Source organism: Drosophila mauritiana, unplaced genomic scaffold (assembly GCF_004382145.1).
Source record: "Drosophila mauritiana strain mau12 unplaced genomic scaffold, ASM438214v1 U_122, whole genome shotgun sequence".
Lineage (NCBI taxonomy): Eukaryota > Metazoa > Arthropoda > Insecta > Diptera > Drosophilidae > Drosophila > Drosophila mauritiana.
The window spans coordinates 1-59,580 of NW_022881255.1; the positions used below are offsets into that span (position 1 = coordinate 1).

The 59,580-nt window shown below is 38.5% G+C and overlaps 1 protein-coding gene and 6 pseudogenes across 1 annotated transcript; 4 read left to right on the top strand and 3 right to left on the bottom strand.

Moving 5' to 3' along the window:
* The first annotated feature begins 528 nt into the window (after positions 1–528).
* On the top strand, positions 529–933 carry LOC117149052 (annotated as a pseudogene).
* Positions 934–1,191: 258 nt separating this feature from the next.
* On the bottom strand, positions 1,192–4,282 carry LOC117149055 (annotated as a pseudogene).
* Positions 4,283–5,638: 1,356 nt separating this feature from the next.
* On the top strand, positions 5,639–10,082 carry LOC117149051 (annotated as a pseudogene).
* Positions 10,083–10,316: 234 nt separating this feature from the next.
* Positions 10,317–16,450, bottom strand: LOC117149049 (annotated as a pseudogene).
* Positions 12,027–12,946, top strand: LOC117149050. The gene is made up of 2 exons (XM_033316715.1): positions 12,027–12,132; positions 12,304–12,946. Exon 2 carries the CDS (start codon positions 12,319–12,321, stop codon positions 12,865–12,867), a length of 549 nt encoding a protein of 182 aa, XP_033172606.1. The 5' UTR covers positions 12,027–12,132; positions 12,304–12,318; the 3' UTR covers positions 12,868–12,946.
* A 626-nt stretch (positions 16,451–17,076) lies between the features above and the next one.
* LOC117149054 lies at positions 17,077–21,653 on the bottom strand (annotated as a pseudogene).
* Positions 18,363–20,595, top strand: LOC117149053 (annotated as a pseudogene).
* Positions 21,654–59,580: the final 37,927 nt, after the last annotated feature.

Genomic DNA, 59,580 nt, shown 5'->3' on the forward strand with positions numbered 1-59,580 from the left:
TTGTCGTACTAAAATTCGCACGTTCACACCGGACGAAGTATCAGAGAAAACTCGAACATCTTGTTGCTAGTCGATAACATTGTTGTAATACATGTAATCTATTAGGTGTGAAGTAAATTTTCAGTATATATCGCAACTCCGGATACTTTTTTAAATATCGCATTATACATTGATGTTATAAAAAAGAGTTATATTTCGTATTGCATTAAACATTTGGATTATTATATTTAGTAACCAGATAACACACAGCAAATCACTGTTTAAATAGAACACAATTGGTTTTTTTATTATTATACATATAAAAAGTTATTAGATTCTTACTGTGGGAAAGTAATAACTTTTGACGTTTCAATAAATCCATAAATATTTTTGCAACAAAATTCGAATAATATCGATATGAGACGTAATGCAATAATATTATCGATTATCATACTTGATAGCTGTATTGGCGCTCTTTCTCGTTGACGGCATTTCATTTTCTGCCGAAATAGGCTGTTTGTTGAACGTTAATTAACTGAGAAGTTATTTATGGATGCCTTTGATCCACGCTCGATTATCAACGGCGGCATGCTGAAGCAGTTTTCCGGCCAAACCGTGAGCATAATGGTTCGCGTTGAAAGCGTCGCGGGATCCACTTTGTTGGCCAGTTCCACGGACAACCACAAGCTGAAGATCAATCTGCCGGGAGAACTGGCGCCGCCGAAGGAGCCTGGGTGGAGGTCATTGGAGTGCCCCATGGCGCGGACACCCTCAGGGCCAAAGAGGTGGGTGCACTCAATCCATGGAGTCATGTATATGATCCCAAACCATTTGCCCACTATTCACTTGCAGGTCATTGAGTTTGGCGGCGAGAACATCGACTTCGATAAGGATGGCTATAATGGGTTGAGCCACCTGATTAACAATGTCAAGGCCTTCTATCGCAGCGGCTAGGATGTCACAATTATATCTAAGAATTAATATTATACACTCTAATGTTTTTCTCATTTTCTTGGAGAACACCCAGAGCTGGCATAAACTTTAAATATAAAGCATCTACATATTTACATTGTTTACAATTTACGGTGCTACTACCAGTATGTTCTACAACAAAATACTCTCATAATTCCTGTTTTCTTATTAGATCAATAATATAAACAACACATTCTTAACCGCTCTTGTGTAATAACATTTACTTTCACAATTTTATTGTATATATGTTGGTATAAAAAGGCTAACTAGCAGATAATCAATTCAACAGTTGAACAATTAACATAGGGCGAGCCGGGATGACGAGTGATGACCAGTTGCATGGACTCCAAGTCCGTATGCAACTTGAGGGTTATTGCAGCACAGCCGCATTGGCCACCACGCTAGGATTGTTGACCACCTCGCCGAGCGAATCGAGAACCTCCTTTCTGTAGTCATCGAACTCTCCAACAATCTCGTTGATCGTCTGATCCTCAATCACGTAGAGAGTGCAACCTGTTTCACGGATCAAACGCTCGTCGTGGGAGACGATGATCACGCCACCCTCGTACTCGTTGATTGCCTCCGCCAAGGCGTCGATACTCTCGATGTCCAGATTGTTCGTAGGCTCATCGAGAATTAGTACATCCGGCGCACTCAAGCAAAGCTCAGCGAGGGCCACACGGGCTTTCTGACCACCGGAAAGATCCTTCATCTTGATGGTGTGTGCATGACTGACCAAACCAAAGGAACCCAATGCCTTGCGCGCCTTTTCGTGAGGCAGATTGAACAGACGCTGCAGGTACTCCGCAGCCGATTCCTCTGCCGTGAGATGTTCACCTGAGTGCTGATCAAAGCGGCCCACATGAAGTCGGTGATTCTTGCGCTGCTCACCCTCCTGCGGTTCCAATTCACCGAGCAGCAGCTTCAGGAAGGTTGATTTGCCCACACCATTGGGTCCCACGATGGCCACTCGACTAGTTAGATCAATGCCAAAGTCAACCTTGATGAACAGCGGTTTCTGGCTTGGAAAGGCGAAGGTGACATTGTGGACACCCAGAATGGGTGGCTGGAGCTGCGATGGCTCCGGGAAGCGGAACTTGACAATGTATTCCTTGGGCCTGGCCAGCAGCTCCTGCGGTCCCTCATCCTCGTCCTGTTTCTGCTGCTTGGACTTGTTCTTCTCCTGCTTGCGTGTGAGCGATTCCTTTTGCTTCTTTTCCGCTGCCTTCTTCGACTGACCGTGGGCCTTCAGCTCGCGCAGGCGCTTCTCCTGCTTCTCGTACTCCTTGATCATCTCGCGGCGTTTCTGGACATACATCTTCTTGAACATGGAATAGTTGCCCTTGTAGTATTGCAGTTTCTTCTGATCCAAATGTATGATCTCGTTGCAGACGTTGTCCAAGAAACTCTGGTCGTGGGACACGATCAACAGGGTCTTCTTCCAGCCCTGCAGATAGTTGTCCAGCCAAATGACAGCATTAAGATCCAAATGATTGGTCGGTTCGTCGAGCATAAGCAACGTGGGCTCCAGGTAGAGAGCTCTTGCTAGGGACACTCTCATGCGCCAGCCTCCGGAGAATTTGTTCGTCGGCCTGTCCTGCATCTCTTTGCTGAAACCCAAACCGGCAAGGATTCTGCGTGCCCTGGCTTCCGCCGAGTAGGCTCCAATGGCTTTCAGTTCCGCGAAGGTGTCGTTTAGCTCCTCCTGCACAGTCAAATCGCCACCGACAAACTGTTTCTCCAGTTCATCGGCCTTCTTTAGCATCTCTGTGCGACGCACATCCGCTTCCAGGATTGTATTGATGGCCGTTTTATCGGTAGCTACGACTTCCTGTTCGCAAAGCAGCACATCGATATTGGGCGGTATGGCAAAGGCACGGGTGGCAATATGCCGGAGCAGGGTGGTCTTGCCGTGCCCGTTGGGACCCACCAAACCATAACGGCGTCCATGTGCAATCAATAGGTTGGCGTTCACAAATAGATTACCTAAAAAAAAAAAATGTTCGGGTTTAAAATTGATAATGCACAACGAAAAGTTGTAGCAATGACTCACCCTTGGCTGAGATGGTGAAATTCTCGATCTTGATGTCCACGGCTTGCTCCAGAGCCGCCTTTTGACCTGCGCTCTTCTGCACCTGCGACATGGTGAAATTGTTGTCCAAGTCCGAGTGACCGGCACCACCCTTCTTCGTCATCAGCTCCATTTGGCGTTCGTACTCCTGCTGCTTCTTTTGCTTCTTTTTCTCCTTGTGAGTGAGTTTCTTCTCCTTGGTTTCTTTGCTCTCCTCGAACTTGGGATCTGCCTCGGCTTCGCCTTCCTCGGCGGGTTGGGGTTCAGACTCGGGCTCGGGTTCGGGCTCGGGGGCTCGACCTTGGGTACGAGCTCAGGTGTCTTTTCCTTGAGACTCACTTTCGCCACTTTTTCGCTAAGGACTTGCGCCACTTCCTGCTCATCCACTTCCTTTTCGGGCTGTTTCTGCTGTTCCTTCTTTGACTCCTTGGCCGCCTTGTTGGACACCTGTTCCCCCTCCTCCTCTTCGCTCATTTGGCAGATCTTCGGCGACCTCATCCTCCTCATCATCACTCATGGCGAACTTGTTCTTTTGCTGAGCCTGCTGCTTCTTCTTGGACTTCTTGGAGGCTGGCTTGGCAGCAACCACTTCCACTTCGTCCTCAGTGTCCTGGTCGTCCAAGTCCAGCTCCGGTTTATCTTCGTCCGAGAAATCGTCGTTCTTCTTCTTGTTCTTTTGTTTTTTTTGCTGGGCTGTGGCTTTTTGGCAGCTGGCTTGGATGCCAGAGGCGCCTCATCGTCATCTTCATCGTCCAGGTCGTTGGCAGGCAAACTCTTCTCTGGCTTCTCATCCTCGTCGCTCCAGTCATCATTCCTCTTGCCCTTTTTACCCTTCTTGGCCTGCTTTTTGCCGGCAGACTGCTGTTTGCTCTGATTCGACGAGGCTATGCTCTCCAGATCCTCGTTGTCCCGATTCTTGGGCGTGACATCCTCGTCGCTGGAGTCGGCGCCGCCACCTCCTCGCTTTCCCTTCTTACCGCCCTTCTTGCTCGTCGGTAGCTTCTTCTCCTGCACTTTCTCCAGCTGCTCCTCGTCGTCATCAAAACGCTCCTTCTTCTTACCCTTGGCCTTGGACATGTCTGTGAACACATAGGGATAAAGAGATGGTATTGTATGGCAAGATGGTACTTGCTTTAGCGCTTGACTCACTTGAATTGATCACAGATTACTACAGCCGCCCTCGAATTTCACGTGCAGAGCTGGCAGTATATAGGTGTATGTAATATCGCTATATACATATGTACATTGTACAACCAGTTGTGTCGCCAGGGATGATTGCACGCGATTTTTTTTTGTTGGACTATCGATGACAGCACATGGAACGAAACTGTGCGATGGAAAAACCGTTAGGTGGCACCAGAAATGGCAATTTCGATAAACGTTACTTTTAGTATACAACAAGTGTTGAGAAAAATAAAATACGTTTAGACATTCGTTTGATAAAATCTGTGATCTCAGTGAAGGTATATGTCGGTATGTTTTAAAACATATCGTGTGCTTAATACTTAGTATTTAAATGTGTTAGGAAAATCCCAAAACTTATTCGATAGTATTGAATAATCATTTCGAGATTTTCCATCTAACCGAATAATTGTGTGAATGGAAGTTGACAAGTTAAGTCGCTTGTGAGTTAAATTCATATTTCCGAAAGTCGTGTTCAGTCAGTGTCTTTTTAAGTGAACTTTTTATTTCTTTTTCAAAGGTAAGCTTAAAAATTGAAACAAAATTGTTGAGTTCGACACGATTTAGGCACGGTTAAGTGAACAATCCGCTGCAGATTTAATAAGCGTCGCATCCACACACACTTCCGCAAGTTCGCGATACACCGAAGAGGCGGCAATGCATAGGCTGATAAACACAGTGACAAAGCGAAACGTTCCGAAAGATTTCTAGTAAATTGAACTTAAAAGGAAAACTGTGTAATTTGTGAAGGCGAAAGTGCAAGAACCCGCTATTCAGTTTTTTCGTGTGTGAGCTTCGGCGATCAAAGCAGAATCGTAACGAAAACAAACCGCGAAGCAACAACCCTGACATTTGTATAAATTTATATACGTGTGTGTGTGTGTGAGTTGTGTGCAGATTTACCGGCAAACGAACACAAATGCGTAAAATACAGTGTTAGCTCCTTGTGCGAAACCAAATGCTTGTGTTGTCCGAATAGGAAAAACATATTTAGTTTTTTTAACATTTGTAATCGGCGTTCGCTTGTTGTAAAGCTAATTTCTAAACAGCAGGCCTGACAACTCTTGTCTTTCTCGAAAAGTTGCTAAGTAATATTTTCGATAGCCAAAATTACTGTTTTATATGGAAGGAGGAGAATATAGAGCAAAAAACTTTTTTTCAGAATTTGCTTACAGTAAAGTATCAAAAAGGGCTAATTCTGGTGAGTAGACTTTACATCGCATACTTCTGAAATAAAATGACTCAGCAATAAAACGTCGCTACTGGAAAAGGTGACAACCCAGGTCTTCAAGGTCAATATTTTGACAGCCGATATTCCATTGAATTGTTTGCCTATCGCTTCTATTACTGTTTTATGAGAAAACGTACAACATATAGGCAGAAACTTAGCTTGATTTATGCACATCCATTCCAGAGCGTCATGGACATCCTGGGCCTTCAAAGCCGCGTAACAAGAAGCCCTTAGCTGAGTACTCTACCAGCGCCTACCAATTCATCGTCGGATTCTGATGATAATGGTAACGTTGATTCCTTAGTCGGATCATCTACAGCTGCAGGACGTAGTTCCCGGGTGTCAATAGCACAGGCGGTGCTATAGGTGCTATAGGTGCTATTGGCGCTAAAGGTGCTATAGATGGGAAAAGGTGCTATAGGTGCTAACGATGGAAAAGGTGCTATAGATGGAAAAGATGCTATAGATGGAAAAGATGCTATAGATGGAAAAGGTGCTATGGGTGCTATAGATGGAAAAGGTTCCATCGGTAAACAGAGTGCCGGCGTAGGACGCAACATTATTGACGGCGACCTTGCCGGTGTCCAATGCCAATGCCAATGCCACAAACGCGAATCTTTCTGCTCATCGGGATAGCTCTAGCTTCAAAGACTCGAACACTGAGCAGGATAAAAAAGTAAGCATTAAATAAAATAAATAATTGAACCAGCATCTGTAGCGTATTCTAACACATCTCATATAAACCCACTTAGGTACTATGATTAAGACTTTGAGGACATCAAATGACATCAAATATGATGTACGCCGCCGACGCCGTAGCCCACCTCCACCGTATATGCGTCAGTATATGCGCAACAGGCGCTATCTTGAACCGTGCGATTTAGGTCTGATGGGATGGACTGGGGAATTCCCAAAGCTAACGCCCGTATCCAACATCGAAAGTAACTCGGATAAAAATCCGTGTGAGTAGAGGGGATGACGGTGCTGTCCAGGAGACGAGCTGGCCTGCTGCTGTTTGTTCAAGCTTATATAGAACATACCTCTCTGTATACTCATGTCCAATCCACAAATGGGCTAATTTGAATCTCCCTTTCGGTCGGCATATATTACACATAATTACACATATTACACATAATGAATCAAAGTAATTTGAGTATAAACTTATACTATAAACTTATAACTCATATAAACTTATACTCAAATTGCCCCATCGAAGTAAACATAAAAATATTGTAAATAATCTTGGGACGGAAATTTCCATACATCCAAAGAGCTTAAGGTTTCCTAGATCCCCATTAATTGTTTATTGGCTAATGCCCTAGGTTTATTCCAATTCCAATCCAAACTTGGTAACTGGTATACAGAGGACTATGTTTGTTTTTTGTGTGTCCGTTAGAGCGCGGACCAGCGTTTTGTTTGTTCTGTATTATTGTATTTCTCAACACGAAATCGTATCTGTGCTTATCTCAAATTCTCAACCAAACAATACACAATCTGCCACACGACGTCATAGTCGACGGCCAAGTCAGGTGTACTGCCATGGAGTGGCTAAAGGTTTTTTCCGAGAGTGGAACCGCAAGAGGAGACAGCAGCAGGTTCAGCAAAGCCGGCTCATATCACTAATCAGTCTATGGAGCAGCAGCAGCAGCAGCAGCAGCAGGAGCAGCAGCAGCAGCAGTCTCTAACAACGCCGATAATGACATCGCAACTCGACGCCACCGGGGGGAATTGGATGAAGCCATTAAAAACCTTTGAACACAAATAACAATCCAAATGCAATTGGTACTGCAACCACATCCAGTACCAGTACAACAGCAACCAACATGCAACCATCAGACTTAAACAATCAGGTGGAGACCCTAAAAAAATCTTATGCCAAGAGTCGGAAATATCGCAGACTTACTAACCATTGACCTTATCTTCCACTTGTTTCGTTCCCCTTAGGTTGAAGTTAATAAACAGGATACCTCGCACAAATCTCTTATAGAAACTAAGGACGCTATGTCCGCTCGCATCATGAAACGTTCCATGTCCACCCATGATTCGCCTCCGATGCAATCGCGTCGTTCCATGCGCTTCAGTAGCCATACGCCGCTGGCCGATGGGAAAGAAACATCCACCGACACCTCTTTTAAAGTTATTACGCACGCCTTAAAGCAAACAGGCGTCGAACGAGATCTCTTTATACCCAGCTCTGGAAATCCAAGGACTCGCACCAATGGTAACCCAGCCCAAAGGTGGCGGAGATAGAGCATGTCCCGGTGGTGAAGGATAAGACGGTGGCAAAGGAAGAGGCGGTGGTAGAGGGCAAGGAAGGATTGGCCAATCCGTCCAGCGTTATGCCCAGACGCCTACCTTGGCGGTCACTGGAAAGCGGGTGTCGAAGCCCAAGGTGCCCAAAGGGGCAAGTCCACCGAGTGAGGGGCTGGACCTCCACCATGGCGGTGAAGGGGAATTCTCGGGCTGATGCATCCAACTACACCAACAGCAGCTCGTGCAGTTCACCGATTGGTAATTCCAACATTCGCAGGCGCAGGTAGATATATTGTATATATATACACATTTCGATCTCTATATAGTCTGTATTTTCATGTCCAGAGCTCACGCAAAAAGCAGCCCCTAAGAAGTCAAAGCCTTGTGCGAACTGCACGGCTACGGTTCATCCGTCTGGACCTAAGTTGTGCAAGGTAATTTACGAAATGCTATTGGAGATTCAAAGGCTTAATATCCTTTTGCAGAAGTGTATCTATGAGAAGGGATTGCCAAAAGAGATGGTTGGAAAAGGCTGCAGGCAATGATCGTCATCGTGATGAAGATGATGACGACAGTGACTTCAGTATGATAGAAGTCACCGTGGAAGATGAAATATCGTTCCACAGGCGGAGAAAAAGCAGTTAGAAATCGTGGAGCAGCAGACCGCTACAAGGAACAAGAGGTTGTTGTAATTGGAGGGCGCAAGGCTTGTAGCCATCAAAACCGATCCGATTGGTTTGCAATATGAAAGTGTGAGTCGGTTTAGTTCCAAGACCAATGCAAAGACCTACGAAACCCACAGTTATTTATATGTATTTCCCCAAATTATCAGGATTCCAAAACAGACCAATTTGACTGGCCTGAAAACGATCTCAAAGGACAATGTTAGCTCCAATTTGGTGCAGAGCCTGACCGATTCCCCACGTCGGATGCCAGATAGTGATGGCCGTTATGAAAATCATGTCGATGAAGGTAAAATGTCTAGGTCATCGTAAAGTTAAAGTTCGTAATCCCATCCCATACCATACAGGAACGTGTAAATATGGCGCAGGTTTGCAAAACTTGGTCCATGATCAGTCAGGATAGGAGTGTGTGGCGCACAGTCACTCTACGCCACACCCATATCAACAACTGGCCGTGCTTTATCCGTGAACTCGCAAAGAATGACACTCGCGAACTGGACATGCTGGGCACATTTTTGCCGAGTCCGGATATTCTCGCTAATCTCGACCTTAGCGTCCTGAAATCATTGCGCGTTCTTCGCACTTGTCCAGTAGATGACCAGTTCCTGTATGCGATCTTTCGTGACTTGCCCCATCTGCTGGAGCTAAGGGCAATCTGCTGCAGTCCAACTTATAGTTTTTCCAACCTGGAACAGAAATGCGCTGAGCTTCGCGTGCTCGAAATCCTAATGACGGACCACAGAAGCAAAGTGGAATCACTAGACTCTCTGGGCAACCTGATACATCTAACCGAGTTGAATATTCGTGGAGTGAATTATATAGGCTCGCAGGACTTTCGCTTTCTTGAAGAAACTATTAAAACTGAAGGTGCTAGTGTTGTCTTCATGCCAGGGCATGAATACCAAGGAATTTGGCCAGAAAGTGCTGCCCTATCTAAAGGCTCTACGCAGACTCCGCCTAGAAAACAAGCACATGGTCAATACCACTTTTCCGCTGTACCACATTATGTGTGGTGTAGCCAGTGGTGGTACGGTAAACCAACTGGAGCTGGTGAACGTCGAGGTGGATGACCTTCTAACCTCGTTGATTGGAATGTGCACCTCTGTTACGGACCTGCTGCTGGTCCCAAAGTGTATTCAAAATTCGGCCAACGTGATCTATTCCGTGATGCGTGCCGTTTGCGAAAATGCCTTACAGCTTCGCGTGTTCCGCCTGGATTGGTTACCCAGCTGTTAAGTGCAACGGGAGAGCTGTACAAGGGAAGTAAGAAGGATGTGATCCCCGTGCAGCGCCCTGTACCGGGAGTTCCGGATGACGATGACCTAAATTATTGTGCTCCCGACGACTATTGCACCGAAACTGATCACACCGAATGCGTGACCTTTCTGCCCGCAAGCGCCTGCTGATGATTCTGCGCGATGTGGCACCAACAACTTTTGTTACGTTTGTCAAGGTGCACATGTTCAACAGCACCATGGTTACCTTCCTCAAGCCTCCAAAGCCGACAAACAATTCCTAGATGCCATAAGTTAGCTCATATTTAAGCCCTCCCAGTAGCAGAGAATGCCAAGACTGAGTCTTTTCGAGAAGCATCACTCCCAAACACCACACCACATTTAAACACACTCTCAACCATTTTCTTGAACGACATTCCATACGTTTCTTTGTCACAAGCTGTGGACGATATAATCAGCTTGTAATGAACATAAAACAAAAAACATGTAAACACAATAAATAAATGGGTTAATTGCTGGGGCGTACTAAATCGACTTAAATCATTGTTTTGGGAAGTGAACTATAAATTTCACTATAAAATTATAGTACTTATGTAAGATTGCGTGTAAGTTCTGTTGGTCCTGCTGGCCCTGCGAAGTTGTACTCATTACAATTGAACATGAATGACACAATTAAAAAATATAATTCATACGCAAAACAACCCATCATCTTCGTACAAAGACATTGTTTTTATTGCATTTAAATATAAGATCTTAATAATAAATCTCCAAAAATATACAGAACACTTTGTTTAAAGATATCTCTTGTTATTCTTGAAAAAAAAATGTCGACGAAATGTATAATACAAATGCAGCTGAGTTTTGTTCTCCGTTGACATTTCGTTGCGTCGCGTCATGTGGATCGAGAATACATATATGTATGTATATAAATATATAAAAATACGTACGACATGCGTGCACCACGTTCGGATTGGGATGAAGCTGACATGGCAAGGTGTAAGAAAATAAATTATGTTTGCAGCTGGCATAGGCACATGGTCGGGAATCCTATAGTTAGTACTGTGCGTACTGCAACCTCGGCTCAATATCGAAGTGCACTTTGGACATGGTCTAGGGCTAGGGCTAGGGCTAGAGCTAGAGCTATGGGTAGGGCTAGTTGTACTCCTGTTTTGGGAAGTAGTCGGGAACAAACACGTGTATGATGATGCCAGTGGTCATGAGGGCAAAGTAAACGATGACGGCGACCCACCAGAGGATGCGCTCCCAGCGCCGCACCTCCAAATTGCGCAGCACACCGATCCCCACCAGCAAACCGGCCACGGCACCGGACAAATGCGCCACATAGCCAATCTGATCGTGCTGGTCGGTCAAGTGGCGGTACACCGAGGTACCCAAGTCGGTGAAGCAGAAGACCAGGAAGGCCAGCAGCTGGACAATGGCGTACTCCATCTCCGAGTAGTTCTATTTGGCAACCAGAAGGTAATGATGGAATATCAAATAGTATCAAAAATATCAACGACTTACCATTATTATCGTGGCAATGTGCGCTGTGATCAGTGCGTATACTCCACCCGATGCGCCCGCCAGAAAGATGCGAGGACTGGTGAGCGAGGTGCCCATGGAACCGGCTAGCACGCCAGCCAAGTAGACCAGACCCACGCGCCACCAGTGATGCACCAGCTCCAGGGCGATTCCCAGAAAGATCTGGATAATCAGGTTCATCATCAGATGCATGATGCCCACGTGGACGAACATGTAGCTAACAAAGCGCCATCCCTCATAGCGCTTGTACGGATTGTAGATGAACAAGGTGGCCGCCGGTCCACTTGTGCTCTCGCCTATGCGATCCTGGTAGTTGGGATCGTCCCTGAACATAGCACATTAATAGTTAATAGGTATTATCATATGCAACCAATTGTACCATCACTACTCACTGGAAATGTATGACGTCCACGAGGAACATGATGATCTCGATGATCGAGAAGAGCACCATGGTGAGCGGCGGCGGGCAGATGGACATTTGCTTCTCATAGGCACCGTCGGGCTCATCGCCCTCCAAGGGCTTCGGTGGCGGCACAACGTAGCGACAGTAGCGGGTCAGCATGTTGCGCACCATCCACTTGTGGCGCAGGGACATCGCATAGAACTCCTCGAAGTCCAGGTGGCCGTCGTTGTCCTGGTCGCTGCGCTTCAGGATCTGGTCGGCGATGTAGGCGGAATGTCCCGGCAATAGCCATCCGAGATCAGTTCCTTCAGCTCGTGCGTGTTGATCAGCCCATCTCTGTCAGAGTCGTGCTGTGTGAGAGGCATATATAGTTGGTTGGTTAGTCATCGTGGTTAAGCTCACACCTATGAACTTGGTAAGTCAACATTTACTACTCAGTAGGCCATATACTAAAGCGTCATGGGGGCTTGAAAATATTAGGGATTCAAACTCTCAGTTCCCAGCTGAAATTCCGGGTGGTCGGACAGACCCGCACCGAATCCAGAAAAAAACAACATCTTGGAAACACCGATTACAATTGGGTACATATCAGCATCCCTCCTACCTCTTAGAACTAGACTACTGACTCATCTCTAGAAGGAAGTAAAGAAACTACCATTTGCCATCTACTCTATACTCTAGTGACATCGGTTAATGATATAATTATTTAGTATAAACTATACTTATCAGTTTATTTGTATCTTCGCCTCAAGATTCAACCGAGAACGATGTCGCAACTGATGGAGATGACCCGCCACGTGACCTCTTGGCTTGGCTGGACACCGACGCCCATATGCGACGTCGAGGCGGAGGAAGAGCCGATGCAGGAATCATCCGGCATTATGACCGTACTGGTTCTCTACCTGGGCATGGCCGGCATCTTTGCGGTCCTGAGTCTCTGCACCACGACCAGCGACGACCAGGTGCGGGCTCGGGCCAAGCGGGAACTGGTGGCCATGGAGCGCCGCCAGTTGCAGCGCCTGGAGCGGCAGGGCAGGACAACTGGCTTAACTCTGCCGCCGAACTGGCCGACCGCCATGCCATCGCTGATCCGCGAAGTGGCTGCTCCAAGGCGTCCAGTCGTTCAGCTGCAAGAGCAAGAGCGATTGCAGATGCGTCTGCTCCAGCTGACGGATCAGAAGGAGCAGGAGTTGCCGGATTCTCAGGCTTGGCACGATGCTGTGGATGTGGAAGAGGAGGAGCAGCAGGCCACCAGTTGCCTCGCTCCCAAGAGCCAAAATTCCACGTTCTTTGACCTTCCCTTGGACTCTGAATGAATCCCATCCACCCGAAGAACTATTCCAAATCATAGCGTAGCGGCATGAGTTCACAAATAAACAAGTCCCCACATATTAATATGTTTGTTGAGTGATTTTTCCCCTTTTTGATTGCTTCACCAGCAGCAGCACTTGCAACACAGCCGCGAATGCTGTCGGGCCAAAAAAGTGGCCATAAATGGGCAGGAATGAATGCCACAGATCGAGACGAGAAACTAGAAATCCAAAACGGGGCTAATCGAAAACAAATCGAAACAATGTCACTTGAAGTTGCACAAAGGCCTACAAAGTTATAGTTAACTAAACGCAACTGATGGTTTTTGCGAAAGGTCAATACCCACTGATAACTACAAAAGGATCTATTCCTTTCAGAAGTTCGAAATTCTCAATTGGATGTTACTGTCTTACCGATTTTTGTTCCCGGTTCTCGATCATAAAAAACATTTGTCATAGATAAGCTCTGCACTAACCGTTTTAAGTATGGTTTATTTTTTATTATTTAGCCGTCTGCCTTTTTCGAATTTGTCACCATTATAGGTCTATTTATAAATGTAATTCAAAGGTATCTGGTACTGGAAATATTCACAAAACTCTAGTCTAAACAAATGGGTTTCCAGAACTTAATCGGAATACAAACAATGGCACATCATCAGCTCACTCTATGGATACGTTCATCACATTTCAGTTATAGTTAAGTAAATAACTGCAAACTGGGATAACAAAGAAAAACAAGCGAAAAGTCAATGCTCGCACTTAAAAGTTAGATTCACAATGGCATATACTATAGGTAATTAGATAGGTGCACATGTACGTGTACATATGTAGCCTCCTTTCCAGTCGTAAACTAATATATTACACCTTTAGGTGTTTTTAAAAAAGAACAGAACAGGGGAAAAAACAACCAAAAAGTTGGATAACCAGGCGATAAGCTGCCAGTGGTTATGGAGTCTCGCGGGGATTGGGACTTAGTCATAGTCGTCAAGTGTTGTTGGTCATTGCATTTGCTGGCTTTATGATTCGGAACACACAAAAGCCACTTGGTCAGTTTGTTGAAAATATGGTTTTCGGAAATAGTTAATTGTAAAAGCATTCGAACACCTGAAGTTCCAAAACTTTCCTATATTAGCCAACAGACAACTTAAGATTTACTCTTTGGCACAGCTCAATGAAAATAATATCAACGAAAATGGTCATCTATCAGGTATTTTCCCATATCAGAAAGACTGTTATCTCTGACATATCAAACATGATATTTCAAAAATATCAAAATGATACAGTCCCCTTCGAGTTCAAGTTGAACTTTGCAATGAATAATGTTGGTTGAAAGGATAATTGGTGTTTTTATTTATTTATTTTTTTTTTTTTTGACAAAATATGCTCTATATGCTTGCTATTATTTGGTGTGTACTTTATTTTGGTTGTAATATCATGGCTAGATTATTGAATCAACGCTCGGGAAACCCAAACAGAGTATTTTGGCCACTTGAATGTTTGGAGCGAGGGAATTCAGATAAGATTGCCAGCCGAGAGAGTAGGAATGTGTCTGGAATGCCGATTTCCAGCGGCATCGAATGGGCTTGGATTGGATGGGCAGCTCATCTTGTATGCTAATCGTATGGTCAGAATACCTACATATGTATGTGCATATCTGACCAAATCTACCAGGAGAGAGTGCTAACTAAACTGGAATCGAAGCGGCCTCAACTGATGGATTCGTAGATAGAATCCCCCTGTTGCCGGGGCCATTGAACGCGATATGAACGCTTAACACTCTATATGGCTATAAACAAATGGTGAATCAAGGAGGAGTATGTGTACGTCGAGGCACTCGCAGTGGCAGAAATCGAAAAGCTGAAATCCACAAATTGCTAAATTGATAATGGTAACACTCGGGCAAACAGGTGGGCGGTGGGTGTCAACGGGGGACGGTGGGCCAGTTGGGGGTTAAGTGACTAACGCCACCAAAGAATAAAGCAACAACAAAGACAGAACTCAAAGCGAACAAACAATAATTTATAACCGGTTTTTTCTTCTTTTTTTCTTGCTGTTTTCCCCCAACCCTCTGTCACGATAAGAAAACTCAGTCCCCCAGCAGTAGTGCCCCTATTTTTTTTTTTTTGCACCACACACGATTTTTCAATGTTAAGAAAACAAACTGCAGCGGAAAATAGCTCATAAAATGTGATACGAAATTCTGCGAAGGTGCAAAGTTGAGTGACAGACACACGGTGATGGGTTAAATACACCGAAAAGTTGAATTATGATTGTGTGGTATAAATACATATAGCAGTTGATTTTCTAGGCAATATAATCGAATTCTTAACTCACTAAAATCTCACGTATTTATTAATCACCGCAAGATACAGGGTTTGATTTTTACACCCAACCGCTTGACCTTAAGTTTGTTCCACTGTTGGCATGTTTGCAAACAAAAGCATCTGATTGTGTCGCTTTCGCCCGCCGGCCCATTGAAGGGTTAAAGGTGGGGTTTTTTTTGGTGGAGTGCGAAGAGAGAAGAGCGCCGACATAGCAGATCGATGCTCAGATGATTCATCGAACTCAACTTTCACCGAGGGTGAGAAGAAGACGGCAACAGGGCAGCCCACCCCACAAGCACAAGCAACTCCATTCACACGCACGTATGGCTGTGTGTGTGTGTGACTGCCGCGAAGTGCCGGCTGAGTGTTTTAATTACAGTTGTTCTTCTGTTTTTCGCCAATTTCCCATGCATTAATATGGTGCAATTTCACAAGATCTCAGCATTAACCCTCTGTTTCTTACCAGCCAGTTTTAACTGGAATAATTAATGGTAGCTGGTTCTAATGGGTTAACCACTATGTGCTCTCCAAAATGACTTGAAAACTACTAGAAATTAATTATTCCCTCACCTTAATCCTACATTTCCGGAATTCTATCAGATTTAGTTTAAGAATATAGTGCTAAGTAAACAGTAATTCCTTAATAGTTCTAGTTACCATGGCTACTACTTGGTTAGCTGGCTCTACAAACATAAAATATCTAAGACTTGGGATGAGCTCCTACTTGTGCTGGGAAAACTGTGGGATTTGCAAGTATTATATGTTCTACGTACCTTGTCAAATATCTCGTGCATTTTGCGCCGATCCTCGGGCTCTTGGCTGTTCGTCTGATTGAGCGGTATTTCCTCCATATCGATGGTGTCCTGTCGCAGCGTTTGTGGACGCGAAGGGGGCGATCGTCGCTCGGCCGGAATCGTGGGATATAGCCCATTCTCGACGTCCCGCTGCTGCTGCAATTGCAGTTGTTGGGCGGGCGTTTGGCTCTGCTGGCGATTCACTGTTTTCACGGGCATTTTTGCGGCCACTTCTTGTTGTTTGGCTTTTCGATGCAATGCGATGCGATTTGTTTGAATTCGAATTCGGAGTGCGGAAATGCCGTTACCGTTAGCCGAAAAGTGCAATTACGCTGCTCATTGGCCGCGGTTTGATTTGCGATAAGATTAAGAGCGGGCCATAAAGCGCGTAGCACCTGCAAAACAGCGGAGCGAACTAAAAAAAAAAAATTAACAACACCAACCGACTCCTCGCACCAAAGAAACCAAACTGCGCGACTGTGCAGTGTGACCAGCTGCTGGAGCAGCACAAATGACACTCTACCCAGGAGTTGTGAATAAAAATAATCAAATCCCGCATGCAACCCAATCTGGCAACGCTGAAAGGCGGTTAAATTTGAAAAAGTTAATGAATATTATTTATTTGGTCACTTTTAATAAGTCATTTATTTTAAAGATTTTCTTTTTGATTAGTTTTTTTTTAAATACTTTTATAACAATCAATTAACAAAAAATAAAACCCCAAAGCAAATAAAACGACTTCAATAATCAATGTATATATATATTGTCTAAAAATTATATGCCAAGAATAAAATATCTAAAAAAAAAACTAAATATGTGAGTCCTATTATTATTGTTATTATTGACTTAAAAATGAAATATATATTTTACTTTAAATCAATTAAATGCCATTAAATATTGACTTACAAAGCGCTTATTAATAGGTAGTCTAGCTATCATCAAGTAAATTATAGTCGAAAATAAAAAATAAGTAAACATCTTGAGAAATATTACACATATTCATATAACTGTTTGTTTTAGGATATCCGGCTCCTTTTTTTTACTCCTTCTATAGTTGTCAAATCAAAGTATTTGGCACATAAATAACATAGTGAGTGTTATATATATATATATTCGAATTGAAATTCTATTTAGTTAGTAATTGAATCAAGTGTCGAGACAGTTAATTTGACAAAATCGTTCCCATTTATTTCCCGACCAAATGGGCAGGGATTTGACTTGGAAGAGATTCTCGAAGCAACCCAGGCGGGATCTGAAAAATGTGGATTAAGGTGGGTTATTGGGTAAAACGCAAGTGAACGTATGGCGACTGACCTGTGCAAGGCCAAACTGAAGGCGGACTTTGGACCGATCCCTGGAATCTCCTGCAATTGCTTAACGTTTCCATTGTTGAGCAGATCCAGAAAACATCTAGTATTATTGGCCATCCAGGCCTTGGGCGCAGGTTTCACTTTTCGCGTACGTTTCTTCTGCACTGCACCTCGAGGGCGTGGTATCGCATCCGTCTCGTTTTTCACAACAACGGAGGTGGCATGTTCCCGGATTCCCGCCAGCCGCGTGCTGCGCCGCAAATTCGTCACCTTGGGAATGGCGCCGTAGTTCTGCGAACGCATGCTATTCGCTAGACGCATGGAACGACGAAGGCATGGCTGCTGTGGCGAAGCCACTATTGTCTCCTCCATTGGCTGGATGCCGCTAAGTTCTCGCTGAGAGTTGGATGCCCGCAGACTGATGGGACTGATGGTGGTGTTGAACAGCTGGCAGCGTACAGTTGTGGGCACCGTGTTGGCAACAATTGACTGTTGGACCTTGGACGACTCCTTGGGCTCGGCCTCTTCGGCAATGCCCATTAGCGTGGAGTTCTGGCTGCTGGCTTGTCTGGTCTCAAGCCCTGTTGGAGGAGGCATTAGATGCCTATCCTTATCGCTACCGCTATGGAAACCCAACAGACTAAGGCTGTTGTCCGTGATGTGTATGGACGAGAGTTCCAGCGTGGTCTCCTCCAGCTCCAATAGCTCGCGAGCCCTACGGAGAAAGATATGGGAGGATTAGAGCATGTTCGCTTTGCGTCCATTCCGCGTTACTCACCTTTTCTTGGCTTTGGGCGTCATGCCAAGTTCGGAGCGAGTTCGATGGAGCACGCCGCTCAGCGGCTTGGTCGTGCTATATTTGGAGTTCGGAACAACTAGGCTGTTATGATTGGCGGCGTTGGGCTTGATGGCCGTCGAGGTGCATAGCGCTTGGCGGAGGATGTGTGTTGTCCGTGCGGCCAGCGATTGCTGCAATCAGAGCGAGATGGGTGAATGAAACTCGAGTAACTGCATCGTTCGACTTGCGGTCAGTGCGGTTGGGATGGGTTCGGTTCGGTTCGGTATGGTTTGGTTTCTCTATATAAACAATCCACACTCGCGGCGATGGCGTAGTGTGCCATGGAACAGCCCAGTGAGAAGACGCAGGAGGCGAAGAAGGGCGAGAATGAACAGAAAGATCGCCAAAGTCGGGAAGTTATAGAAGTGGCATCCGATCAAGGAAATTCGCCAGACTCAACAGAAAGTAATCCAGATGTCGAGAAGTCACCTAAACGAATTGATGTTGAGAAACCAAAGGAGGAGGACTCAAATAACAGCGAAGAAGTACCGGATTTAGAAGATGGTCGTGTGAAAAGGGATGAATGGGTGGCGGAGTTGGACAAACCGGAAGTTGCTGAAGTGGAGCACATTGAAAAACAACTAGCCGAAGAGATTGATTCGAAAGTAATCGACAGACCGGAGCTCAAAGGCATAGAGGAGCTTGAGGAAAGTATTCCCCAGTTGAATCAAACATTTGGTGATAAGTTGTTGGAAGGAGATAATGAGCCTGAGGCGAAATCAAAGGATGAGCTGGCAGAGAATGCGGACAGAGAGAAGATAGCAGAAATCTCAGCGAGTGAGATTCAGCTCACTGGCAATCTAGAAGCTCCAGATCCAGATCCACATGAAGACAAACCAGATGAACGAAACGAGAAGGTGAATAGAGAGCACCCAGACAGGGTGGAGAATCCTGTAGAGCAACAAAAGGACGCAGCCAAGCCAGAAGAAGATCTGCCCAACGAGCAGGTAACACAGTTCCTTCGCCAACTGGTCAGCCAGATGTGGCCCGAGCTGGGCGCCAATCCGGAACTGCGTCTTGAAAGGGCGAGTGCCAAGGGCGACAACTATTTGGGTGTGGTGTGGCGCCTACAGGCGGCCTCCGATTCGAAACGCAGCCTGGTGGTTAAGCTGCCGCCACAGAATCGCGTGCGCCGCAAGCAATTCTTTGCACGACCATGTTTCCTGCGCGAGACGGCAGCATATGAGGTTTTTCTGCCGCTGACTGCGTTGATGCAGGATAAGTGGAAGATAACCGGAGATGATCGTTTCCGGCAGCACGCGCTCTGTTTTGGAAACTCGCCAGGATGAGCCCAACGAGTGCATCGTACTGGAGGATCTAACCTGTGCCGGCTTCTCACTGCACAATCGCTTTCTCGACCTACCCGTCGAGCATGTGCGTCGCGTTATGCTTACCTATGCCAAATTACATGCTATATCATTGGCCGGGAAGCGGCAGTTGCCCGAGAGAATGCAACAACTGCAGCAGCTGGTGGATATCTTTGAGCAGCGACGCGATGATCATGCCTTGGGTGTCTACTTCGAGAATCTGAAGGGAAGCGCCCTATCTGCACTGCTCGCACCGGCAGATGATGCATACAGAGTTCGTCTGGAGGCGTATTTCGCCAGGGGATCGTACTTTGAGCTGCTGCTGCCTTTGGTCAGCGGATCCAATTGCGAACCCTTCGCTGTCATCTGCCACGGCGATTGCTGGAATAACAACATTCTCTACAAGATTGCAGAGCGGGGAGATCTCGAGGACGTGCGCCTGATCGACTGGCAACTGATGCGCTATGCCTCGCCGGTCACCGATCTAGCCTACTTCCTCTTCACCTGCACATCGCGGCGATTCCGGCAGCGGCACCTCGAAAGTATGCTCGACGATTACTACGAAGAGTTGGGCCAGCAGCTGATTAGGTAAGTGAAAGTATGAGAATCCTAGAGCTTAAACTATTGTGTTGTGTTCGCAACAGACTAGGCGAGCGGGTGGAGCAACTTTTTCCCCGTCCTGCATTCGATGAACAGGTGGCTACCAAAGCGGCTGTGGGCCTGCTCCTTGCCATGATGGTTCTACCCATTGTAACGATGCAGGGTCAGGATGTGCCCGACCTTCAGGCGATCAGCGAGCGCATCGAGGCGGGGGCCACAACGGATCTCCATGGAGCTGGTTTCCTGGGCGCGGGCAACGAGGCTACTTTTAAACAGCGTATACGCGAGGTGATCCTCGACTGTGTGGACTTTAACTACATATAGATGGCTCACCTTCTGGCGCGCCACTTGCATCGGATTCAGGCGAAGCTTCTTGGCACTGGTGCCAAAACGCAGGGTGGACAACGTCTCGCTGAGATCGCATCGATGCGGACTGATGCAGGCCAGAAAGGTCAGATACGACTGCGCGGTTAGCGACGCTGCAAAGAATTAAAAAGGGAAGAAGTTGCAGTTAATATTTATAGTAGTCACTATGCTAATCAATAAAGGCTTGAACCCAAATGGTTCCATTAACTAATTGAACATGGGACGATCCAAACGGAGCACTTACCCTGCAGAACTGTGGTAAGGACGCTGTCGCGGTATGGTATAACTGTGTGTCCCGCCGCCATGGACATCACAACCTTGTTGATGCTCAACAGGCCCAGATTGATGTTGACGCCCTCCTGCCTGGCCACGCCCTCGTGCCCAGTTCGCCGCACGCCCTCCGAACCGGCCAGATCCACAATATTCATCCGCGAGTGATGGGTTTTACTCTTTACATGAATGGTGACTATGGCATGGGATCGCGAACTATTGGAATTCATATTGGTGGGACGAACGCGTCGATTGCCAGTGCCCAGCTCCAAATTGATTCAGATCCGCCTGGCTGTGCAATGGAAGGCAGGTGCAATCGCTGGCAACGCGCCGCCACCATGGGCATATGTGGCGTGGAGCCCAGCAGATCGAATGGTTTCTCATTGTAGATCTCTATGAAGGAGGCGTACACCTGAATCGCGTCCTTGTTGTTTTCCTGCCGGGCGTCACGCGCTCAAAAATGTCGCTCAGGCGCGAGGCAGAATACCCAGATGCTCGGGCATATCTGTAGAGGATTAAAAGCGATAGATCATAGGGTAAGGTTTATGCCACTGTGTTTTTGAGTGATCTCGTGCCGAGGATCAACCGATGCTAAACCAAAAACCCACCTTATCCGAGGAGTCATGCCCATCGAGTAGCTCTTGCCCGTTCCCGTCTGGCCGTAGGCGAGTGCGGTGCACTGGAATCCCTCGAGCAGCTTGTCCACCAGCGGCAGGATCAGCGCCTGGTACATCTCATCCTGGCTAATGGTCGCGGGAAAGGCGTGATCGAAGTAGAATTCATTCTGCTCCACCATTAACGACTGCAAAGCGAGATGGCGGTCATATACCGTTAGATATGCACATAGCCAATGGTGGGGCACATACCTTTCCGTCGCTCCATGGTGGAAACTGGACGACGCTGGGCTCCCGACGCCCCAAGAACTGGCGGTACGGCGCCTCGCGGACCGCAATCCGAACTGCGCTTAATTTGGCGCCCTCCATGCAATTGATGGATTGAAGTTGTTTGAATAATGCACAATTAGCTTGCATTCACCGTAAGTATTTTACTTTTTAACGAAGCCAAGCGTCATTTGTATTTCAAATTGCGATTTTGGCAGTGTGACCGTCGCGGCAATAACATTAAAAACTATCTGGGTTGGTGTCATGGATATTTACATTGAGGCTTGTGACCTTGCTTTCGGTACGTGTATATTGTAGGGCTGCCTCTATTTAAACATAAGCTGATGTTAAGCGATTTAATCTTGCCGAAATACTGAATACAACTTAACTTGTTTTGCAAACATATCCTGCACAATGGCATCTAGAATTCCAAAACTGAATGCAATTCGATTGGGATTTAAGAAACAAACTCAACGAGATATGACATTCCATATTGGGTAATTATTTCGAATGTTTTGATCAAAATACCAAATATTTTTTCACAAAAAATCTGGGAAAATATTTTGGCAAAAAAAAATGAAATTTCAAAATTGGCTTTTTGGCTATAACTTACTAAAAATGGTCACAGAGCTAAAAGGAGTACCATTTTGTACTCCTTACAACCAATACTAACAACCCCTTTCACTTTTAAACTGATTTTGTAAAAATTAATTTTGGCCAAATTTTCGCATTTTTGTAAGGGGTACCATCATCAAAATTTGCAAAAAAATTGAAACCGCCTAGAATTCCAAAACTTGAATGCAATTCGATTGGGATTTAAGAAACAAACTCAACGAGATATGACATTCCATATTTGGGTAATTATTTCGAATGTTTTGATCAAAATACCAAATATTTTTTTCACAAAAAATCTGGGAAAATATTTTTGGCAAAAAAATGAAATTTCAAATTGGCTTTTTTGGCTATAACTTGACTAAAAATGGTCACAGAGCTAAAATGAGTACCATTTTGTACTCCTTACAACCAATACTAACAACCCTTTCACTTTTAAACTGATTTTGTAAAATTAATTTTGGGCCAAATTTTCGCATTTTTGTAAGGGTACCATCATCAAAATTTGCAAAAAATTGAAACCTCCTAGAATTCCAAAACTTGAATGCAATTCGATTGGGATTTAAGAAACAAACTCAATGAGATATGACATTCCATATTTGGGTAATTATTTCGAATGTTTTGATCAACATACCAAATATTTTTTTCACAAAAAATCTGGGAAAATATTTTTGGCAAAAAAAATGAAATTTCAAATTGGCTTTTTTGGCTATAACTTGACTAAAAATGGTCACAGAGCTAAAAGGAGTACCATTTTGTACTCCTTACAACCAATACTAACAACCCCTTTCACTTTTAAACTGATTTTGTAAAATTAATTTTTGGCCAAATTTTCGCATTTTTTGTAAGGGGTACCATCATCAAAATTTGCAAAAAATTGAAACCTCCTAGAATTCCAAAACTTGAATGCAATTCGATTGGGATTTAAGAAACAAACTCAACGAGATATGACATTCCATATTTGGGTAATTATTTCGAATGTTTTGATCAAAATACCAAATATTTTTTTCACAAAAAATCTGGGAAAATATTTTTGGCAAAAAAATGAAATTTCAAATTGGCTTTTTTGGCTATAACTTGACTAAAAATGGTCACAGAGCTAAAAGGAGTACCATTTTGTACTCCTTACAACCAATACTAACAACCCCTTTCACTTTTAAACTGATTTTGTAAAATTAATTTTTGGCCAAATTTTCGCATTTTTTGTAAGGGGTACCATCATCAAATTTGCAAAAAATTGAAACCTCCTAGAATTCCAAAACTTGAATGCAATTCGATTGGGATTTAAGAAACAAACTCAACGAGATATGACATTCCATATTTGGGTAATTATTTCGAATGTTTTGATCAAAATACCAAATATTTTTTTCACAAAAAATCTGGGAAAATATTTTTGGCAAAAAAATGAAATTTCAAATTGGCTTTTTTGGCTATAACTTGACTAAAAATGGTCACAGAGCTAAAAGGAGTACCATTTTGTACTCCTTACAACCAATACTAACAACCCCTTTCACTTTTAAACTGATTTGTAAAATTAATTTTTGGCCAAATTTTCGCATTTTTTGTAAGGGGTACCATCATCAAAATTTGCAAAAAATTGAAACCTCCTAGAATTCCAAAACTTGAATGCAATTCGATTGGGATTTAAGAAACAAACTCAACGAGATATGACATTCCATATTTGGGTAATTATTTCGAATGTTTTTGATCAAAATACCAAATATTTTTTTCACAAAAAATCTGGGAAAATATTTTTGGCAAAAAATGAAATTTCAAATTGGCTTTTTGGCTATAACTTGACTAAAAATGGTCACAGAGCTAAAAGGAGTACCATTGTACTCCTTACAACCAATACTAACAACCCCTTTCACTTTTAAACTGATTTTGTAAAATTAATTTTTGGCCAATTTCGCATTTTTTGTAAGGGGTACCATCATCAAAATTTGCAAAAAATTGAAACCTCCTAGAATTCCAAAACTTGAATGCAATTCGATTGGGATTTAAGAAACAAACTCAACGAGGTATGACATTCCATATTTGGGTTATTATTTCGAATGTTTTGATCAAAATACCAAATATTTTTTTCACAAAAAATCTGGGAAAATATTTTTGGCAAAAAAATGAAATTTCAAATTGGCTTTTTTGGCTATAACTTGACTAAAAATGGTCATAGAGCAAAAAGGAGTACCATTTAGTACTCCTAACAACCAATACTAACAACCCCTTTCACTTTTAAACTGATTTTGTAAAATTAATTTTTGGCCAAATTTTCAAATTTTTTGTAAGGGGTACCATCATCAAAATTTGCAAAAAATTGAAACCTCCTAGAATTCCAAAACTTGAATGCAATTCGATTGGGATTTAAGAAACAAACTCAACGAGGTATGACATTCCATATTTGGGTAAATATTTCGAATGTTTTGATCAAAATACCAAATATTTTTTAAACAAAAAATGAAGAAGTCGACTTTTTGACAATCATACAATCTTTTGGAATGATTTTTCAAACACAGCTTGCCTAAAACGTGTCGCACGGTGTTTTCAACAGACATTTACCAATGCTAAGAGTCCCCAAAGTGATAGGAAATACAGTTGTATATTTATATAATATTTTTTGTGTTTTTTCCCCTCGTGAACCTGGAATCGAACTAACTGCTGCGATGTATGGGCGCATGTCCCGGACCCATTCTGTTCACCTTTCGCATCCAAATACCGATCCACGACCACAACGGCGTCCCCACATGCAATGCTACTGTTCTGGGCTGTCAGAGTTCAGCTTGTCCACTTCCCCGAGCGAGGAACCCTCCTCTTTTCTTGGTGATTCCAGCGATTTTGAAGCGAGCACGCAATGTCATTTTATGCTAAATGCGAACAATTCGAAATCAATATCCGATATCGAGGTACCCTAATCAACAAAAACTAGTGCACGTCCATTTCATTTGCTTGTTTATTTTGTAAGAGACAATAGCAAGTCCACTTCATCCTATTCCACATAATTAGTATACAAAATTTAAAGATAAATCAATTTAAATAACGCAATACAGTCTAAAAAGTTCTATACATTTTCGAAGTATACAAAATCTAGCGGAACAGAAACAGGGACATGTCCATGTCTCATATGTCAGAGGTGGGGCAAAAGTGGCATCAAGGGGGGGTTGGGGGTGTCTTCAGGACATGCCACGTAACAGCGGAAGCCGGCGCATGCGTGGCAGCTGGGTTTTTTTTTGTTTTTTTTGTGTTTTGAGGGGCTTACGTGGCTTTTACGGGGGCTTTGGGGTCTCAAGAAGTGGGAGCCGCAGATGTCAGCGCTTGGAAATGTGTTAATATTTGATAAGCTCAATATGTGGTCCGAAATGCGATCGGCGAATGCATGGAGCTGGGCTTCCGAAGTGGCTGGGGGCAGTGGTGGCGGCGGCAGGGGTCAGTGCATGTCGCACGCAAGCTCGCCGAAGAACCCCTCACGAAAACCCCTCTGACCAACACGAAATGACACCCAAAACCGTATCGTTGGAAAATTGTTACAGCAAAAGTATTAAGGCCTTGTCACTTTGACACCTTTCCCGCCCGAAAGGGGCGGCGGAACGCGAGCAGAGGCGTGGAAGGGGATTTTAGCAGGGGCACGACTGGCAGAGAACCGAAACAAAATGCTGCCAACTTGCTCAACTGTCACTTTGCATTCGATATGGTCGATGGGTAACCGAAGGCAAAAAAGTGTAGCCATCAAAGGCTGCGGGGTGCTACGTAACATGCGATGGTCATGTGTCTTTAATTCCTGGCGAATTGTAGCCTCGATTTAAAAAAAAAATTGAGAAAATTAGGCCACAAAGTAGGGGAAATCGCAATGGATGTAATATCTCGAATTGTCCTGAATCGAATTTGCTAGCTTTTCGATTTTCAATTCGACAGTACCAGAGCAGTCAATAACAATTAAATGCAATTTAAGAGTGTTCCGGCCAGCCCCTTAAATTTCCATAATTTATTGATAAATAAATCCCATTAAGTCTCTATTTAGGGAAACAATGGCCAAATACCGAGATGCTTTTGAATGGAAGCTGCTCAGGCAACAAAGTGTGAATATTAAGACTGCCATTTCCTGCAATGTGGCCCATTTGCCGTAAATTCAACCGGCGACCACCTTTCAGTAATTTCCATAATGAGCTTTAGGAAGGGCTTAAAGATTCAGGCGAGTACACAGTATCTGGGCATCTGCATCGGTGCATCGAAGCATCTGTTTTTGGCTCCGGCCTCAATAAGATGTTTTCGCAATTTGCATCATTTCAATATTGATCGAATCGAGCAGACCGAAGCATTAATCTGAGCCCACACACCCACACTTGAAGCGCGTGTGCATGGAAAATATATGCGAGCCTTAGCATAATTAATGTTAAATTACGACATACTTTGTTGGTGAAAAAGTTTTAACAACAAACAATATATAAGATATAAAGAAAAGAAATTCAAGCCTATAAGCGTTGTTAAGAATTTATTCCACTCAGTTATTATTCACATGGTATGAAAACTAACCATCTGATATTCTCATCAAAGTACGATACATTTGAATAGAAATCGCCGAATTGCTAGTATTCTGACCGCAGTCGTACTACACCACATCCAGGCCACCCACTCGCAGATACAGATATCGATGCATGTAAATGTGCATCTTTCAGATACACACGCGTATCTTTGGCAGCGAATCCCTCATTGCTCGTGTAATAAAGCTGTCCGCCTGTCTATATCTTTCACCATGTCCGCCGTCCGATGTCGGCTGTCTGTTTTCCCCAAAAAGGCGAACACGTGTCGTCGTCACCAAAGCATCAGGGCAAAAGAGCAGAAAAGCAAAGCAGCAAAGCAGGAAAGCACAAGAGCAGGAAAAGCAGAAAAGCAGAATGGCATCGGCCCACGTAGCCCCACCTTTTCAGATGTCTACGCAGATAGATTGGACTAGATTGCACTGAAACAAGTAAGAATTCGCTCGTTTGGAGCTACAGACCCGACAAATACCCAATTACAGAATCTATGTTCAAAATTAATTCAAAAACAAGCTTCTTGTTTAATTTAAAAACAATAATTATATGCACTGTGTCAAAGTTTGAAATCACAATGTTCTCAAAATACAAAACTATTCCGTAAATTCATTGATTTAACTAAACTAGAAAACTCTTATTCGAGCAACCTTAGATACCTTAATTGGTCAAATTACAGGGTATAAACCGAGCGAAGAACAGGGAATCAGAGCAGAATAGAATGGAGCATGGATGGGGGTACGAATATTGGACTTGGGGAATGGGAATGACTATCAGGCGCCGTCAACATGCCTGTCACACACACTGCCACACACTCACATACACTCACACACCACTACAGCGCGCACACACACACATGGATACTATGCAGACTTGATAGTGAAATGGCCTTCGGTTGGAAGTCGGATTGGGTCGCTTCATTTGCCATTAAATAAGCTGAAATTCAGCAGCGGCACGCTCCATTTAAACGCTTTATGCTCGCGGTCAATCCAAGATTTCCGGGAACAAGTGCACCGCCCATCCTCTTTGGTATACAAGCTATATAGTGTATATAGCGAGTGTTTTGGCCTGAATGCTCCACTAAATCATGCGAAATTATCGTGTAATTAAGCGTGGCGCCTGGCAATGGCAATTATGCTTGCCAAGGGGTTAAGTTCTGGCATAGAGGGTTAACATCATCTGAGGATACAAACAAAAATAACAAGCAAAACGCTATGTCGATTGACTCGACTATCAGGTACCCGTTATCATCCTTTTGTATAGAATAAATGAAAAAAATTGTGGCGGTTTCGTGTGGCTTGTGGGCGTTAGAGTGGGCGTGGCAACACGAGTCAACAAACTTGCAACCTGGAATCTGATTGCCTAATCTCAACTGACTTTTATAGATCCTGAGAAATCGACGTATGGACAGATTGCCACCGTTGCGCTCGATTTTATAGATTTTATCCCGAGATGCGAGTGAGCTGAGTTTTGATGGCTTAGAAATTCATTCCATGATTTAATATTCTTGCAGTTCAAGTGGTTTATAAGCCATTCGAATATCAAATGACTACTTAAATATTGGCAACCTAATTGAGGATTGTTATGAATAACCAGCTTCAATATTTTGTGCCCATATTTTACGAAGCTCAAACCATCAATGCAATTCCATCGTTTTGGGGCGACATTTTTATGAATGCACCGACCCTTTTTGGTCGAAATAAAATAGTCATTGATATGTTATTAAATATGGCGTCGGCTGTGCAAACAGAGGACGAAAAAGGGACATAGAGCCCACAGGATGACACACATGTATGTGTATTTATGAATATGGCTGCGAGTACATACAACCAGATACGAATTTGCACAACACTCACACCCACAAGCACACACATTCGCATTCACATTCACATTCACAATTCAGGGCATTGTTTGCTTTGATTTTATTACGATTTTTGTGTTGATTTTGCTTTTATTACAATCCAATGCTGAATACTCCCGAATGCGAATATGAATATTCATTGTATGCCTGTTTTGCCATTGTTATTGTTGGGGGCCACATGAAATTCAGCAAAAATCAGAAAACCGCAAACACAAAATGCGCTTAGATCGACAGAAAAAACAATCAAAATCCGGCCAAAGACAATTCCAAACGGCCAATAAAAATTTCACCATTTATTTACGCACACACAAGACCATAAATATAATGTCTATATACGGATATTTGTTTAGACATCGATTTCCATAGCCGCCGATTCATTTAATAGTTGTGTTTCCTGCGCATTTAGTTTGCTATTCGAACAACTTTAATTTATTTGTCCCATAAAAGATGATTAAATGCACTTAAGGTGAACAAAGTGATCTCCAAACATTTCATAGATAGCAAACCATTTTATAAGCAAGGAAGGAAGGTTAAACCCTTTTTCACGAATATCTAAACAAGTGATTGAGTTTATTGAGCTATTTGAACTTTAATGCTTCATTAATGGTTAATATTTGCCATGCGGAAAGCGTAATGCCCTACTAAAAATTTCGCAATTTTTCACATGAACTCCTCGATTATTTGACTTTTCCCGCATGTGAGAGAACTGTTGGGTGGCGTATTTTCCCCGATTGCCCTGCTGCAGATTTCCATTCCCCACTTCTCACAACTCTTACACAGCCTTATGTTTGTTTTGTGTTTAGCAGACAAACAGCAAAAATGAAAATCAACAAGAGATTTCCACCGCCCTCGAGTCATTTTTCTCGTTGAATGGCCTACCATTCAATCCTCTTTTGTCTCTAAAAATATCACAAAATAAAATTCTTATTAAAAATTTTTCATTTATTTATTTTTGCTTTGCTTTATTATTTGTTTTGCCATTTGTTCACACACACATACACACACACAGGAGAAAGCAAATCGACAGGGAAAAGTTGGGGCTGGTTGGAGAAACGGAAAAGCAAAAATTTATGTGTGTGAAGCATTTAAAAGCTTTACAAACATTAAAATGTCTGTCTAACAGTGAGTGGGTGTGTCTGTTTGACTGTCTATGCACTGGAAAAAAGGGGGGAACCACATAGTAATATCCATTACAACGCTATAATCTCCAAAACAGAAGCAAACTTATTTTGGCAGAAACTATAGTTTGAATATGAAATAATTTGTTGTGAAAGAAATCAGTATTTCATAGCATTCGAAATATTTATGTACCAATATATTTAAATTCAAATTTCGGAATTTTATTATTTGCCAGTTTTTTGAATTTGTCATAATGTTACACCTTACGAAAAATCCGAAGAATGGGCCAAAATGTAATGTTACAAAATTCGTCAAAAGTTGAAAAAGCTGTAATTATTTTAGCTGTCTGAGCATTTTTAGAAGAATTATTCAGAAAAAACCAAATGTAAATGGAATAGTTTTTCTCTGTGTGTGTGTGTATGTGTTTACGGCATCAAAAATTGCGCACGTGTGTGCGAGTGTATCTGTGTGTGCGAGTGTGTGCGAGTGTGTGTGTCTCGTGTTTGCGCAAATCGTTAGAGCGAAGAGTTGTGTAAATATTTGTGTGAAAAATTTTTCCAAACGTGGATTAAAAACTTTTACCATGTTGCTTGGTTATAGTGCGAGCGAGACGGTCATAGCAGGTGGGAGGGGGCTGGTACAGGTGGACGAGGGGCGTGGCAAGTGGTGGGCGGTGGAAGGAGTAAGAGGATTGCATTTAGTTGTCGTTGGTTATTTGGTTGCCTCGCATATCTGCTATCTATTACAGATTTATTTTGAAAAATTTATTAGCATATTTATTTACTTTTCGTGTGCGTTGGGGCTTATGTTTTGGTTATTTTTGGCATTACGCAATTTTTGGGCAACTGTGCTGTTCTGCATGTGATAAGTTGCAGCATTTGCATTGGCTAAATGATTACGAAATCGGATGAGTGTAGACAGACGTGGTCGGGGACGAGCAAACTTCAAACGGCTTAAAGCGCTTAAAGAATTTGGGTATATTTATATTTTATATTTCAAGGTGAGCTTTGAGCATCTCGCAGTATGAAATGCTGGCAATTGAATTGAAAGGTGAGAAGGAAACATGTTTCAAAACCGACAAAAGAAGTATGGTTTTTTTTATTTTATTATAGTTTATTAACAAACTTGCGTAACAACAATAGAAAAAGCTAATAATAATAACTACAAACTTAGAGATGTCTATATTTGCCCAGCCTTTAGCATTTCTGCTACTATCTCTCAGTGCCAAAAGGTGTCCCTCTTGTATTATATGGTTGGGAAATGCCCAATCTAAACTTTACCTATTTCAACGGCAGGAGAAAAAGCAGTGAAAAGCCTGGAAAAATGTTGCTCAAGTTAAATTGCGACAACTTTTTCGCTTTAAACAAGGCAAACAACAAAATGGGGGAGAGTTGGAGGAAAAAAGTGTGAAATTTTAAGTACTTGAAGTGCCGCTGGGGCGAAGTCAGCTTCCCTCACACACACACACACGCGCACACAAACACACAGAGAGACTTAAACAAGCAATGCGTATTCATAACGCGTATACGCCATGTTGTTGTTGACAGCCATTTTGTAGATGATGCGCGCGCGCCCCCACTTAACAGCAGGGAAAAGCTGGGAAGCGAGAAAACAACTCCCCCCGGGTGGAAACAGGCACCTCCCCAAACGCCTCGACTTTCCCTCAGCAATCTGCATCCGTTACACTGGCAGAAAAAGAGTGAGCAGATTATTTGCTCTCATTTTGTTCTGCGTTTGCTGAAAGTAGTTGTATTCCTGTTTAAAATTGTTTGTTTAAGGTGTATTTAAATTGATCAGTTCAATAGGTAACTTAATCCATGGATTTAGTAAATAGTTAATACAGGAAAAATAGTAATTTTTCTTATGTTTTGATATTTTTTTTGCCCAGTTTGGATGCTTCGTTGTGGTTGTTGTCTCTTAGAGCTACAAATTCGACGAGGCGTTCGTTTATTTGAGCAGCGCCACCTTGGCGTGGCGAAAGCTCATTTCGGCCTGTCCACCCCCTCCACTGAAAAGCAGGCTGCCCACCCTCACCCCAAAGTCAGAGCAACACAACGCCCCTGTCCTGGGTGCAAAAGCCCCCCTCACCCCCTTTCTCCTCTCGGCCAGCAGGGCACGTAAATAAACACAGCTCAAGCGAAATATATTGACGATGTTGAAGCGGAAGAGCATCATCATAGCGGTAATCATGTTACCTCAATTCGAAATGAATTCATAACTGAATTTTCGCATTTTCCACCCACCACACCCGCCACACTCCCCAAAACTTAGCAATCCAACCGTCCAACTGAACACCTCCCACTCGAACCACACTCAACCAGCCCGGGAATGTCACTGGCTAACCCCAAAAAAGCAACACAAACTGATAGACACAGGTTGGTTGGGCACAAAAAAGCAACAAAAAAAAAGAAGAGAAAACCCGGGGAGGAGTGGAAAAGCTGACTGCCAGGATGTCATGTTGATGATGACGCCGTTGATGGGAATGGGCCCCTTGAATCGTGTTGCGAAGGCCTCGGAATCGTGTTTTTAAAGCGTAGCAGGCAAAGCAGCAACAACACGGCGACTACTGGGGCAGCAACAAATATGAAATCAGTAGGTAGGTAGTCGTCCTTCGTCCCAAAAACAAGACGCACCAGGACATACCCTTTATTTGGCTGCCAAGGAGCATCAGTTATTGCAACTCTAGCTTAGCTGCATTTTCTAGCTATTTGAATTTATTTCGAAGCTGATAAAGAAAGTGCCCATTTGATTTGTCAACCTCCAAGGTTTGCTGGCATTTACTTTAAGCTACTCCATTATATAATTCAAAAGTCATCCCCTAGTTGCGAGGACCCTGTTCGGGCGCCATCGCAACGTAGAATGGAGAAAACTCGTTAACTGGCATTCCACTGCCCACCGTCTCTGTTCCCCGTCTATGTGTCCGTCCAGGATTTGCAGCTGCCTCGTCTGAAGGACAGAAGCGATGAAGAAGTGGGGAAGGAATGAAGGAAGCGGTGGCGGGAGGCGAAAGGAGGAGGCGACAGGGGCAGAGGGCAAGGACAGGAGGTGAGGGGTGCGCGACCTGATGAGCGTCTGATGGGCAGATGGCGGCCTTCTATTTGCCACCGTTTCATGGCCTGTCCATATACCCGTTATACACTGAAATAGAAAAGCTTCTAGTTCTAATTCTAATTATAGTTATAATTCAGTGCTTAAGCTTTGCAGTTTTCGAATGTGAAATGACTTTTCAACACAGTGTTGCGTTTTCTGAAGTTCTGCTCAACATCAAAAGACTTTATTGAGATCTAAATATGTATCTAAAAGTACCAAATCGTTGTAATATAATATATTTAAAGATCGAAAAGTATTGATGCACAGTAGCCCATCTTTTCTCTGTGTGTATCTCGTCCGAGTTGTCCTTGTCGTATAATGTATTTCGTCGTGTCTCGCTTTCTCCTTTCAGCATTCTCCTTTCTCCGAGCATGCATTTTATCTTGTTGTCGTCATCCTTGTTGCGCTCCCCCGGCCTTTCCCCAAGCCCCCCTTTTCCCGCATTTCCCAACTGTATGCGCAGGATGTTGCTCGTTAAATTTTCTTTATGAAGTTAACTGTAAATGTCCCTGCTCGTATATCCCAGGTCCCGTTTCTGTTTTTGCTGTTTTGCTCCTGCCTCACTTCAATTTCATTGCGCGCAAAATAAAATGAAGGCAGCAACAGACAGCGGAGATGGTCGGGAAAGTGTTGGGAAATGCGGGGAAAATGGTGGCAGCAGCAGCAGCAGCACCACCATCAGCAGCTGAGAGGGAAAAAATTACTCAGTAATGCAATTTCGCAGCTGGCAACTCCTTAAAGCTTTAAGGCGCCACTGTTCGCCTTGCAATGCAACTCAATCTGCTGTTACACCTTCCATTTTCCATTTCTCAATTTCTGCATTTTTTTTCGGAAAGATCATCGCAACAACAACGATGCGTTTTCCACCGTGCCATGTGAATTTCGCTCGATTTTCCAGCGTCACCGGGGGAAACTCCGTCGGAATAAAACAAAAACAGCGAAATGCAAATATTTAAATTGCATTCGCGACTGTCGCCCACGCCTCGTCCTTTTTTCTCCTTTCGCTCGAACAACATTCACCTTAAATCATTCGTTCCGCAAACAGATAATTTATGTTCTACAAGAAAATACCCAGGAAAATTGCACAAAAAACGGCGCGAAAATAACGCAAGGTATTCCCCTACCTACATATTGCGATAACTATGAGTTCCATGAAACCAAATTGTTGTATCTTTCAAGAGTTCTTCAACTTTTTGGATTTATATCTCTGATCGATAGAAAGTTGCCGTGTGGAAAGCAGACAACTTTATTGTGTATAAGAAAAAGAAATGGCAACCAGCAGCCAGTGGAAAAATAAGAAGCCATTCAAAATGGGAAAAGAAAAATTACAGAGTAGAAAAAGAAAATCATGAAAAATGTTGCAAGTAGCAACAACCATGGTGAGGGAAAATCGAGCACAAAGACATCTCGAAAGGGAAAAATCGGGGAAAGGGAATTGCGAAGTCTGTGGAATATTAAATGGCACCGAAAGTAAAGAAGCTTAATATGGTACAGGAAACGGGAAATCGGGAACGAGATTAAAATACTTACGATTTTCAACTATTTCGGAGAGAAACTCACCAATAACAACTGGCGTTTGATTTACTCGCTATATTATGTATAATTGCGGCTTAAACGAGCTATTAAGCGCTTAGAATCCCAATTGATTTAATTGCTCTGCAACAAATTGTATATTTTTAACAGTATTTTCGCTGTACGATGCCATTTCCCAATAAAAGCGCCAAAACTGTAAAAAGAGGGGAAGGGAAAACAAAATGTAAAGGAAGAACGAAGCGAAAACGGCAAAGGAAATGAAGCAAGAAAAATTACAATTCCCGACATGGATGTTCTTAGGGTGGCGAAAACAGGGGGAACTCAAGACGGAGAAAGCTGGGGGCGTTAGAATTGAGTTTTGGTGCCAGGACGAAGGATAAACGAAGGGGCGGGGCTGCTTGGTCTTTCGCCATTTTGTATGCAGGTGAATTGGCAACACAACACAGCTGCGTGCGGGTGTGCGTGTGTAATTTTTATCTGCCAACTTTTATCATTTTTTATTTTCATACACATTTCGTTTTGGCTGGCTGAGGGAGCCTCATAAAGAGCGTCAAGGTAAAACGGCTGAGGAAATGAATGCTGGCCGTGTGGTGGGGAAAAACAAACCCCCCCCACCTCCCACACTCCAACAACACACAAGCACACATGTGTGCGTGTGAATAGAGGACGCAAGAAAAATTGCGTTCAACTTTGAATGAGTTTTCCAGCACCAGCACCAGCATCTACTCAAGCAATGGGGATTGAAGGACGCAGTGGCTCTCAAGGCTACTGACTGCTGACTGGTGGCTGGTGGCCACCCAAACCCACCTGATGAGCAAACAAACAACGAAAACAACAAAAACTTGTCTTGGCATTGTCATCGTTTTTATTGTTGCCAGGGAAAAAAATAAAAAGGAGGAGCTACTGAAACACAATTACCTGTCGCCGGCGGGTGATATATACACACTTGCACACATTAAGGATTCAGTCGTGTAACATGAGCCGCTTTAAGGATCTCGTCTTTAAGGATCTGGGATCTTTGGTAGCTCAGCGCTCAAGTTCAAATCGAAGTTTGGAGCCTTAAGACTCGGAATCGCTTCAATTTTCTGTACTCCGATGAGTCAGAGTTGAGTTTTGGTAATACTAAAAGAACAGAAATCTTACGCACTACAATAAGTTTTGCCCAAATGAATTTCCTTGAGAAAAACAATAGGACTTATATTTGAAATATTGAAGACAATTGTATATATCCACTGATATCAAAACGCAGAACAATAAATGTATATGAAATATGATGGGATAGTGCATTGCTTCACTATTTGTGGATGTAGATATGGAATATCTCAGGATATATTTACAGGTAAGGGTGAAATATGGAATCTGGTTCTGGTTTCACCAGAATAAAGCGAACCTATTTTCATTGAGTTTTTGGCCCAGGTAGCGAACGATGGTCGCTTCTCTGGCTTTTCCGTCTTCCACTTCATTGGGGAGAACAACAACAACTTAGCTGGCAGCCATCTTGACTGACTGTTCCCCCCTTTTCCACTCGAAAATTTTTCCCCAACTTTTCCGACTTCCTCCTCTATCTGTTTTATGCCCGAATCACTTTTGCAACTTTTGCACAAGCTCAAACACAAAAGGGAGAAAATGGGGCTGTAAAATGCAGGACTTGGGCGGGGTTAGATGGCTTAAGGAGTTCGAGGCAAGGAAAAACTCATTCCGAAATCATTTTTGGAAAATCGCCTGTGGCTGTGTTTTGTTAAAAACTGGGAAAACGGAAATACTACAGCAGAAAATGTGCCATTCCGATTTTCCTCTGGAAAAGTGGCTGAGAACCAGGGGATTCTTCCCTTGCCGACTTGTTTAACTTTCACTCAAGTGGATTTTTGACTGCAAACAAAAACCAGAACAAGTTGTACAGAGGCAACTAGGGAAAGAGAGACAGTACTTGTTATTTTCCATCAAACATAGAAAAGTTTTTATGATTCCCTCGGAACTATACTTTTAAAAATAAGAAGAACGTACTCAATAATTCGTCTTAGTTGTCTACAAGTTGGGAAATATAGTATAAACTCTCATTTTTATTTAAATAAGAAAAGATATTAATTAATAGGCATATTAAATAGATAATGCTCGAATTTGGCATTCAACAAACCCCTCGCCTTTTTGCGAGTCCTGCGGTTTCTTTTCGGTGTTTCAAATTCACAACATCACCTGGTCGAATCAAATGGAGAATATATCGCTACGCTGAAGGAAGCTATTGTCAGCTTCGAAGGACATAACCCCAGCGAGGCAATTGCTGAGGGACGAACAAATAAAATAAAAAAGATACAGATGCATTTAAGGGCACATATGGCAGTTTCTGGTCAACATTCGCGGTCGCAGGCGCACCAAGCCAAATCAGGGTAACGTGATATATGGCCGGTCTATAAGCCCACACCCTATGTTCCCTTTACATCTGGTCATGTGCCAGAGCCCGAGCCTTTGCCCTTGTAATTAGATGATCCCCAAATCAGCCGCTAATTTTTCCGCAATTTGCTTAGTAATGCAATCTAAATACAAACAAAATTGTTCCCTTTTTATTTCAACGATTCCAGGGGTGGACCGCTCGGCAGGGTGGCCCGGTGAAGGGAGTCGGCATTGGAATGGGCGTTTGGCGGGCCGTGAAATACACACTCGAAAAAGTGAATGGCATATGCACACATACGAGTATATGCCCCGGAGTGTTGCACATGTCCCTGTGCGGCAAGGCAAACAACAGCAATGCCGATACCTAAAGCTGCCATCCGCGACAGTGTTGCAAAATAATATAGCCAGACTTTGTGTCCAGCATACAGATGGGAAATATATTTTTACTAATTCGTCTAGAAGACGACAAAAGAAGAAGATTTTAATTGTGTTATTGAATTTTTAAAAGTAGGAAATTCATTGTTTTCACCATGAGACTGACAATTTAACAGTTAAGTAGTGAAAAGTCCGCAAAAACATGCGGAAAAAGGTCAGATATTTGTGTCATCACTTTTTGGTCCTGCGTTTGTTAAAGCCAACCGACATGCGATGGGTAAAGGACCCAGGACCAAGGACGAAGGAAGATGCGGCGGCCAACGAATTGGGCGCGGCGCATCTCTCTGATCCCAGTGGGAGTTCTGCAAACTGCCCGAAAATCACAGCAGGGGTCGAGGGTTCGCGGCTGGTGCTTTGAGCTCTGTTTTGGGGTTGACCTGTCGCCTGCCGTCGACAACTCGAGCCCTCAATGTTCTTGCGAGCTTCATACAGTTGCCATGCACCAGATCCTGCTGGTTTTCCCTCTATGCACCCTTCACCACCGTACTCAATTTCCCTCACGCTCCTCCCTTGCCCACATGCCGCGTTCTTGGCTTTAATTTCAGCGCATTTGGCTTTTGTAACGTGATTATCAGACGATTTGATTTGGCGCTAAATGCAATTGCCAAATGCCAAAGTCAACCGGCAGCGGGATAACACCAGGGCCAGAGCACAAGTGGCAATTGTTGCTGGGGAAAAAGTGAGCCTCTGATAAGCCAATTATCTCGGAAAGAGATACGCAAAAATTTATAGACGAATGTGGTATGTTAGTGCCTACAAATATGCTCATATCATCTATTAAGTGGCTAACTAGTTTTTATTAGTATTTCATATAACTCAAGTGTGACCTTTAAGTTTGTACCTTTGTGTATATATACCTCATCGCCCTGCTGAACTCAATCGAAAATTCTTATATTGTGATCTTTTTGACGTCGCGTCGGCGGTATGCTTACATTGGCTAGTATGCCATTGGTGGCTGGGATCAGGCCGCCACATGGGGCCCATCTTATTCGGAATCATCATCTTCATGCGCACAACATTTTTCCTAACAGATGCTAACTTCTGGGCTCGGTTGCTCGGGATCTTCTTGCCTCCCGTGGGAGCAGTTGCTACCGTTGGCACTGTAGCAGGGAAAACACCTCGCCATGACACAGGTCAACTCTATATACATATGTATGTGGATATATAACCCTCGTCGCAGCGATTTCCCTGTGCCATTTTCCGTAGCTGTCTCCCGTATCTTCTTCTCCATCTAAGCGCACATAAATATGGTAGAAGGAATAGCCGGGGAAAGAAAAAATGCAAATCACTGAAGCTCAAAAGCCCAGAAGGTAGGAGGAGGGTTGCCCAGTTCTGTTTAGCCGGCAAAGTCAAGCCATGCAAAAGTATTACAATAATTATGATAATCTATGCCATAAAAAAGAGCCCAGTACCCAAAAGTGAACCTGAACCGAAAGTCGCATTTGTAGCTTGACTTGCTGTCGGATAATGTGGGTGGCTGGGTGCTCTGGGTGTGCTGTTTTCGGATGGTGCGAAAGGAATTACCATACTTTAAGCTACCGCAAGTAGAACCAGAATCGAATGCTAGCTGCTGGGAAAATGTGCATAAAAAACGACGAGTTTCGAACTCGAGTTTTTGGCAAAATATTAAATATTATGGATGAGTTTTTTGGGTATAACTTGACTACAGCACACAAAATAATAATAATAACCATTTATAACAATAATATTTATTTACACTCCTTATTACAAAAAATGCGAAAATTTGCCCAAAATTTAATTTTACAAAATCAGTTTAAAAGTAAAAGGGGTTGTTAGTATTGGTTCATTTTTTTGCCAAAAATATTTGTCCATATTTTTTGTGAAAAAATATTTGGTATTTTTATCAAAACATTCGAAATAATTACCCAAATATGGAATGTCATACCTCGTTGAGTTTGTTTCTTAAATCCCAATCGAATTGCATTCAAGTTTTGGAATTCTAGGAGGTTTCAATTTTTTGCAAATTTTGATGATGGTACCCCTTACAAAAAATGCGAAAATTTGGCCAAAAATTAATTTTACAAAATCAGTTTAAAAGTGAAAGGGGTTGTTAGTATTGGTTGTAAGGAGTACAAAATGGTACTCCTTTTTGCTCTCTGACCATTTTTAGTCAAGTTATAGCCAAAAAAGCCAATTTGAAATTTCATTTTTTTGCCAAAAATATTTTTCCAGATTTTTTTGTGAAAAAAATATTTGGTATTTTGATCGAAACATTCGAAATAATTACCCAAATATGGAATGTCATACCTCGTTGAGTTTGTTTCTTAAATCCCAATCGAATTGCATTCAAGTTTTGGAATTCTAGGAGGTTTCAATTTTTTGCAAATTTTGATGATGGTACCCCTTACAAAAAATGCGAAAATTTGGCCAAAAATTAATTTTACAAAATCAGTTTAAAAGTGAAAGGGGTTGTTAGTAGTGGTTGTAAAGAGTACAAAATGGTACTCCTTTTTGCTCTCTGACCATTTTTAGTCAAGTTATAGCCAAAAAAGCCAATTTGAAATTTCATTTTTTTGCCAAAAATATTTTTCCAGATTTTTTTGTGAAAAAAATATTTGGTATTTTGATCGAAACATTCGAAATAATTACCCAAATATGGAATGTCATACCTCGTTGAGTTTGTTTCTTAAATCCCAATCGAATTGCATTCAAGTTGTGGAATTCTAGGAGGTTTCAATTTTTTGCAAATTTTGATGATGGTACCCCTTACAAAAAATGCGAAAATTTGGCCAAAAATTAATTTTACAAAATCAGTTTAAAAGTGAAAGGGGTTGTTAGTATTGGTTGTAAGGAGTACAAAATGGTACTCCTTTTTGCTCTGTGACCATTTTTAGTCAAGTTATATCCAAAAAAGCCAATTTGAAATTTCATTTTTTTGCCAAAAATATTTTCCCAGATTTTTTGTGAAAAAAATATTTGGTATTTTGATCAAAACATTCGAAATAATTACCCAAATATGGAATGTCATACCTCGTTGAGTTTGTTTCTTAAATCCCAATCGAATTGCATTCAAGTTTTGGAATTCTAGGAGGTTTCAATTTTTTGCAAATTTTAATGATGGTACCCCTTACAAAAAATTCGAAAATTTGGCCAAAAATTAATTTTACAAAATCAGTTTAAAAGTGAAAGGGGTTGTTAGTATTGGTTGTAAAGAGTACAAAATGGTACTCCTTTTTGCTCTCTGACCATTTTTAGTCAAGTTATAGCCAAAAAAGCCAATTTGAAATTTCATTTTTTTGCCAAAAATATTTTCCCAGATTTTTTGTGAAAAAAATATTTGGTATTTTGATCAAAACATTCGAAATAATTACCCAAATATGGAATGTCATACCTCGTTGAGTTTGTTTCTTAAATCCCAATCGAATTGCATTCAAGTTTTGGAATTCTAGGAGGTTTCAATTTTTTGCAAATTTTGATGATGCGAAAATTTGGCCAAAAATTAATTTTACAAAATCAGTTTAAAAGTGAAAGGGGTTGTTAGTATTGGTTGTAAGGAGTACAAAATGGTACTCCTTTTTGCTCTGTGACCATTTTTAGTCAAGTTATATCCAAAAAAGCCAATTTAAAATTTCATTTTTTTGCCAAAAATATTTTCCCAGATTTTTTGTGAAAAAAATATTTGGTATTTTGATCAAAACATTCGAAATAATTACCCAAATATGGAATGTCATACCTCGTTGAGTTGGTTTCTTAAATCCCAATCGAATTGCATTCAAGTTTTGGAATTCTAGGAGGTTTCAATTTTTTGCAAATTTTGATGATGGTACCCCTTACAAAAAATGCGAAAATTTGGCCAAAAATTAATTTTACAAAATCAGTTTAAAAGTGAAAGGGGTTGTTAGTATTGGTTGTAAGGAGTACAAAATGGTACTCCTTTTTGCTCTCTGACCATTTTTAGTCAAGTTATAGCCAAAAAAGCCAATTTGAAATTTCATTTTTTTGCCAAAAATATTTTCCCAGATTTTTTGTGAAAAAAATATTTGGTATTTTGATCAAAACATTCGAAATAATTACCCAAATATGGAATGTCATACCTCGTTGAGTTCGTTTCTTAAATCCCAATCGAATTGCATTCAAGTTTTGGAATTCTAGGAGGTTTCAATTTCTTGCAAATTTTGATGATGGTACCCCTTACAAAAAATTCGAAAATTTGGCCAAAAATTAATTTTACAAAATCAGTTTAAAAGTGAAAGGGGTTGTTAGTATTGGTTGTAAGGAGTACAAAATGGTACTCCTTTTTGCTCTCTGACCATTTTTAGTCAAGTTATAGCCAAAAAAGCCAATTTGAAATTTCATTTTTTTGCCAAAAATATTTTCCCAGATTTTTTGTGAAAAAAATATTTGGTATTTTGATCAAAACATTCGAAATAATTACCCAAATATGGAATGTCATACCTCGTTGAGTTTGTTTCTTAAATCCCAATCGAATTGCATTCAAGTTTTGGAATTCTAGGAGGTTTCAATTTTTTGCAAATTTTGATGATGGACCCCTTACAAAAAATTCGAAAATTTGGCCAAAAATTAATTTTACAAAATCAGTTTAAAAGTGAAAGGGGTTGTTAGTATTGGTTGTAAGGAGTACAAAATGGTACTCCTTTTTGCTCTCTGACCATTTTTAGTCAAGTTATAGCCAAAAAAGCCAATTTGAAATTTCATTTTTTTGCCAAAAATATTTTCCCAGATTTTTTGTGAAAAAAATATTTGGTATTTTGATCAAAACATTCGAAATAATTACCCAAATATGGAATGTCATACCTCGTTGAGTTTGTTTCTTAAATCCCAATCGAATTGCATTCAAGTTTTGGAATTCTAGGAGGTTTCAATTTTTTGCAAATTTTGATGATGGTACCCCTTACAAAAAATTCGAAAATTTGGCCAAAAATTAATTTTACAAAATCAGTTGAAAAGCGAAAGGGGTTGTTAGTATTGGTTGTAAGGAGTACAAAATGGTACTCCTTTTTGCTCTCTGACCATTTTTAGTCAAGTTATAGCCAAAAAAGCCAATTTGAAATTTCATTTTTTTGCCAAAAATATTTTCCCAGATTTTTTGTGAAAAAAATATTTGGTATTTTGATCAAAACATTCGAAATAATTACCCAAATATGGAATGTCATACCTCGTTGAGTTTGTTTCTTAAATCCCAATCGAATTGCATTCAAGTTTTGGAATTCTAGGAGGTTTCAATTTTTTGCAAATTTTGATGATGGTACCCCTTACAAAAAATGCGAAAATTTGGCCAAAAATTAATTTTACAAAATCAGTTTAAAAGTGAAAGGGGTTGTTAGTATTGGTTGTAAGGAGTACAAAATGGTACTCCTTTTTGCTCTCTGACCATTTTTAGTCAAGTTATAGCCAAAAAAGCCAATTTGAAATTTCATTTTTTTGCCAAAAAAATTTTCCCAGATTTTTTGTGAAAAAAATATTTGGTATTTTGATCAAAACATTCGAAATAATTACCCAAATATGGAATGTCATACCTCGTTGAGTTTGTTTCTTAAATCCCAATCGAATTGCATTCAAGTTTTGGAATTCTAGGAGGTTTCAATTTTTTGCAAATTTTGATGATGGTACCCCTTACAAAAAATGCGAAAATTTGGCCAAAAATTAATTTTACAAAATCAGTTTAAAAGTGAAAGGGGTTGTTAGTATTGGTTGTAAGGAGTACAAAATGGTACTCCTTTTTGCTCTCTGACCATTTTTAGTCAAGTTATAGCCAAAAAAGCCAATTTGAAATTTCATTTTTTTGCCAAAAATTTTTCCCAGATTTTTTGTGAAAAAAATATTTGGTATTTTGATCAAAACATTCGAAATAATTACCCAAATATGGAATGTCATACCTCGTTGAGTTTGTTTCTTAAATCCCAATCGAATTGCATTCAAGTTTTGGAATTCTAGGAGGTTTCAATTTTTTGCAAATTTTGATGATGGTACCCCTTACAAAAAATGCGAAAATTTGGCCAAAAATTAATTTTACAAAATCAGTTTAAAAGTGAAAGGGGTTGTTAGTATTGGTTGTAAGGAGTACAAAATGGTACTCCTTTTTGCTCTCTGACCATTTTTAGTCAAGTTATAGCCAAAAAAGCCAATTTGAAATTTCATTTTTTTGCCAAAAATATTTTCCCAGATTTTTTGTGAAAAAAATATTTGGTATTTTGATCAAAACATTCGAAATAATTACCCAAATATGGAATGTCATACCTCGTTGAGTTTGTTTCTTAAATCCAATCGAATTGCATTCAAGTTTTGGAATTCTAGGAGGTTTCAATTTTTTGCAAATTTTGATGATGGTACCCCTTACAAAAAATGCGAAAATTTGGCCAAAAATTAATTTTACAAAATCAGTTTAAAAGTGAAAGGGGTTGTTAGTATTGGTTGTAAGGAGTACAAAATGGTACTCCTTTTTGCTCTCTGACCATTTTTAGTCAAGTTATAGCCAAAAAAGCCAATTTGAAATTTCATTTTTTTGCCAAAAATTTTTCCCAGATTTTTTGTGAAAAAAATATTTGGTATTTTGATCAAAACATTCGAAATAATTACCCAAATATGGAATGTCATACCTCGTTGAGTTTGTTTCTTAAATCCCAATCGAATTGCATTCAAGTTTTGGAATTCTAGGAGGTTTCAATTTTTTGCAAATTTTGATGATGGTACCCCTTACAAAAAATGCGAAAATTTGGCCAAAAATTAATTTTACAAAATCAGTTTAAAAGTGAAAGGGGTTGTTAGTATTGGTTGTAAGGAGTACAAAATGGTACTCCTTTTTGCTCTCTGACCATTTTTAGTCAAGTTATAGCCAAAAAAGCCAATTTGAAATTTCATTTTTTTGCCAAAAATATTTTCCCAGATTTTTTGTGAAAAAAATATTTGGTATTTTGATCAAAACATTCGAAATAATTACCCAAATATGGAATGTCATACCTCGTTGAGTTTGTTTCTTAAATCCCAATCGAATTGCATTCAAGTTTTGGAATTCTAGGAGGTTTCAATTTTTTGCAAATTTTGATGATGGTACCCCTTACAAAAAATGCGAAAATTTGGCCAAAAATTAATTTTACAAAATCAGTTTAAAAGTGAAAGGGGTTGTTAGTATTGGTTGTAAGGAGTACAAAATGGTACTCCTTTTTGCTCTCTGACCATTTTTAGTCAAGTTATAGCCAAAAAAGCCAATTTGAAATTTCATTTTTTTGCCAAAAAATTTTCCCAGATTTTTTGTGAAAAAAATATTTGGTATTTTGATCAAAACATTCGAAATAATTACCCAAATATGGAATGTCATACCTCGTTGAGTTTGTTTCTTAAATCCCAATCGAATTGCATTCAAGTTTTGGAATTCTAGGAGGTTTCAATTTTTTGCAAATTTTGATGATGGTACCCCTTACAAAAAATGCGAAAATTTGGCCAAAAATTAATTTTACAAAATCAGTTTAAAAGTGAAAGGGGTTGTTAGTATTGGTTGTAAGGAGTACAAAATGGTACTCCTTTTTGCTCTCTGACCATTTTTAGTCAAGTTATAGCCAAAAAAGCCAATTTGAAATTTCATTTTTTTGCCAAAAATATTTTCCCAGATTTTTTGTGAAAAAAATATTTGGTATTTTGATCAAAACATTCGAAATAATTACCCAAATATGGAATGTCATACCTCGTTGAGTTTGTTTCTTAAATCCCAATCGAATTGCATTCAAGTTTTGGAATTCTAGGAGGTTTCAATTTTTTGCAAATTTTGATGATGGTACCCCTTACAAAAAATGCGAAAATTTGGCCAAAAATTAATTTTACAAAATCAGTTTAAAAGTGAAAGGGGTTGTTAGTATTGGTTGTAAGGAGTACAAAATGGTACTCCTTTTTGCTCTCTGACCATTTTTAGTCAAGTTATAGCCAAAAAAGCCAATTTGAAATTTCATTTTTTTGCCAAAAATATTTTCCCAGATTTTTTGTGAAAAAAATATTTGGTATTTTGATCAAAACATTCGAAATAATTACCCAAATATGGAATGTCATACCTCGTTGAGTTTGTTTCTTAAATCCCAATCGAATTGCATTCAAGTTTTGGAATTCTAGGAGGTTTCAATTTTTTGCAAATTTTGATGATGGTACCCCTTACAAAAAATGCGAAAATTTGGCCAAAAATTAATTTTACAAAATCAGTTTAAAAGTGAAAGGGGTTGTTAGTATTGGTTGTAAGGAGTACAAAATGGTACTCCTTTTTGCTCTCTGACCATTTTTAGTCAAGTTATAGCCAAAAAAGCCAATTTGAAATTTCATTTTTTTGCCAAAAATATTTTCCCAGATTTTTTGTGAAAAAAATATTTGGTATTTTGATCAAAACATTCGAAATAATTACCCAAATATGGAATGTCATACCTCGTTGAGTTTGTTTCTTAAATCCCAATCGAATTGCATTCAAGTTTTGGAATTCTAGGAGGTTTCAATTTTTTGCAAATTTTGATGATGGTACCCCTTACAAAAAATGCGAAAATTTGGCCAAAAATTAATTTTACAAAATCAGTTTAAAAGTGAAAGGGGTTGTTAGTATTGGTTGTAAGGAGTACAAAATGGTACTCCTTTTTGCTCTCTGACCATTTTTAGTCAAGTTATAGCCAAAAAAGCCAATTTGAAATTTCATTTTTTTGCCAAAAATATTTTCCCAGATTTTTTGTGAAAAAAATATTTGGTATTTTGATCAAAACATTCGAAATAATTACCCAAATATGGAATGTCATACCTCGTTGAGTTTGTTTCTTAAATCCCAATCGAATTGCATTCAAGTTTTGGAATTCTAGGAGGTTTCAATTTTTTGCAAATTTTGATGATGGTACCCCTTACAAAAAATGCGAAAATTTGGCCAAAAATTAATTTTACAAAATCAGTTTAAAAGTGAAAGGGGTTGTTAGTATTGGTTGTAAGGAGTACAAAATGGTACTCCTTTTTGCTCTCTGACCATTTTTAGTCAAGTTATAGCCAAAAAAGCCAATTTGAAATTTCATTTTTTTGCCAAAAATATTTTCCCAGATTTTTTGTGAAAAAAATATTTGGTATTTTGATCAAAACATTCGAAATAATTACCCAAATATGGAATGTCATACCTCGTTGAGTTTGTTTCTTAAATCCCAATCGAATTGCATTCAAGTTTTGGAATTCTAGGAGGTTTCAATTTTTTGCAAATTTTGATGATGGTACCCCTTACAAAAAATGCGAAAATTTGGCCAAAAATTAATTTTACAAAATCAGTTTAAAAGTGAAAGGGGTTGTTAGTATTGGTTGTAAGGAGTACAAAATGGTACTCCTTTTTGCTCTCTGACCATTTTTAGTCAAGTTATAGCCAAAAAAGCCAATTTGAAATTTCATTTTTTTGCCAAAAATATTTTCCCAGATTTTTTGTGAAAAAAATATTTGGTATTTTGATCAAAACATTCGAAATAATTACCCAAATATGGAATGTCATACCTCGTTGAGTTTGTTTCTTAAATCCCAATCGAATTGCATTCAAGTTTTGGAATTCTAGGAGGTTTCAATTTTTTGCAAATTTTGATGATGGTACCCCTTACAAAAAATGCGAAAATTTGGCCAAAAATTAATTTTACAAAATCAGTTTAAAAGTGAAAGGGGTTGTTAGTATTGGTTGTAAGGAGTACAAAATGGTACTCCTTTTTGCTCTCTGACCATTTTTAGTCAAGTTATAGCCAAAAAAGCCAATTTGAAATTTCATTTTTTTGCCAAAAATATTTTCCCAGATTTTTTGTGAAAAAAATATTTGGTATTTTGATCAAAACATTCGAAATAATTACCCAAATATGGAATGTCATACCTCGTTGAGTTTGTTTCTTAAATCCCAATCGAATTGCATTCAAGTTTTGGAATTCTAGGAGGTTTCAATTTTTTGCAAATTTTGATGATGGTACCCCTTACAAAAAATTCGAAAATTTGGCCAAAAATTAATTTTACAAAATCAGTTTAAAAGTGAAAGGGGTTGTTAGTATTGGTTGTAAGGAGTACAAAATGGTACTCCTTTTTGCTCTCTGACCATTTTTAGTCAAGTTATAGCCAAAAAAGCCAATTTGAAATTTCATTTTTTTGCCAAAAATATTTTCCCAGATTTTTTGTGAAAAAAATATTTGGTATTTTGATCAAAACATTCGAAATAATTACCCAAATATGGAATGTCATACCTCGTTGAGTTTGTTTCTTAAATCCCAATCGAATTGCATTCAAGTTTTGGAATTCTAGGAGGTTTCAATTTTTTGCAAATTTTGATGATGGTACCCCTTACAAAAAATGCGAAAATTTGGCCAAAAATTAATTTTACAAAATCAGTTTAAAAGTGAAAGGGGTTGTTAGTATTGGTTGTAAGGAGTACAAAATGGTACTCCTTTTTGCTCTCTGACCATTTTTAGTCAAGTTATAGCCAAAAAAGCCAATTTGAAATTTCATTTTTTTGCCAAAAATATTTTCCCAGATTTTTTGTGAAAAAAATATTTGGTATTTTGATCAAAACATTCGAAATAATTACCCAAATATGGAATGTCATACCTCGTTGAGTTTGTTTCTTAAATCCCAATCGAATTGCATTCAAGTTTTGGAATTCTAGGAGGTTTCAATTTTTTGCAAATTTTGATGATGGTACCCCTTACAAAAAATGCGAAAATTTGGCCAAAAATTAATTTTACAAAATCAGTTTAAAAGTGAAAGGGGTTGTTAGTATTGGTTGTAAGGAGTACAAAATGGTACTCCTTTTTGCTCTCTGACCATTTTTAGTCAAGTTATAGCCAAAAAAGCCAATTTGAAATTTCATTTTTTTGCCAAAAATATTTTCCCAGATTTTTTGTGAAAAAAATATTTGGTATTTTGATCAAAACATTCGAAATAATTACCCAAATATGGAATGTCATACCTCGTTGAGTTTGTTTCTTAAATCCCAATCGAATTGCATTCAAGTTTTGGAATTCTAGGAGGTTTCAATTTTTTGCAAATTTTGATGATGGTACCCCTTACAAAAAATTCGAAAATTTGGCCAAAAATTAATTTTACAAAATCAGTTTAAAAGTGAAAGGGGTTGTTAGTATTGGTTGTAAGGAGTACAAAATGGTACTCCTTTTTGCTCTCTGACCATTTTTAGTCAAGTTATAGCCAAAAAAGCCAATTTGAAATTTCATTTTTTTGCCAAAAATATTTTCCCAGATTTTTTGTGAAAAAAATATTTGGTATTTTGATCAAAACATTCGAAATAATTACCCAAATATGGAATGTCATACCTCGTTGAGTTTGTTTCTTAAATCCCAATCGAATTGCATTCAAGTTTTGGAATTCTAGGAGGTTTCAATTTTTTGCAAATTTTGATGATGGTACCCCTTACAAAAAATTCGAAAATTTGGCCAAAAATTAATTTTACAAAATCAGTTTAAAAGTGAAAGGGGTTGTTAGTATTGGTTGTAAGGAGTACAAAATGGTACTCCTTTTTGCTCTCTGACCATTTTTAGTCAAGTTATAGCCAAAAAAGCCAATTTGAAATTTCATTTTTTTGCCAAAAATATTTTCCCAGATTTTTTGTGAAAAAAATATTTGGTATTTTGATCAAAACATTCGAAATAATTACCCAAATATGGAATGTCATACCTCGTTGAGTTTGTTTCTTAAATCCCAATCGAATTGCATTCAAGTTTTGGAATTCTAGGAGGTTTCAATTTTTTGCAAATTTTGATGATGGTACCCCTTACAAAAAATTCGAAAATTTGGCCAAAAATTAATTTTACAAAATCAGTTTAAAAGTGAAAGGGGTTGTTAGTATTGGTTGTAAGGAGTACAAAATGGTACTCCTTTTTGCTCTCTGACCATTTTTAGTCAAGTTATAGCCAAAAAAGCCAATTTGAAATTTCATTTTTTTGCCAAAAATATTTTCCCAGATTTTTTGTGAAAAAAATATTTGGTATTTTGATCAAAACATTCGAAATAATTACCCAAATATGGAATGTCATACCTCGTTGAGTTTGTTTCTTAAATCCCAATCGAATTGCATTCAAGTTTTGGAATTCTAGGAGGTTTCAATTTTTTGCAAATTTTGATGATGGTACCCCTTACAAAAAATGCGAAAATTTGGCCAAAAATTAATTTTACAAAATCAGTTTAAAAGTGAAAGGGGTTGTTAGTATTGGTTGTAAGGAGTACAAAATGGTACTCCTTTTTGCTCTCTGACCATTTTTAGTCAAGTTATAGCCAAAAAAGCCAATTTGAAATTTCATTTTTTTGCCAAAAATATTTTCCCAGATTTTTTGTGAAAAAAATATTTGGTATTTTGATCAAAACATTCGAAATAATTACCCAAATATGGAATGTCATACCTCGTTGAGTTTGTTTCTTAAATCCCAATCGAATTGCATTCAAGTTTTGGAATTCTAGGAGGTTTCAATTTTTTGCAAATTTTGATGATGGTACCCCTTACAAAAAATGCGAAAATTTGGCCAAAAATTAATTTTACAAAATCAGTTTAAAAGTGAAAGGGGTTGTTAGTATTGGTTGTAAGGAGTACAAAATGGTACTCCTTTTTGCTCTCTGACCATTTTTAGTCAAGTTATAGCCAAAAAAGCCAATTTGAAATTTCATTTTTTTGCCAAAAATATTTTCCCAGATTTTTTGTGAAAAAAATATTTGGTATTTTGATCAAAACATTCGAAATAATTACCCAAATATGGAATGTCATACCTCGTTGAGTTTGTTTCTTAAATCCCAATCGAATTGCATTCAAGTTTTGGAATTCTAGGAGGTTTCAATTTTTTGCAAATTTTGATGATGGTACCCCTTACAAAAAATCGAAAATTTGGCCAAAAATTAATTTTACAAAATCAGTTTAAAAGTGAAAGGGGTTGTTAGTATTGGTTGTAAGGAGTACAAAATGGTACTCCTTTTTGCTCTCTGACCATTTTTAGTCAAGTTATAGCCAAAAAAGCCAATTTGAAATTTCATTTTTTTGCCAAAAATATTTTCCCAGATTTTTTGTGAAAAAAATATTTGGTATTTTGATCAAAACATTCGAAATAATTACCCAAATATGGAATGTCATACCTCGTTGAGTTTGTTTCTTAAATCCCAATCGAATTGCATTCAAGTTTTGGAATTCTAGGAGGTTTCAATTTTTTGCAAATTTTGATGATGGTACCCCTTACAAAAAATTCGAAAATTTGGCCAAAAATTAATTTTACAAAATCAGTTTAAAAGTGAAAGGGGTTGTTAGTATTGGTTGTAAGGAGTACAAAATGGTACTCCTTTTTGCTCTCTGACCATTTTTAGTCAAGTTATAGCCAAAAAAGCCAATTTGAAATTTCATTTTTTTGCCAAAAATATTTTCCCAGATTTTTTGTGAAAAAAATATTTGGTATTTTGATCAAAACATTCGAAATAATTACCCAAATATGGAATGTCATACCTCGTTGAGTTTGTTTCTTAAATCCCAATCGAATTGCATTCAAGTTTTGGAATTCTAGGAGTTTCAATTTTTTGCAAATTTTGATGATGGTACCCCTTACAAAAAATTCGAAAATTTGGCCAAAAATTAATTTTACAAAATCAGTTTAAAAGTGAAAGGGGTTGTTAGTATTGGTTGTAAGGAGTACAAAATGGTACTCCTTTTTGCTCTCTGACCATTTTTAGTCAAGTTATAGCCAAAAAAGCCAATTTGAAATTTCATTTTTTTGCCAAAAATATTTTCCCAGATTTTTTGTGAAAAAAATATTTGGTATTTTGATCAAAACATTCGAAATAATTACCCAAATATGGAATGTCATACCTCGTTGAGTTTGTTTCTTAAATCCCAATCGAATTGCATTCAAGTTTTGGAATTCTAGGAGGTTTCAATTTTTTGCAAATTTTGATGATGGTACCCCTTACAAAAAATGCGAAAATTTGGCCAAAAATTAATTTTACAAAATCAGTTTAAAAGTGAAAGGGGTTGTTAGTATTGGTTGTAAGGAGTACAAAATGGTACTCCTTTTTGCTCTCTGACCATTTTTAGTCAAGTTATAGCCAAAAAAGCCAATTTGAAATTTCATTTTTTTGCCAAAAATATTTTCCCAGATTTTTTGTGAAAAAAATATTTGGTATTTTGATCAAAACATTCGAAATAATTACCCAAATATGGAATGTCATACCTCGTTGAGTTTGTTTCTTAAATCCCAATCGAATTGCATTCAAGTTTTGGAATTCTAGGAGGTTTCAATTTTTTGCAAATTTTGATGATGGTACCCCTTACAAAAAATCGAAAATTTGGCCAAAAATTAATTTTACAAAATCAGTTTAAAAGTGAAAGGGGTTGTTAGTATTGGTTGTAAGGAGTACAAAATGGTACTCCTTTTTGCTCTCTGACCATTTTTAGTCAAGTTATAGCCAAAAAGCCAATTTGAAATTTCATTTTTTTGCCAAAAATATTTTCCCAGATTTTTTGTGAAAAAAATATTTGGTATTTTGATCAAAACATTCGAAATAATTACCCAAATATGGAATGTCATACCTCGTTGAGTTTGTTTCTTAAATCCCAATCGAATTGCATTCAAGTTTTGGAATTCTAGGAGGTTTCAATTTTTTGCAAATTTTGATGATGGTACCCCTTACAAAAAATGCGAAAATTTGGCCAAAAATTAATTTTACAAAATCAGTTTAAAAGTGAAAGGGGTTGTTAGTATTGGTTGTAAGGAGTACAAAATGGTACTCCTTTTTGCTCTCTGACCATTTTTAGTCAAGTTATAGCCAAAAAGCCAATTTGAAATTTCATTTTTTTGCCAAAAATATTTTCCCAGATTTTTTGTGAAAAAAATATTTGGTATTTTGATCAAAACATTCGAAATAATTACCCAAATATGGAATGTCATACCTCGTTGAGTTTGTTTCTTAAATCCCAATCGAATTGCATTCAAGTTTTGGAATTCTAGGAGGTTTCAATTTTTTGCAAATTTTGATGATGGTACCCCTTACAAAAAATTCGAAAATTTGGCCAAAAATTAATTTTACAAAATCAGTTTAAAAGTGAAAGGGGTTGTTAGTATTGGTTGTAAGGAGTACAAAATGGTACTCCTTTTTGCTCTCTGACCATTTTTAGTCAAGTTATAGCCAAAAAAGCCAATTTGAAATTTCATTTTTTTGCCAAAAATATTTTCCCAGATTTTTTGTGAAAAAAATATTTGGTATTTTGATCAAAACATTCGAAATAATTACCCAAATATGGAATGTCATACCTCGTTGAGTTTGTTTCTTAAATCCCAATCGAATTGCATTCAAGTTTTGGAATTCTAGGAGGTTTCAATTTTTTGCAAATTTTGATGATGGTACCCCTTACAAAAAATTGCGAAAATTTGGCCAAAAATTAATTTTACAAAATCAGTTTAAAAGTGAAAGGGGTTGTTAGTATTGGTTGTAAGGAGTACAAAATGGTACTCCTTTTTGCTCTCTGACCATTTTTAGTCAAGTTATAGCCAAAAAGCCAATTTGAAATTTCATTTTTTTGCCAAAAATATTTTCCCAGATTTTTTGTGAAAAAAATATTTGGTATTTTGATCAAAACATTCGAAATAATTACCCAAATATGGAATGTCATACCTCGTTGAGTTTGTTTCTTAAATCCCAATCGAATTGCATTCAAGTTTTGGAATTCTAGGAGGTTTCAATTTTTTGCAAATTTTGATGATGGTACCCCTTACAAAAAATTCGAAAATTTGGCCAAAAATTAATTTTACAAAATCAGTTTAAAAGTGAAAGGGGTTGTTAGTATTGGTTGTAAGGAGTACAAAATGGTACTCCTTTTTGCTCTCTGACCATTTTTAGTCAAGTTATAGCCAAAAAAGCCAATTTGAAATTTCATTTTTTTGCCAAAAATATTTTCCCAGATTTTTTGTGAAAAAAATATTTGGTATTTTGATCAAAACATTCGAAATAATTACCCAAATATGGAATGTCATACCTCGTTGAGTTTGTTTCTTAAATCCCAATCGAATTGCATTCAAGTTTTGGAATTCTAGGAGGTTTCAATTTTTTGCAAATTTTGATGATGGTACCCCTTACAAAAAATTCGAAAATTTGGCCAAAAATTAATTTTACAAAATCAGTTTAAAAGTGAAAGGGGTTGTTAGTATTGGTTGTAAGGAGTACAAAATGGTACTCCTTTTTGCTCTCTGACCATTTTTAGTCAAGTTATAGCCAAAAAAGCCAATTTGAAATTTCATTTTTTTGCCAAAAATATTTTCCCAGATTTTTTGTGAAAAAAATATTTGGTATTTTGATCAAAACATTCGAAATAATTACCCAAATATGGAATGTCATACCTCGTTGAGTTTGTTTCTTAAATCCCAATCGAATTGCATTCAAGTTTTGGAATTCTAGGAGGTTTCAATTTTTTGCAAATTTTGATGATGGTACCCCTTACAAAAAATTCGAAAATTTGGCCAAAAATTAATTTTACAAAATCAGTTTAAAAGTGAAAGGGGTTGTTAGTATTGGTTGTAAGGAGTACAAAATGGTACTCCTTTTTGCTCTCTGACCATTTTTAGTCAAGTTATAGCCAAAAAAGCCAATTTGAAATTTCATTTTTTTGCCAAAAATATTTTCCCAGATTTTTTGTGAAAAAAATATTTGGTATTTTGATCAAAACATTCGAAATAATTACCCAAATATGGAATGTCATACCTCGTTGAGTTTGTTTCTTAAATCCCAATCGAATTGCATTCAAGTTTTGGAATTCTAGGTTTCAATTTTTTGCAAATTTTGATGATGGTACCCCTTACAAAAAATTCGAAAATTTGGCCAAAAATTAATTTTACAAAATCAGTTTAAAAGTGAAAGGGGTTGTTAGTATTGGTTGTAAGGAGTACAAAATGGTACTCCTTTTTGCTCTCTGACCATTTTTAGTCAAGTTATAGCCAAAAAAGCCAATTTGAAATTTCATTTTTTTGCCAAAAATATTTTCCCAGATTTTTTGTGAAAAAAATATTTGGTATTTTGATCAAAACATTCGAAATAATTACCCAAATATGGAATGTCATACCTCGTTGAGTTTGTTTCTTAAATCCCAATCGAATTGCATTCAAGTTTTGGAATTCTAGGAGGTTTCAATTTTTTGCAAATTTTGATGATGGTACCCCTTACAAAAAATGCGAAAATTTGGCCAAAAATTAATTTTACAAAATCAGTTTAAAAGTGAAAGGGGTTGTTAGTATTGGTTGTAAGGAGTACAAAATGGTACTCCTTTTTGCTCTCTGACCATTTTTAGTCAAGTTATAGCCAAAAAAGCCAATTTGAAATTTCATTTTTTTGCCAAAAATATTTTCCCAGATTTTTGTGAAAAAAATATTTGGTATTTTGATCAAAACATTCGAAATAATTACCCAAATATGGAATGTCATACCTCGTTGAGTTTGTTTCTTAAATCCTAATCGAATTGCATTCAAGTTTTGGAATTCTAGGAGGTTTCAATTTTTTGCAAATTTTGATGATGGTACCCCTTACAAAAAATCGAAAATTTGGCCAAAAATTAATTTTACAAAATCAGTTTAAAAGTGAAAGGGTTGTTAGTATTGGTTGTAAGGAGTACAAAATGGTACTCCTTTTTGCTCTCTGACCATTTTTAGTCAAGTTATAGCCAAAAAAGCCAATTTGAAATTTCATTTTTTTGCCAAAAATATTTTCCCAGATTTTTTGTGAAAAAAATATTTGGTATTTTGATCAAAACATTCGAAATAATTACCCAAATATGGAATGTCATACCTCGTTGAGTTTGTTTCTTAAATCCCAATCGAATTGCATTCAAGTTTTGGAATTCTAGGAGGTTTGATGATGGTACCCCTTACAAAAAATGCGAAAATTTGGCCAAAAATTAATTTTACAAAATCAGTTTAAAAGTGAAAGGGGTTGTTAGTATTGGTTGTAAGGAGTACAAAATGGTACTCCTTTTTGCTCTCTGACCATTTTTAGTCAAGTTATAGCCAAAAAAGCCAATTTGAAATTTCATTTTTTTGCCAAAAATATTTTCCCAGATTTTTTGTGAAAAAAATATTTGGTATTTTGATCAAAACATTCGAAATAATTACCCAAATATGGAATGTCATACCTCGTTGAGTTTGTTTCTTAAATCCCAATCGAATTGCATTCAAGTTTTGGAATTCTAGGAGGTTTCAATTTTTTGCAAATTTTGATGATGGTACCCCTTACAAAAAATGCGAAAATTTGGCCAAAAATTAATTTTACAAAATCAGTTTAAAAGTGAAAGGGGTTGTTAGTATTGGTTGTAAGGAGTACAAAATGGTACTCCTTTTTGCTCTCTGACCATTTTTAGTCAAGTTATAGCCAAAAAAGCCAATTTGAAATTTCATTTTTTTGCCAAAAATATTTTCCCAGATTTTTTGTGAAAAAAATATTTGGTATTTTGATCAAAACATTCGAAATAATTACCCAAATATGGAATGTCATACCTCGTTGAGTTTGTTTCTTAAATCCCAATCGAATTGCATTCAAGTTTTGGAATTCTAGGAGGTTTCAATTTTTTGCAAATTTTGATGATGGTACCCCTTACAAAAAATGCGAAAATTTGGCCAAAAATTAATTTTACAAAATCAGTTTAAAAGTGAAAGGGGTTGTTAGTATTGGTTGTAAGGAGTACAAAATGGTACTCCTTTTTTGCTCTCTGACCATTTTTAGTCAAGTTATAGCCAAAAAAGCCAATTTGAAATTTCATTTTTTTGCCAAAAATATTTTCCCAGATTTTTTGTGAAAAAAATATTTGGTATTTTGATCAAAACATTCGAAATAATTACCCAAATATGGAATGTCATACCTCGTTGAGTTTGTTTCTTAAATCCCAATCGAATTGCATTCAAGTTTTGGAATTCTAGGAGGTTTCAATTTTTTGCAAATTTTGATGATGGTACCCCTTACAAAAAATTCGAAAATTTGGCCAAAAATTAATTTTACAAAATCAGTTTAAAAGTGAAAGGGGTTGTTAGTATTGGTTGTAAGGAGTACAAAATGGTACTCCTTTTTGCTCTCTGACCATTTTTAGTCAAGTTATAGCCAAAAAAGCCAATTTGAAATTTCATTTTTTTGCCAAAAATATTTTCCCAGATTTTTTGTGAAAAAAATATTTGGTATTTTGATCAAAACATTCGAAATAATTACCCAAATATGGAATGTCATACCTCGTTGAGTTTGTTTCTTAAATCCCAATCGAATTGCATTCAAGTTTTGGAATTCTAGGAGGTTTCAATTTTTTGCAAATTTTGATGATGGTACCCCTTACAAAAAATTCGAAAATTTGGCCAAAAATTAATTTTACAAAATCAGTTTAAAAGTGAAAGGGGTTGTTAGTATTGGTTGTAAGGAGTACAAAATGGTACTCCTTTTTGCTCTCTGACCATTTTTAGTCAAGTTATAGCCAAAAAAGCCAATTTGAAATTTCATTTTTTTGCCAAAAATATTTTCCCAGATTTTTTGTGAAAAAAATATTTGGTATTTTGATCAAAACATTCGAAATAATTACCCAAATATGGAATGTCATACCTCGTTGAGTTTGTTTCTTAAATCCCAATCGAATTGCATTCAAGTTTTGGAATTCTAGGAGGTTTCAATTTTTTGCAAATTTTGATGATGGTACCCCTTACAAAAAATTCGAAAATTAATTTTACAAAATCAGTTTAAAAGTGAAAGGGGTTGTTAGTATTGGTTGTAAGGAGTACAAAATGGTACTCCTTTTTGCTCTCTGACCATTTTTAGTCAAGTTATAGCCAAAAAAGCCAATTTGAAATTTCATTTTTTTGCCAAAAATATTTTCCAGATTTTTTGTGAAAAAAATATTTGGTATTTTGATCAAACATTCGAAATAATTACCCAAATATGGAATGTCATACCTCGTTGAGTTTGTTTCTTAAATCCCAATCGAATTGCATTCAAGTTTTGGAATTCTAGGAGGTTTCAATTTTTTGACAATTTTGATGATGGTACCCCTTACAAAAAATTCGAAAATTTGGACAAAAATTAATTTTACAAAATCAGTTTAAAAGTGAAAGGGTTGTTAGTATTGGTTGTAAGGAGTACAAAATGGTACTCCTTTTTGCTCTCTGACCATTTTTAGTCAAGTTATAGCCAAAAAAGTCAATTTGAAATTTCATTTTTTTGCCAAATATTTTTCCAGATTTTTTTATATTTGTTTTTTTTAAATCCATCGATGATTAAGTTTGGAATTCTAGGAGTTTTTTTTTGCAAATTTTGATGTCCCCTTGACAAAAAATTCTTCTCTCTGATTTTTATCAAGTTGCCAAAAAACATTTAAATTTATTTTTTTGTATTTTAGTTTTGTATCAAAAACATTCGAAATAATTACCCAATATGGAATGTCATACCTCGTTGAGTTTGTTTCTTAAATCCCAATCGAATTGCATTCAAGTTTTGGAATTCTAGGAGTTTTCAATTTTTTGCAAATTTTGATGATGGTACCCTTACAAAAAATTCGAAAATTTGGCCAAAAATTAATTTTACAAAATCAGTTTAAAAGTGAAAGGGGTTGTTAGTATTGGTTGTAAGGAGTACAAAATGGTACTCCTTTTTGCTCTCTGACCATTTTTAGTCAAGTTATAGCCCAAAAAAAAGCCAATTTGAAATTTCATTTTTTTGCCAAAAATATTTTCCCAGATTTTTTTGTGAAAAAAATATTTGGTTTTTTGATCAAAACATTCGAAATAATTACCCAAATATGGAATGTCATACCTCGTTGAGTTTGTTTTCTTAAATCCCAATCGAATTGCATTCAAGTTTTGGAATTCTAGGAGGTTTCAATTTTTTGCAAATTTTATGATTACCCTTACAAAAAATTCGAAAATTTGGCCAAAAATTAATTTACAAAATCAGTTTAAAAGTGAAAGGGTTGTTAGTATTGTTGTAAGGAGTACAAAATGGTACTCCTTTTTGCTCTCTGACCATTTTTAGTCAAGTTATAGCCAAAAAAGCCAATTTGAAATTTCATTTTTTTTGCCCAAAAAATATTTTTCCCAGATTTTTTGTGAAAAAAATATTTGTATTTTGATCAAAACATTCGAAATAATTTACCCAAATATGGGAATGTCATACCTCGTTGAGTTTGTTTCTTAAATTCCCAATCGAATTGCATTCAAGTTTTGGAATCTAGGAGGTTTAATTTTTTTTTTGTTTTTTTGTACTTACAAAAATTCGAAAATTTGGCCAAAAATTAATTTTACAAAATCAGTTTAAAAGTGAATGTTAGTATTGGTTGTAAGGAGTACAAAATGGTACTCCTTTTTGCTCTCTGACCATTTTTAGTCAAGTTATAGCCAAAAAGCCAATTTGAAATTTCATTTTTTTGCCAAAAATATTTTCCCAGATTTTTTGTGAAAAAAATATTGGTTTTTTGATCAAAACATTCGAAATAATTACCCAAATATGGAATGTCATACCTCGTTGAGTTTGTTTCTTAAATCCCAATCGAATTGCATTCAAGTTTTGGAATTCTAGGAGGTTTCAATTTTTTGCAAATTTGATTGGCCAAAAATTAATTTTACAAAATCAGTTTAAAAGTGAAAGGGTTGTTAGTATTGGTTGTAAGGAGTACAAAATGGTACTCCTTTTTGCTCTCTGACCATTTTTAGTCAAGTTATAGCCAAAAAAGCCAATTTGAAATTTCATTTTTTTGCCAAAAATATTTTCCCAGATTTTTGTGAAAAAATATTTGGTTTTTGATCAAAACATTCGAAATAATTACCCAAATATGGAATGTCATACCTCGTTGAGTTTGTTTCTTAAATCCCAATCGAATTGCATTCAAGTTTTGGAATTCTAGGAGGTTTCAATTTTTTTGCAAATTTTGATGAACCCCTTACAAAAAATTCGAAAATTTGGCCAAAAATTAATTTTACAAAATCAGTTTAAAAGTGAAAGGGGTTGTTAGTATTGGTTGTAAGGAGTACAAAATGGTACTCCTTTTTGCTCTCTGACCATTTTTAGTCAAGTTATAGCCAAAAAAGCCAATTTGAAATTTCATTTTTTTGCCAAAAATATTTTCCCAGATTTTTTGTGAAAAAAATATTTGGTTTTTTGATCAAAACATTCGAAATAATTACCCAAATATGGAATGTCATACCTCGTTGAGTTTGTTTCTTAAATCCCAATCGAATTGCATTCAAGTTTTGGAATTCTAGGAGGTTTCAATTTTTTGCAAATTTTTGAAAAAAATTCGAAAATTTGGCCAAAAATTAATTTTACAAAATCAGTTTAAAAGTGAAAGGGGTTGTTAGTATTGGTTGTAAGGAGTACAAAATGGTACTCCTTTTTGCTCTCTGACCATTTTTAGTCAAGTTATAGCCAAAAAAGCCAATTTGAAATTTCATTTTTTTGCCAAAAATATTTTCCCAGATTTTTTGTGAAAAAAATATTGGTATTTTGATCAAAACATTCGAAATAATTACCCAAATAT

What these genes read in the sequence shown, in the direction of transcription:
- LOC117149050 (XM_033316715.1), top strand. Translation starts at nt 12,319, where the DNA reads ATGTCGCAACTGATGGAGATGACCCGCCACGTGACCTCTTGGCTTGGC.